Consider the following 72,089-nt stretch of genomic DNA (forward strand, 5'->3'; position numbering starts at 1 on the left):
GTAATGAAAAAGCTGTAAAAAATACTTTTTTGAAGTTTGTGCTGTAATAATTATGACCATTAACATTCTTGGCAAGTATCTTTGATAGAGAACTGTGCAGACCCTGGCATAACCTTTGCAATACACAGTACAATCCATTTCAATCACAAAATTTTACCACAGCAATTTGGACCCTGCTCAAGAGCACAACACGATCTCCCATCTGGGAAATGAAACTAACGCTGTAGTGCCCAGGCCCTGGTGCAGGTCCTAGTATTGCTTACCCTGCTACTCATTGTTCAGTGCCATGCTGGGGATATTTCACTTGTGGTAACAGATGGGGACCAAATACTTATTTTGGGTGGTAGCCACAAATGTTTTTGTAATGGACTAATTACATCCCCACAATGCACCTCACACTAGCCTGTAATTCATGAAAACGTGATATCATACAATTTCCATTGTAAAATAATTGTTTACCCAGTTCAAGCCTATGGAAGTTCAAACTGGATCAGATGCATGTGCCATTTCAAAGTGCCAACGTTTTAAGAAGACTTCTTTATTCTTTACTTTGGTCAGGAATGAGCATCATTCCAAAACAGCTGTTTATAACTCCTGCTAATGCCTGTGGAGGCAAGGTTACCTGTGTGAGATGTTGGTGTGTAGGGTTTGAAGATGCAACCAATCAGGCCTGGCCAGATCTCACTGTTCCACAGCCTCCAGGGATCTGGCTGTCTCCATGGAGCATGTTTGCTTTTCCCAGTTATGATACCTGTCTGTAACATCCCCACAGGGATGGAAAAACATTACTAAGTGTTCAGGGCAGGAAAATATTGCCTATCTTCTGACAAAGACTGAAGACCCACCTCTTCATTTTTGTTCCCGCCCCATCCCTACCCTCACACCTTTTGTACATATTTAAGTTGGGGTGTTTTTAAAATTATTATTATTATTATTATTAATAAAAAAAAATTTTAGGCCATATTTTCATATTTATATTGTCATACACATGTTGCAAAAATGTCTGCACCTCCAAAGAGTTTCACATCTCAACTTAACACATCTGTCGCTGATAAATTGTGTGGAATTAATTGCAGTTAGTGAGCTATCGCTAAGTTCCTTACTCGGTTTAGAAAAGGAACTCACGACACACTACTAAGATACACTGCCTTTCAATTATATGGTGCAGTGATGTTTTTGGCGAAGACAACTCTGTGCCTCCAGCATGCAATAGATTAGAATGGTAAAGGGGTCCTAATTCTCATAAACATCAACAGCTGTGTAAACTCCCCTGATTTTCTTGAGTAGTGTCTTGTCGCATTTGGTTGTTGTTCGCCACCTCCTTATCCCTCCTGCCTTTCTTGGCTGTGATTCTTTCCCTCTGCCCTTTGCTTGCAGGTGTGGAGGCTTTTGTAAGGAGTACAGTATCCCAAGTGTGAAGCCAAAGGTCACAGTTTTTATGTTTGAATTGTCATTATTTGTGTTGTCATTATATCTTTATTAGATATAACAAGTCAAGGTTCGGCAAACAGGTGCTGTCATCACGGAATCCACCTGAATTAATTCAAACACGTTTTATGCTGTTGATCAGGGGCATGCATTGATGTGGTGCAGGAGGGTCCTGCTACTGAATAGAAGCTTGATAACACGACATCATCATTACACGTAGTATGCTATGAAAAACCAATACACAGAGACAAATACGAAAGTGAGCATGACATTGGAAACACTGTAAAAAAACAGAAATAGAAAAACAAGGAAACTTTCCTCCTAAATGGACATATATTTAAATAAAAGGCCTTAAGTCAAAATCTACATTTAGAATATAGAGAGACCCGGTCCCTAGCCTGTGGATCCACACAGCTTCACGTTTAAGAATAAGAGTATCCAAGTCCAAGTACCCCCTCCTATCAGAAGATTGACTTTTTCTATCCCTATATATGAAAAGCAGGACATGGGGTGCCCTGCTTCCACAAAGCGAGCAGCGATCGGATTTGTTAGGTTTTTGCACTTGTCATTATTGTCAGTAAATCTAAATTCCATCCTTGCATTCTTCCATCCTTGCATCAAAACAACTTTGTGAACAGAGGACTATTAACTAGTTCGTTAAGAAATACTGCTGGGTCATTTTTTCAGTTCAAATGTAAGTACACATACAGTATGCATATGTATATGTGTGTGTGTGTGTGTGTGTACATGTATGTATGTATGTATGTATATATATATATATATATATATATATATATATATATATATATATATAGTAACCCAACACTGTCATAATAATAATAATAATAATAATAATAATAATAATTATTATTATTATCATTGTCATCATCATGATGAATGAATAAATACATGCAGACATACATAAAAATGTGCCAGCATTTGAAACAGGCTCCTTACCAGAAGGGAAGTGTGCTCTCCTCTAGTACAAGCTGTTTTGACAAGGAGAGGGGCAGATACTCCCACACCTGCCACCCTGTGTCTGCTCCTCTGCTTTGAAGAAAGGAGCAGGTGTAGGGTGACTATCTGGCTGGCCCATTGGTCTGCACTGAATGCTCCATGGGGGATTCATCAGGTGCAGGTCAGGGCAGGCCACTCCTCTGCCTCAGTATTGGTGTCCTGTGATGTGATCTCTGCTGACCCACAAGACAGTACTGCCTCAGCATTGGTGTCCTGTGACAGGACCCCAGTCGGCCAATGAAGACCCCGTCCTTTGAGGGCCAGAGCCTACTTCCACTTCAACACCTCACCACCACGCATTCAAATAATGACACAGTTCACAGGGAAATAACCAGTGTTAAATCAACTCTAACACTGTCTAACACAGTCTATTCAAAGTGCTCAGAGTTGATTTTAAATTGAAAATTTACCTGTATTCATGTGCTCCACTTCTTGAGATTTCTAAAAATGTATTTTCCTTCCTATGTTTAGTACACAACAATAATTGAAAATACATTCTTTCCAATCATTTTTTTAGTTTTTGACCCAAACCAGCAAGCTTCTCTGTGTTAAATGACCTTGGTGTAAGATCACAAGCATGTGATGAAATGTTCTTAACTGAAGATATAATGCTGATATAACACGACTGGTAAAAAGGTTGTGGGGCAGAAAACTTCCCCCTAAACTGATTATTGGTCTCGGTTACAAGGATGGTAGGGCGGCAGATTTTACTGGGAACTTGGAGATGATACTCAAACTTGTGTAACCCAAATGGGGTATCTTATTTACAAAAGTGACCCCAAGTATTATACAAACATTTATATACATATGCCAAAAAGGTTGTTTTTTTTTTTTTGTTTTTTTTTGGGGTCAAATCAGCACATACTCGCACAATCATTCCCACTTACTGCCACACACGCTTCTACCTGCTTATATACTATACAGCCAGACTATACCATTTCCATACAGTATCCAATTATCTCACAAAAGAAATTACAATATATTTGTACACATAGAAATAATTACACATATTTTATCAGTAGCTAATTTATATCTAATAATCACCTATCTAATTAGATACCAGAAAACAATACCGAATACACTTTTACAGCTCCCCCCATCTAAAATAGCCGGTTCTTCTTGTCCAGTGCTTCCAATGAAATTGCACAGAAGCATGACGTTCGGATTACGTCATTCCAGTTTGAACATGGAACAAGTGAAACAGAACAGACAACGGTTAGTAGCAACTCCTAACCTTGCATTAGTCAAACATGGTATACAAACATAAATCAATTTAATGTTTGAAATAAGATATGTGTATGTTTAAATTACTTGCAGTACATTATGGTGCTGAATAGATGTCCAGTAGCGAATGTGTTTGAGTTGACAAATCGGCAAAGGTAAATGGTGCGCACTACATTTATGAGAGTGGCGTACTCGCGCCAAACGACCACTGGATCTACCGTGAGCAGAAACTCAGCAAAAACCCGTTCGTTTAAAGAAGTTGTCTTATCGGAGGGCTCGCTCCGTTACAGTCTCGACTGGTAATTTCCTTGATTACAAATGCAGCGATTAATTCACACAATACTCAATACCACCAGATATTCAACTCTCCTCAATTATGCCATTTAGCGAGTAATAAAATGATTTTTATTTGCATTGCATAATTGTTTCTGGATAGGCCTACATGTAGAGCTCTTCCTTCTCCAGATTCACTTGGATATTCATGACAAAGATCTGCAATGCACAGATTTTAAACCATCTTGAAGTGCAGGTTTTGTTATTGCTGGTTACGCTGAAAGTTACCGAAGTAAACAGAGTGGTGTATCTTTTTTCGTTAAGTGTGCTTAGTGATTAGAGTGGATTTTTAAATCAAATTTATCATTTAATCTCCCTAACATGATGTGAAGAAGCTGTGTCACTTTCCATTTGTTGGAAATTGTATAATCAGCTTGAGCATATATTTCTTTCCAGTGATTTTCCACATAAAACGATAATCATGCAAAGAAAACCTTTTTTTTTTTTTTTTTTTGGCTTGTCTACTTTATTTCAAATTACGGGTTATCGCATAATGTAATTACCACATGCATTTTTACGACATGCACAGATGAAAGTTTTAAAAGTAATAAGATACCTTCTAGTTGTATGATACATCTGATTTGATCCACAGTTGGTGTGTAGTTGCAGTTTTACCCAGTATCCAGTTTAGCAGGTGGCTTGGCAGGATATTTGTTTGCCATTCTGCATGAATGGCGCATGTCTGGGAATGAGCAGCAATTTGGCTGCTGATCCCTTTGTAAGTCACACGGCCCAGTGGATTGTACACGTCGCGAAGGGACAGATGTGGTAAAAACAGGGGACGCCTGCAAAAGTGCACATGGGACAGGCCGGCTGATCTGAATACACACCAGCGTAGCAACGGGTGACTGGGCCCTCATCTCAGGAAATCGGGCGACGTCTGATTGAAAACAGGGCCTGTAATTAGAGAGCACACTATTTGTAGCCACTTGGCTTTTGTGTTAGTATGCAAAGCTGCCAGGCAGCTAATCTGGGGGAAACCGTTTGTTTCCTTAATTGCCCTCTTAGGACAAAAGTGAAGGTGGGGGTGGAGTAACATGCTGGAGGTGGTTAGGATCTCACAAATACTGCCCGGACCCCTTGTTGAACACAGACTAAATAGGCCAGAAATTCAACTCGGCCAATCAGGTGAAGGTATTCTGATAAACAGGGAGGGGTGTTGTTTTCAGATATGGGCTATATCAACAAGGTGTGACAGGTGAAAAAGAGCTGCCTGGTATTCCTCCCTGGGGTCTCCTCATCTTCACCCCGCTTCTAATGGGTTCCAGAAAGGTTCTGGAGGGTCAGTTTACTCCAAGAGTTTTCACAGAACAAACCACCTCATAATCTGTGACTCTTATTTCATTTATTTCAATGGTATTTCATAAATCAGAATGAGTGCACATTTCAGTGCGTAAATCCAAATTCTTTATTCACTGAGAGAAATGACAATGTATTCAGTCAGTTCCCAGTCAGTTCATACTGGTAGTGAACAAAAAGGAAACCAAATGATTGACTGCAAGTATATGTGAAGCAGAGGCTTTCGCACCGTTGTGGCTCATTCAATAATTATGTAAATATCACTGCGGCATACATGGGTCATGTATAAAAATGCTGGACAGGCCTGACTTCTTGGACATAATTATCCAATTATAGGAGACCTCCGTGAATTTTGTAAGAAGGCTTATTGTGTGGGTACATGTGGCAGGAGTTTCACACAAAAAGAACTTTGAGCTTTGTGAAGTTTCACAAGCAACAGTATCTAAAGGGATGAGAACATGGAACGCTGTGGGGAGGACTTCATCAGCAATGGGCTAGCAGCCATAACTGAATACAACGGCATTGTGGTGTTCCTGAACAGAAAGTGGTATTCTTTCATTTGAGTGCTTTCAAGCTTTTTCACCTGCTGAACACCTTAGCCCATCTAGTGTAATCTGGCTGCCGCTATAAGTCTCTTCATCTGTAGCACCTATTTGTGTACAAACGAGCCAATCAACGCAGCAGCACCATGGCTGAAAACTGTTGATCAAACTGACAATGATAAGATTATTTCTCTTGAACATCTGATGAAGAATGCTGTAAAGTGTTCTGTGCAGCTCATGAAAAGATGCAACAGCAGTTTTCAGAATTAGCAAAATGGTGCTTAGATATCATATGACAGCTAGCAATCTGAGGGCTGACTTGGAAGTTCTTCATCCTGCAGAGATAACAGTCGGAGGCACCTGCTTCTGAACATCCACGTGTGTCCGCGTTTGTCTCCCCCTCATCCACAAGTGTGTTACCCGCTGAGCACTACAAGATCGACGGGCATAACAATCCAGGTAAACGTGTGCATACTGGTTAAGCCATTGACGATAATTATATGTAAATGTATTATAATTTCAAAAAAATAATAATTGAATGGTTACATTTTTATAGACTGAATGTTCTGAATACATTTTTGGGGGCAGGTGACAACACTTTGTTTAATTTTGAATATGTTAGAACCCATTCAAACATCTAAGGTTTAGTTAAAGCAGTCAGGTTTTTAACATGATCTGAGTGCTATTATAAGCAGTTATCTTGCCTGTGGAATGACCACCCACTCTACCGTCAGGGGATGGGTTTAGTTCCATACACATGTCCATGTGCTGATCCCAAAACTCAAATAATAATAAGAATACCTCCCAGCATGTATGTCATCTCCCATGAATGATATGTAATATTATTATTTATGTATTTAATTTTTTTGCTTAAGGGGCTGATATTTTATAATTTTACGCTTGTTAAAAATGTGTGTTCAGCTCTACCTACACATTGAACAGAGTTGGACCTTTTTTTTTTGATGGCCATATTATTTCTTTATTTATTTTTGATTTGCCTACATTCACACCATTTAACAAACAGTTTTATCGGTACAAATATTACAGTTGTTATGCTAGAGTAATTGAAAATAATCGGATAGTGTTATTATCCGAAAGGAATTCAATTTATTTATTTAAGGTAAATATTTATGACGAGCTACTTTTGGCTACTACTTTTAAAACACATGACCTATCACCAACTGCTGGTATTGAAGCCTCGGCAGTTGTTATTCTAACATGTATTGATGCTTCGCACGTACAATTTCCCATTCTTTTTTTTTTTTGTTATACACGTCTTTCATTTATAACAAATAACTATTTCAATATCAATTTATTAAATTGTTTATCCATACATGAAGTGTTTATCTTTGGTTCTGTGTTTGTAGATATATTATATTTACACGAAATAATTAGGCCTAAAAGGAAACTATGGTTTTCTTTAATCCAGCATGACTGTGGATAATGCAATTCCAATTCTAATACATTACTGTTATGGTTGCAAAAACATAAACAATTCTGTGTTAACGGTGGACCGACCGACTTAAAGCAGGTTGTAGTCGTCGAATGAAAACATAACTTTACTGCCAAAACAGTTCATTATAAAACAGGACACGAGGAACTTTTCTCTTAGAACAGTGTCTCATTTTCTAAGCGATGCACTGTTTACAACACAACAGAAGAGATATACCATGATAAATTATATTCATTATTCAAGTTATAGTATTTTTGAATGAGCCAACTTGATTTGCTGAAGCATTTGTCATTAAACTTCATGACTGACCATAAAGTCCGTCAAGAAGTCAGTCCTTAATCAATCAATCAATCAATCAATCAACCAATCAATCAATCACTGATTATTATGCGAATAAGTTTCTGTTGTTTAAGTTTAGAATATCAGATATGACTAGAAACAGTAAAAAAAGTTAAAATTAAAAGACAATACCAGCAATTCAATTATATTCTGATATTCTAAACACGGGCCACGTCGAAAGATGTAACTAAATACGTTGGACGGGAATTAGTTTATTTTCGTTAAATTTCATGAAAACACTTATTTTCATTAGAATACGATCCTTAGGAATAACAATATTATCCTACTTTATAATACACTTTTGTGTTATTATGAAATACACCGCATTGTTCTTGCTGATTTGACAGACCATCGTATGTGAGATATTGGCCTATAAAATGAAATGCGTACACAGACGCACGCACACGCGCGCGCACACACATACACGCACGCACGAATATGTTTATAGATATACTGTTTGACTGGTCCCTTTAAAGTTTTCAACGAACTGATAAGATTTTGACCTATAGACAGTTTGTGAGAACTTTCAACGGCTGAGCTGAAAAGGCAGGATAACACAAATCAATCATTCGATTTGAGTAGGCTACATTACATTTTTAAGCGTCGCCAATATTTTCACGTTTTATTCGTTTTCAACAGTTAAGAATTATACATAAATTACATAGGCCTATTGATCATTTTAATTGCATGCAATTTTTGCCATATGAAATTATTGCAGATTTTGCGTCAGTAGATTATAATACCAGTTTATTTAACAATCAGCTCAGTAGGCCAACTCGATACAGCTATGATCTACTTTGTTGCAACCTTTCCCGTTGTTGTTGGTCAGTAGTACTAATTCTGATAATTAAATATCAAAATACCGTATGACAGTGCATTATCATTGTACTTTATTTGTGTTTGCCACACGATTAATAAACTCGGCGGTTAAACTACTAACCACCCCCGATGATACTATAAATTAGGATGACACTTCGCCACCCGGAGGTCATGCAGTTCATGAAAAATAACTTTCATTATGCATTACAATAAAAGTGGTTTCGGTAAAGCCCTTGTGAATGGAACCGTGGCAGGGGTCAGCTTCAGGTGCATATATGTCTCTGTGGGGATGCAATAATTAAACACATTCTTGTCAAGATATGCCGTTGAGAAAGTTTAGACAAAACATTTACACGGGCTAGCTATTTGACATGGTCAAACGTGTAAACCAGATCTCTCATCAACATATCGTTGATGTTATTTTTCTATGCAAAGCAAAATGCTGTCATTACACGTTTCATTAAAGTACGAAAGGAAATTTTTTAATTCAACCAAATTTAAACAGTAGAAATTTCTCTGAAAGAAAGTTTGAGAATAGGTGGAAAACTTTAATGATGTGTTTTAGCCTCCGCAGCATTTTAACCTCTAAACGTGAGTGTAACGATATTTTTATTGTTCATTTGTGACTCAAATAAGAAACATTTTTGAAACAACAGCAGTATTGCAGTTTTAATCAATTTTTAAGGTAACGATGACAAAACAGGATCCTGTAATTGCATATAAAGGTTTAAATCAACAGCAAGAAAACAAATTGGATGCTATACCTGCGTAATAGCTTAAAATGTATCAGCCATTCTCGTCATGCCACATGACTCCCGAAAAAGTCTGTATGTAAATCACTCTGGATTAAAGACTAATTGGTCAGATTGGGTTTGGCAGAGATTGCTTTTAAACAGCAGATACAAATGACTGAGAGTTCTTAATGTAGGCATTTTAAACAAGCTTTGGACATAGAAGAAGAGGACGAATAAAAGAAAGAAACATTGTGTGTACATTGAGGGTATCCAGCCAACAAAAAGGACTTAATCTAAGTATCTCGTACAATGCACTCTACCGTGTTTACACGAGCTAAAGAAGTTTTCTGCAGGGAGAAAGTGTGGTGGCACATCAAGGTCGTGTCGAAAATAAGCCAATTTAATGACATAGACGGTAGTTCAGGACCCTGGAGCCTTTCCGTTGTATCGTCCTTCAGATTTCAAAGCTGTGTTAAAACATAGCCAAAGTGGGCTCGCTTAGCTACGTGTGAATGTGTCTTTTTTGACCCGTATAATCTGTGAAAGAACACTCGAGGAACAAGTGGCTTACTCTCCATGAAAAAATAAAATAAAAACATAAATAAAATATAGCTTTACTTTGACATTACAAAAGTTTCATTTGGACGGGTGATCAGGAAAGGGATCGTGCTATTTAATTAACGGGAGAACATAAATTAGTATTTTAGAACGAATTTAGAGTTTCTCATATGTTTTCTCATTATGAATTCGTATGGTTAAGGGCACTTATTTATTTTTTTCAGAAATTGTTTATCAACTATTTCAAACGATTCAATCGATTACTATTAATTTTGATGACAAAACCTTGAGGATTTTACTTTGAAAATATCCAAAACTGTCAATTGTGTTCAAGAAAAAATTAAAAGAATAGGGGAAACACAGGGGATTAATTATTTTAATATGAACAAGACTATAATTATGTATCATTAAGGAAACCATGAGAATGTAACTAAGTAGACTTAAAGCAAATTCAATCCCAAACGCTGAGATAATTATCTCATCATATCGTACTAGCCTATAAAACGTAATTAGATATAATTCATTTGAAAAGGACATTAATCCTCCCAGTAATTGCGCGTTAAATTCACTCGTGTTTAAATTTCATTTATGCCGGGACCAATGGTACAGTTGATATTTCGGTTATTTAGACCACGTTGACGGGGAATTTGCGACACGATCATGGGTCAATATTGTCCAAGACTGACTTGAATAGCTAGCCTACTAAATAGTCAAGAATTAAAATTTACTCGCCGAAGTAGGCCTTCAATAAATCTGTGCATGAAAAGGCTTACCGCATACTTGCACTCATGTCTTCAAAAAATCTCCATTGTAAACCATAAAATGGTTATTAGTTATAAACTATAAGCATTTTTCAAAGACGCGCACTACGAAATATTATCCACTCCTTTGCACGAAAAGAGATATTTTTCGTTAGTCATCTCCAGAGTTAAAAGTTAGACAGCGCAAAACTTATTTGCATACCCCCTATGAAGTTAAACGAAATGACCAATCTTGTAGCTTAAATATTTTTTAGGTTTCGGAAACTGTCTTTATTTCTTATTTCGCCAATTTATTGTTATTAATTAATATCCCAGAAGGAGACCCTCGACATCACTTTAACGCAGGTTTGAGCTATACTTCAATCTTAATGGGGACGTGGTTCGCTGGTTACAAAACGTGTCATAAACATCGTGACAATATAAAGGGTATCGCACACTGGAAATTTTTTTTTTTTTTTTAAATACGAAGATTTACTGTAAATTCTGTAAACTGAATGAATGAAACGGGACATGATATACAATTTCAAATCAGTAACCTTACAAGAGGCTACTGAATTTACCAAAACTTAGGTTTAACGGTACTTTATATTGGTCCAATAAAGAATTATTACAAAGCTTAAAAAATCAATTAGCTTCCAAGTAATGCCTTCGCATAGAAACTTTGCAACTATTTAAAATATGCGAATGAGTAAATCTACTGACAGTGAAAAAATATCATATAGGCTACACTGTTATGCTGATATTGTACAGTGCATATTGTATTAGAAATAATCATCAACATGTTTCATTGACGAGTTACTTATCAGTAACTCATTGCATCGTTTTTGGATATAGGATTGGTCATTATGCTCTTTTGTAGCCTATATCTCAGTAGTTGCTGTAGAGAAAAAAATATGGGTTTGCATTTAGGTAGATGTTTAAAACAGGTCTAGTCATACATGTTTGACATTTTTGGTTTGTTTATTCATAGGTGCAATTGTATCAATCCTTTGGATAGTGATTAGGCACTGGGGAAAGAAAATGCAGAAAATATCAATCCTTTTAAAACAGTATCTGACTCTCCTTTGCGGTTTCTTGCGAATTGCTGCGAATACATAAACGGTCGATCTGCACTACAGCCTATTTATCCAATTACCCAAAGCGTAACTTCTAATGAGATATGGTTTTCCGCTTACCAAAAAAAATACAAAAATAAAAATTAAAAAAATTATTATTAATAATAATAATAATAATAATAATAATAATAATAATAATTAGAGCGTCATTCTCTGACTTAGTAAAAACGTGTTGCAATTACGGAATGCATTTCCATTACATTCTACTCAGTCTAGCCTAAAATAAAGGAAAAAAAAAAGAAGTCAAATGAGAGATGCAATTTCGAGAACTTTTTGAATCGTGTCATTTCAGTCTGTGGATGTATTTATGCCCAGTGCAATGCTGAGTTTACTACAGGAAAAACGTACCAAAGGAACTGAGTTCCAAAGGAAGGACTTCTGGCAGGGGTCATTGCCTCAGGTGAGGCGCATACTGCGGGATAGCTCGGAGCTGTCCTTGGTCCTTAAAGTTGTCAGATAAGTTATAAGAACATCATCGATCAAAACATTTGCTTTAAAGATGCAGAGCGCCATGGGATTTTTGCTTTTTATTCAAAAGATACTCACTCAGTTTATACCCTTGCTCATACTCCACCACATTAATTAAAATGTATTAATTATTATTAGTTTTTCATTTATTCAATGAACAGGCATTTTGCTAATAAATACGAGGCCAATATATAGGCTACATACGAATGTATAGGCTGTACATGCCCATGTATTATTTTATGGCTGTCTCTGAGCTACAAAACTTTATGATATGGGTAATGTGCAGTTAAAATTACTGGCAACATTGACTATTCGTTTCTAGTCGATATTATTTGTATTCCGAGTTCGCAAAGACAGTCGTTTCCACATTGAAAGTTGAGGTACGGGGATTCATCCACCGATATTGTCCTCGTTATTATATGGTCCGTGATCAATATGTGACATTAAATGATTAGGAACATATAGGCCTACTGTTTTAATACTGAAGTACTGGTTTGGGTATTCTATTATGCAACAGTTGATACACCTGAAATAATGTTTATATTTGATATAAAACGTACTCGAAAAAGGTAGGCAATGCAACCTGTAGCTTTGTCGACATTCCTAAATCCTTTAAATCATTTTAATAGCCTACTGAAATGTACAAGGTGGTTCACATTTATTTTGAAAACTGGTGGTATTTAACGGTGTCTTATAAACAATTATTTGATATTTTTGCATTCAAAGATGACAAGTGAAACTGAAAAAATGCAATTGCTTTATTTGTTATTGTTGGCGTGTCAGTTAATTCAATGAATGTAAATGACTTCCAAAGCATAAAAAGTATGGAAAGTTCCACAGATTACCTCACTGCAGTGCTACTACGAATGAGGTTATGTTATCCAAATGCCTTCACCGGCAACTTTACATTAATACCAGTTTGTCTTCTTAACGCAACAAGGTTGCTGGTAACTATTCACACGCTTACAAAATGTTTATAAGGTATGGATAAAAAAAATCTTGGAATACAATGCAATAATGAACGTAACATGATATTGCTCACAATACTTCATAACACTAAGTCCCCCGCCCCTTCACCCGCCCACTCCTCAGTTGTGAACTACTTTTAAAAATATGCCTGTTGCTAATTTTTCAAGGCTGCATTGACAGTAAATAAATTAACCAACATCGCTAACGATATACAGAGAGTACTGAGTAAAAGCAGAAATCTAGACGTCAAGAGGGGTGAAAATCTAGGCTGAGAGACGTTTTGGCATTAACGGACTGACCCCGATATAGCTCCGGTTTTAGCCGGATATAGACTGCCTACGTGCTCGTCGGCTAAACAACTTTACCTTTTTAACCAAATGTAGCGGGGTTTTCATTTGAACGCCTAGACGGCGTTTCACCGACTTTTCACCTAAAGATAGGGGACTAGAAATGGCGTTCGCCTTTATGAAACTTCTACTGGAAGTCTATATTCTCACAACAGTGCATAATGGGATTTCTTCTGAGCAGCGTCAGATATGATAGCACTGACATACTTTGTAAACATATTTCAGGTCATTTAATCTTGGGCCATGTGTAAATAATGGACATCAAACCGTTGCAGATAATGGCATAGCCTAATATTTTAACTCATTTTGTTGTTGTTGCTAGAATTGGGTCTTGCCAATAATTTTACCCCGCGTCAAAATGTGGACTACATTGAAGTAGCTAAAATGTTAAACCATCTTTGCAGACTTTCTAAATACGTTTCGATTCCCTTCGGAAGCAAGAACTTTTCCTTTTAAATCGTCACACACCTAAGCCGTTAGACAAGGGCTGGTCTTTTCACTTGAGACATTCGTTTTTAATTTTCACGACAGTTTTTTCGACACTGCCACAAGAGGATCAGGGGAGACCTAATTCCTGGGGAAAAAAACTTTTTATTTTTATTTTTTATAATCCTGAATCATTCATTTGAGGCTGGGGCTTTGGGCGCCGTTATAGAGGGTTCTCTGAAACAAAACTTGACGCAAATTCAACAGGCTTGAGCTTGAGCATCGGTCACTAGTTTCTCTGCGAAATCGGATACCTAAAGCACTCCTTTTCAAAGTGATCGCCTGTTGTGCTCTGTGGCCACGAGTGTGTCAATCCCCTGCTTTCAAAGTCTGATCTTTTTGTCAGTTATGTGTATGATCCCAACACTCTTTCCTGGAAAATAACTTAAAGGGGAAAGCGGAAGCGAAAGCATAAAAACGGCCTATAGGCTACTGCTCTCATTTCACAAGCTACTCTTAGGATCCAGAGGCTAACAATTAAAATAGTATTCGCATTCTTTCGCATTAATTGGTGCTAAATCGACCACTTATTTATAGAAATACTGCGCTCTCCCATCGTCCTCTCTCCCACACACACACACACACACACACACACATACACACACGCACAAGCGGACACACACACGGTCGCACGCACGCGACATAAATGCGCTCACTAACCTTAATAACACAGTTCTGATATATAGTTCTGAGGAATTTGCTCGAATTAGAGGAGTGGGGCTCGTCAAAAGTTATTTTTATTTAGGGCCATATACAAACTCCTTTGTTGGGCTTATTAAAATAAAATAAAATAAAATATAATGCAACATAATGCTATAGAGTGAAATATAATCGTAACGTACTATTTATTTCGCATTAATTAAGAGAATTCATACTGCCCATCTAGTAGGCTAATTCATATAAACGATTCCCATGGAGGCGTTAAAATGTATTGTTCTGGTACTTGCCGGATTCCCAAAAGTATACTTTCATATAGAACTTAAAAACAAACAACTCACAGCGACGGACGGAAGTAATGCCCCAAAACTAGAGTGCGAGAACCTGTATAAAAGTATCCATATAAATGTGTTGTAGACGCGGGAAGTTTGAAATTCAGTAACATGCATGGCCAAGCTTATTCATAGTTTTCGTACCTGTGCTTCGTGACGTCACTGTTTGTTTTCATCAATATACTTCTTTGGAAACAATCAATTTTCCTCCCCTGAAATACGTCAGGGAGTTCGATTAGTGAGCTCAAAATAGTCAAAAAGTAATTAAGGCGATGACACGCGTTCCAGATCAACTTGTTATTGTTATTTGTATACAGCAGGCTACTTTGATAGTTGACTTACCTGTATATTTGACAGTATGCTACCTACTATAGGTATCATATCGCGCTTTTCCGGCGCCGTGTGGCCATACTCATCCTCTAAAAAAATCCTATTTTTTACGAGTATTTCTATTTCTGTGTGAAGAATATAACAAACGCTATGTTGTGGTTTCAGAGAGCCCAGGATGATGCAACACTGATGTTAGAAATAATTGTTTTCACAAAAGTTGTATTTTGACACTTCTAATGATTTATATATGTACTAGCCGCAATACAAAAATACTTTAATCATGACCGTTTAACATTAACACGAAAGTAAATACAAATCCGATCAAAACGTGTTGTTCGACAGCACACTAGAAGAGAACTCTTAAAGGGAAATGAGTGGAGCGCTGAAAATGAAAGAGATATGGCATATTCACATGATAATGATCTGATGAAAAGAGCCAGCCTCAATAAACTTGTCAGTCAGCCTAGACTACTTTAATCACATCTGAGAGATTTTTCTTTGCAAAAGTGTGAGCCAATGCTTCACATCCCAAAGGGGTCCCAGTGGTGTTTGGCTTTGCACTGCAGTCATTCAAGGTCGCAACCCTGCAGGGAACGTGGGCTGCCATGGCAACGTGCAAATGGATTCAAAAAGCTTGGCATAATTCTCATATAATAGTAAAATAACGTTGGCAGATTCCGTCTCCGCTGAAATGGCTCGTTTGATGGAGCCAGACTGCCACCTGTGATCGGCTGCTGCTTGCCCATGTGCAAGACCACAGCCGGAGGAGCGAATCCATTCTAAAGACGGAATTGTGGGCGGAACCTTTATATTAACGCCGGCTGCGCTTCTCAAACCAGCAAGAGGATGAGAAAATTCTCTGTGCAAACCAGCAGTTTACCTTTGTTTCCATATAAAACTGATCTCTGAAGTGTTTTGAATGGCAGACCCCGCAGCTCAGACAATTCTTAGTGCCTGAAGCCACCAGATTAGAGGAAATGCATGTCTGCACACTATGCTTAGTGCAAGTAACTATAGCTATTGATTACTGATTGCCCATCTGTTTTGACCTATACCATTGAATTCTGTCATTCCTTGGGTTGTATCATAATAATCATATGGTATTCTTTCTTTACCAAATACATGTTCCTCCTTTCCGTTTGGCTCCTGTTCTGGACAGCTCCTCATCTTATAGTGTGGGAGACAGGGCTTGTGGAACCTGTCGAGACAAAACGACCCCGAGTAAAAATCATAAAATTGATAAAGAAACAGGAAACCACAGGAAGGCCCAGGAGCCGTGGAAACCTGGCCTGTTCAAAAGCGCTCATCCGTGTGATCGTCCGCTGCCCCACTTCCCCCCTTCGCTGTCCGTTGGGCTCTTTGCTTTGACTATCACTCTGTGTTAGCAGAGCTGACAGCAACATGCTCTTTCTGCAAGTCCACAGCTAAATAGGACACGCATGCACGAGGCAGGTACCCCGACTGGTATTGACATACATTCGCCAGCACGAGCATTGCACTTAAAAGCCTGGCAGCTGGGGATTGAGAGATGTCAAGATGCAGAAACACTGGGGGGGAGGGGATTTGGGGGGGGGAGAACAGTTTGCATGATATATTAAATTGGGAGGGGTGCTGTGATGAGCCGTCTGGCTCCTGTCTGTCTGCCAATGCAGAAGTCTGTCATTTCCCTCTGCTCTCCCCGTTGTAGGAAATCACAAAATACCTCCATCTAAAGTTTTTTTTATTTTTTATTATTGTCTTTGTTGCCAGAAATGACAGAGATGAATGCACGAATGTAATAACCAATTCAATGCCTTCTGCTTAAACAACGCGCTGCTAGTCCTCTACGAGCGTAAGGACAAATCAGCGGGTTGTGTGGTGTCAGTGACTGACGGCTGATGGAGTTACCTGATGGCTGCAGTAAGCTGCCGAAAGAAAGGCGGCGAAGTCAGTCACCAAAGCAGTACCGTGCAGAACATCGCCACTAGTCCCTGGCCCCATTTTATTTTTAAATAAGCGTGTCACTGTGTATCTAAAGGCAGAAATGAACAAAAATCCCAAACGATTTCCTCTCCGAGCACGAGTCTCCGTTTCCTTTCTCGATTCCTCGTCCGCTCCCCTGTTCCAGCAGGTGACCCCTGCCGTCGCCGCCCAAAACACACGGTACTGGGAGAACAGGGGGCTGCTCGGCGGGGGAAGCGCAGGAAAATTGCTGCCATAAGACGCCCCTTGCTGATCCAGTATATGTTTCCCCCTCCCTCACTTTCCAGGAGAACATTCAATAACCCCCCTGTCCTCCCTCCTCCTCCCCGCCACCCCTAGCCGCAGATGTGGCCCATGCGCCTGCTTCCTCTGACACAGTGTACCTGCAGGATATCTCCATTGACACTAGTCAGTCAGAGGGAATAAAGGGTGAGTTATAATCGGCTGTATAATCGGGGGCTCGCAGTAATAACCTTAAAACTCGTTTGGCTGGCAGGTGCGGGCATTCTTGCCCGCCACACGCATCGCTTTCTTGGAACACACGCAATGTTTCTTCAAAGATCTCTGTCCGAGATTTCTTATATCGAGGGACACTACAGTGTGCGATCACCCAAAGGACGGCTTATTAGAACTTAAAGGGTAGATTTTCATCGTGTAAATATGTGCTCTGGTTTTTTAAAATTTGTTTGCTTATTTATTTATCCGTCTCTTCGTAATCCTCAGATTAGAGCTTCACTGCACACCCTCAGAAAGGGTGCTTTATTGACATTAGGGTCAGATCTCTGAAGCGGGTGTCTTTTTTAGGGAACGGTAGCGCTCCTGATGCTCTGCCTGCAATGCAGAGCGACAGCGTTCGGTATTCATTTAATATGGATACATTTATGAATTCATTTAATATGGACAGAATAGTTGTATGGAAGGTTCCCCCTGGGCCTGTGCAGTGCATTTTCAAGGCAGAGCTCACATCAGCGTCATTAAAGTGGTACAGTAAGCGCAACTGACCAATAGTGAGGAGGTACTTCACAGGGCCTGCTGATCATGGAAGGAAATCCCCCCTGGACGACTCTGAGCCCTTCTGTTTTAAAGTCTGAGGCCGGGTCACCTTTCTACATAAAAGCGCTCAGCATCGCCTCTCTCGTGGACTCAAGTCTCGGGGAAAGAATGGCCTCCGTTGAGATGCTCAACTCACGATGTGATTAAAAAGAGCTCTGTAAAAGTGTGCTCTATATGCCGGTCGGGGTTTTCACCCTCAAGCCCCGGCAACCTCAAAGGGCACTAGTGCATTTGCAGCAGGGGGAACTGGGCCCCAGTTCATGAGTCTGGGGCATTAACATGCCAAAGCAAGACTTCCCTGGCACCCCTACCCCCTACCATCTTCTGAGTGGTTTGAAGGAGTGATCTGTTCAGCTACAAGTGACAACGAGAAGCAAGGAACTGAGATCAAGTTACAACTGTCTGTCATCAGAGACCTATTTCCAACAGTTAGGAGCCCTTTGAGCAAATCACAATGGGGGAGACTGAGGACACACGCACACACGCACACACGCACGCACACACACACACACACGCACACAAAATTTAAGAGCACGTGGCAGGATATTAAGAGCTCTTTTTGTTCTTTAGAGAAAACTAATTTTGAACTGGAGCTTTTTAGTAGATGACTTTTGCATTGTCTGGTATTTAGCACTTCAATCATGGTCTGAGGTTTTCGCCCAGAGAAAGACTGGCTGCGGATGCCCATCCGTGTTCATAGCTGATGTCACCTGCAGGAGATTACGGTGTGAGGAGGGGCCTGCCAGCAAGGTTGCCGAGGTAGCCGGAGCTAATTAAAGGCACAGCGACCGAGGCCAGCGGCGTCCGACTTCAAACGCTTCATAACTTGGCGGGGGCCGGAGCGAAAGGTTGCATCTCAGGGGCGTTGGGAGCAGCACCGGGCACGTGTGGGGTCTTTGCCTTTGACCCACGGGCCAAAGTCGAGCTGGGATCAGGTTCTAGGGGCTCAGTGGGGAACACCTCAGGGTCAGCCTACCTGCGCCTCTGTGTCTGCGTGCCGCAGCCTGTCGTCATGGCAATGTGGACATATACAGTGCCTCTGTTCTGTAGAGCAGAGGGAAAAATCTATGCTAATGCCAGTAATGAGAGGTGGGGAAAGAAATTTTAAGTTATAGCTGGCGCATCTAGCGAACCATGGTCTCTTTTTTTGTTGGAGGGAAAACAGATGGTTATATTCATATGTTTTAGGGTGACTGCTTGAATGGATAATGACCAACAGAAATATGTCTGCTCATTTACGACACATAACCCCTCATTTTTAAATGAATTGTTGAATGCACTATGCTTACAGTCAAACTGTTTGGAAACAAGCAAAACAAACAATTTAAGATGCAAGTTTTAAAAATGGAAACTAATGGTTCGGAAATTGAATGCTGCTATTATTACATTAATTTGAACAGTTCCTGTCACTAACAGGGTAAATACCAAATATGCAGGTAACATAAGCAAGATTAGCATATTCATGTCTGTCCTTTCTCCTACACACTAACAGGTTAGCAGTGCACAACCAAATGAGAGATTCAGCAGAGAAAAAATACCACCTCACATGTGCCACCTCACATGTTGGGGAAAAAAATCAAACCACAAGACGTATAAGATACTGCCTGCCAGACAACAAAAGATTCACAATCAATCTATTTTCAACATGTGAAAGTAGCACAATCAGCAGTCTTTATAATTGTGTAGCCCCGAATAAATAGCATCATGCAGGCACCATTCTTTTTGTAATCAATGGCATTCACCTGCTGGTGCTCATAAAGGTTTTGTCAAGAAGAGAAAAACCAATGCAGCCTTTTGACTTCACACATAAAACCAAAATCCTTTGCGTTTTCTATGATTTTAATGCCTTTAAGCCATTACAATCATTACAATTTTTCCATTTTGATTGAAATTACATTTAATTGTTATAATCATTGTCGTTTTGGATTTAAATTGCATTTAAGACTGGTTCCAACTGATGCTCAACATACTTTCCTGATGAAAACATTGTAATGGTGCCAGTTGTAAACCAAAGGGCATTTTTCAGAACTTTTACAGTTCCAGGGCCAATAGACCCACTGACATGTAATTTGACATGTTGATGTGCACCAGAGCTTCATAAGTAATGCCAGAACAACCCGTCTAGCTGAAGGAAATATGATGACATACTCATACAGCGGCACGAAATATGAAATTCTGAGTTGTTGCAGGATGATTTTTAAGGGTTCTGTCAAGTGTGAAATCACCATCAATATAAAAGTGACATTTGGACCAGAAATTCATTTCTTAATCTTTCAGCTCTAACTGCAGAGGTTCAAAGACAGCTGTGGGATTTATCATGAAGTCGTCTTGTTTGGCATCCAATATTTGTGGACGTAAAGTTGGGAAAATGCCCTTAGTTACACTGTTACTGAAAAAAATCAATTATCTACAAAGAGGGCGCTAATTATAGAGGACGATCTCACAGGGTTTGGAAATTATACTCTTGTGTGCTTACAGTATATAGCTGCAAGCCTGAAATTTGGTATTCTGTCAATATTACATACCTCTTGTCAATATTACATACCTCTATCTTCATGATGTGGCTCTCTACAAGGCTTAAGAAAATGTCTCTTGGACATGCTGCATTTCACCATTCAGACTGAATATGCGGGCTCAGAATCGTCATAATCAATAAATCTGTGATTTATTATTAATTGTCTCTTATTAATAAGAGATGGAACAAAATCCAGAAGTTTTCTATATCATTCTGGTTGGATACGCTTGACCCAGCACATGTTTAAGGATTTTTCTGAAAACTGCGAGCCAGTGTAGCACAAATGCACATGACGCACAGTACATTGCGGCTACTGCAAAATCATTAGATTCAACACGTGAAATCATGAATCATAGTATGCATCACTGGCTCAGCATGCGGCCATGACTATCAGCCTGCTGTGTCCAAGCTCGCTTCTCTTTTGTCACTAGGATGCTCAGAGGCTTCAAAGTGCAGTACACAGCCAACTCTGGGACACACAAATAATTACAGACCACAGATCATGCTTCCCTTGCCTGCCAGGTTCACCCCGGAGCACGATACATTCTTAATCTTCTGCTCCATTCAAATGTGTGCCTTCGTCGTGCTTCTCCTGCCTAGTTATCCTGTGTATTTCTTTAGCCAGTTCTTGTGAGTGCAAAACCGTTGCAAAAGCATCTGACTTGTTTTGCTCAAATCTGTTGGCAGTCATCTTACTATCTGACAAACACCACGAGACATAAAACTGAACCAATACACAGTACACAATACACATTACACAGTTTTAATCTGAGTTACCCGGTTTTTGAACAAGATATTACTATGCTAAATGAGGCTGCTTTCAAAGCGGGTTGGGGCAGTTCAAAAAGATATCTGAAGGATTGTCTGCTTAATCTGGGATTAGTGTTACATTTGTGACTATGTCAAATTAAAATAGTATTTGTGTGGCCGATAGTGTAAGACATGCTAAATATTATGAGCCTAAGCACAGTCTAGACATTCAATCTATGAAGATCATGAAACTGATCAAACAGAATATTTGTATCAGCAAGGCAGACAGGCAGAAATACCTGAAGGATCACCTTCTCTTTATTTACAATCAGATGCAAATACATGATGGAACAGATTCAATGGGGAAAAACGTGCCAAATCTAAATTTCAGCTTTCACTGTTTGTTAAGATTAGGTTGATACTCAATATTCATACTGTATTTGCAATATTGGGCATTTATTTATGGGAAAATAAACACAAAGGGTTATATCTTTATCTCTGAAAAACAACTTTACAACAGCAAAAACAACAGACAAATTATAATTGCAAAATAAAAAAATAAAAACGGAAACCTCACGGATGTGTTTTTTTATTTTTATTTTATTATTTCATGAGATGTGATCAAATAGAGGCAGATTTCTTGGTAACTCCCTAGTGCTCCTTGTTTACCGCTTTATGTCAGTCCAAAAATCTCTTTCTGTATATTTGTGTCTGCCAGAATATATGGAATCAAAGCAACAGCACAATTTACTCGCTGCTCAAACGCCATGTCTAACTGATGTTGTGCAAATCAAAGTCAGCTGCAAAGCACGTCGGGATCCTCCTTCAGAGAGCAAAACGATTTTTTTTGACACCACATGAAATCATTCAACTTCACCGCCTATGCTAATGTCAGGAACGGAGAGCTTTTCTCTTTTCCGGTGGAGTGTTGTTTTCGCGGTTCGTTTTCTTTTTTTCACATTCAATAAATGCTTCTGTTTGACAGAGACACGCGGCCTTGAAATTCTGGCTGCTGGAAACGGGTGATGCAACAGCACAAACTCGCCGTGGCAGGCCCGGCTAGAGCTTACTCAGCTCTGTGCTCACGCTTCAGGATTTAAGCCTGTCCCGTCTTTCTGTCACCACGGAGACTGAGCGTTCTAATCTCCAGGCACGTGCTTGTGTACGCGTATGGTTACCTTGCAAACCGGGGAGCCGGAAGTGGAGCGTTTAAACCACCGCCACCTGTTGAGGCAGAGGAGCCCGATTGATCAGCCCTGTGCGTTTGTCAGTCCGAGCAGTCCTTTTGTCTGTGAACAGGACAGCTGAAAAGAAACGAAGCGTTGTCAAATGACTGTCTGGGGTAGAATATGCCAATGAATTTACAGTCAATTCTAATCATGCAAGACTGGCTTTCATTAAATGTCTGGGGCATCAGGTGACGTCAGGGAAATAATGAACAGCTGTTACTCGCGCGCTCAAATAATACAAATCTAATAAAGTAAACAAGAAAAAAGGGAAAATGGACTCTAAAGGTTAATTACAATTATTATTATTTACAATGTTTTTTAAATTACTTTCAAGGTCCTTTCAGTTTATTTTGTTTATTTCATCCTGTACTTCTAATTAAAAACTGGTAATTATTCAACATACTTGCAAATAAGTCATCAGGTATGGATATTAGTTTCTGTTTTTTGGTCAAGCACGACTAAAATATGAACATGTTGTACTTCCAAAGACAAAAAAAAAAAAAAAAAAATTCTGAACACGAGTTTCTTGACAAGTTTCTGTATGTAATGTGTGTAGGTTGTGGACATGTTTCTCAGGGAAAAGAGGTGTAAATTGAGCTGAGGCAGAGTCATCTCGTGATGCAACACTGTCAGTATGTTCCAGGATCGGACTGATCAGCATGTGGCAGGTAGGCATGGAAACGTCATGCACCAGCCTCCATGGCTCTGGTGCCAATCAGTAGCCAGGCAGAGCCCGGCTCTCCATGAGGGCCCTCTATTGCTGCACCCAATTTTCACCATATTGCAGGCTGCAGACGTGAACGTGAAATTAAAGTTGCCCAAAAGCCAGAATAGTTATGTCTTTGCAGCAGTGCAACATTAAAATATTTGTTCCCTTGATGGTTCTCATTTCAGAGATTTTATTTCCCCAGTGCCACTTAGTGAATTCTGTGAATATTTGTGTTGTATCTTCATACTTTTTCAACAAATCCTGGCAATGAGAAAATGGCCATAAATATGATCAAATGACAAATGGAATCTAAATCAGCAGAATTTATAATGTGGAGAGAGAAACAAAAGGTGCAGTGCATGGTTCATCTACACATACTCGCATTTTAATATATTCAGATGTTTTGAAAAATCTCAGCCAGAGACTGTCAATTCATTCTATTACTTCTATTGCAATTTAAACTGCACCAATAACAGACACTAGGGCCCAAATACTTGGGCTGACTTTGCCTTGACCTTTGACAGAAGTCACTAATTATCCTGTTCAATGTTACGGTACATCTCTAGCAGCTTAACAGTAGTGCTTTGATTCTATTTACCTATTTCAGAGATACTGTGGAAGTTCAAGTGCCCCCTATTCACTCGGCTTTGTATTCGTTTTCCTCTTTAAAAGAGAAGTTAGCCAGTATCAGTTTTCCTCATTTGGGGAAAAGCTATCTCAAAGAGGATGATCCGCTTCCTCTCAGTTTGACAAGGAAAGCTCCTTGATAGTGTTTTCGATTTCAGCGCTCAAAGTTTTTGCCAACATTTTAAAAAGACATTCATTCTGCTTAATCATTTGAAAAATCAGGAGCGCAGCATCGCCTCCGAGTGTCTTTGAAAAACAATGTTCTATTCTGTTGTCAGATGGCTTTTTGTGAACTTAATTGATTTGTTATTATAAGACTTGTGTCCAGCCCTTAGTGATGTATTAATGATGGTGTATTTTTAGCGAGATCCCTACTAATGTCAACCCTGGTAATGCTACGCTATATAACAACAAAGAGTTTGCATGCTGCGAGCAACTTTCACAAGATCCTTGAATTATACACATGGTTTATTTATTCATAGTTTAAATAAATATACTGTTTGATTAATATGAATTTGGAATGCCCCTTTTTTTTGGCAAGAAATGGGTCTCCTGCAAAGCTGAAACAGAATTCCTTGTCCACAGTCTCTGAATATTTCACATATTTCAACATTATTTCATATTTCAATCCGTTACAATATACATCTGTGTAGAAATGATGTCGGATAAATCGCTGGTCGTTAAAAAAAAAGAAGTGTGCGTCGTAAATCAAATAAACGGGGAGCAACACTGGTGTAGGAATGAAGTGCTGCCAAAACTTTGAGCCTGGGTTTGGTTCAGTCACCTACAGTCTGACCCAAGAGCAGCGCCCGCTGGCGAACTGTGACTCCACAGAACGCCCCACTGCAGGGGTGCCCATGCCAGCCCCACACGACAACCAACCGACACCCACGCATGCACAATCCAACCGACCTGCCGGTAGGATATGGTTGAAAACGTGCCACAGACCGCATCTTTGATGGACCTGGCTACACCGTTGTACCTCATTTTCCAGAAAGAAGATGAAAGGTCAAGTCTGTGGGTGTCGGCAAAGTACAGGTTGTCAACAACAACATCATTAGACTAGAGTGACACTTAGAGTGAACTGAGCCCTTGCACGGGTCGCCTGTTAAATGCCAGTTTTTAATGAAAGGACCCCTGTTTTTGAAGTTAAATGAGTGCCTATATGAAAATGTACAATACATCACAGTCCTGAAATTATTTGAACATAACTTAATATTGTTTTTGATACAATACAATGAGCATATTATAGTAATAAAATGAAATATTTAAGCCAGGATGTTTAATTTAATTAATAACTCCAAACACCTTCTCCCAAACACCTTGGCTTGCTTTGATGTGAACAGTTCTATGTCTCCATAAAACGTGCACAATTACACTGCACCTTTTATTGTCTTATTATGGTGAGATATTTTGGATTACAGGCCTGGAAACAATTCGCCACTCAAGAGAAATGGCATCAGCTTTTAGAAGCATATCTGCAATTAGAAAGATGCGATATGAGGACGGAAGTGTATTGTTGCTCGTAAGTGGCTGAAAAATCATTTCCTGAACCGAGATTCTGTCCGTGGATTTACTCTCATGAAAAAAGGGGAGTTCAAAAATGTCAAGAATCTGTTTCAAATGCACGAAATAATCCTACCTCTAATTACCACGGGCGGCATTTATAAACATATTCTCCTCTTCTTCACTTCCCTGTGACCCCACCACAGGAGATTTCTGTAACACATAAAATGGCACAATTATTTTAACATCAATCAAGGCCATCAATCAATCAATTATTTTAACATCAATCAAGGCTATAAAAGAAAAACGCTGACATGAAAAATGCTCAGAATGCATTGGAAAACTAAAGAGGAAGACTATAAGGCAGTTTTACACTGAACCTCAAGACCTTGAAAGATGAACAACAACCATTTTGTGGCAAATTATGTTCCATACTGGAAAAAGTTTAGTACACAATCAAACATCTCTCTAAGTCTTTTTTTTTTTGGTTAAGACTTACTTTCATTTACTGAATTGTTTTCATTCTGCAGCTGTGTTGTATTATTTACCTATTATTTTGTAAGAATAAATTCTGATATGAACAGAATTATAAGGACATATAACTCTGCTGTCCTTAAAACACACATTTAAAATTTTTTATTTTCTTCTGTGTGTTCATGTGACTCTTTAATGCTATTCACAAATTAGCACCTCCGAACAACTACATTTTAATGATCTATTTTACTTTAGAAATAAACTTTTCATAGCATTTAAAATGAAAATCAATTAGAAAATGACGCACTCACAATTCCAATGTATGCAAATTACTAATGAACTAATTCATGACTACACAGAATGATAAAAAAAACTTAATATACAATTATAAATATACATATATAGTAGTGCAGTCAAATCATTTTAATAAATCATGTTTAAAATTAACATGATTAAAATTAAATTAAAAAGTAAAATTATTTTTGTAGAATAATGATAAAATAATTTTAAAAACAATGGCAAATCTTGGGTATATCAGATTTTAACAGCAGATTAACAGAAAGACACAAATACATGGTTAAATATCGGTATAAATCCTGAATAATTTTCTTACTTTTGACATCCACCCAAAGACTAAATTAACACTACTTAATATTACTGTCAGCTGAAATTATTGCACCCAGTTCAGATAATGTTGACACAAATACACAGCTAAATCCTATTACAAGTGCACAGTACATCTTGTTCCAAACAATAAAATGGAAAAGAAAATCATTCAATATTTCAAATGCACCCGCACTGAAACAATTGACAATAGATTGTCTGAAAAATACAATGCATAGTTAAAACAAAATTGTCTTTCCAGAAAGATTCTTGTTGTATTATGCTGTGTACACCACGTGTGGTCCTCAAACCTAAAAAAAAAAAAAAAAAACCTGCACAACGCAGCCGGCAAACAGACGGTTAGAACGAAAGCTTAAGTTTGATGTTTTGTTGTTATTACATTCTAATTTTCAGTATGTTCAGCATTTCACCAGTTAGTGCATTTAATATTCTTGTTCATAAAGTTAAAGTTAAATCATAAACAATCCGCGCTGCGCCAAGGTGAATCAACAATAGCCAACATAACAACCATAACGTGTTTCTGAAGAAGTGAAAGTACACAAAGCATAGGCCCACATTAAAATTCAGCTTCTTGTTTATTCATTCTCTGCTCCATTTACTTAGTCAATTTTCTGTTTGAACGTTTGTAAAGCATTTTCGTTTCGAAGTAGAAGCACAGCACGAAAAAATAGGGTAATTAAAAAAAATATATTTTAGTCGGCCGCTAAATGGAATGCATCTGTTTTTTTCTCTCATTTAAAGTCGAATTTCAATTCTGTAAGAAATATGTCCGTGATTGCATTATAATGTTATGAACAAGAACTCCACCGATCTTTTGGGGGGATGGATTCGGAAACAGATGCTAGATGTTGATTCGTTGAATGATGAGTGAATCAGACCAAGTGTATAAAATGGAGACACGCCATCTGTTTTTAACATGTTTGTTCTTGTCAGAGACGTTAGAAACTGTCACCACGTCCTGCGTGCTCACTAGGCTACAGGAAGAGTATTGACGTCATGCGACAGAAAATACTGCAATGAACAGTGCATTTGTTTGTAAAAGTGGTGCAAAAGTAATGGCATAGAGACACTCCTTGAAAGTTCGTGTTACTTCCAGATTGTATTGGCTACACTGCTTTTACAGTGTGCTATAGTTTACAGTGTGCATTATGTCCGCTGTTTATTCTGTGCATACAGCAGGATAAACCAGGGGATGCTATAAATATACTATACATGGAGTCAGAGTTGTGGTGCAGCTTTGTCAATCAAAAAATTATTGTTGAACAGAATAGCTGGGTTATGAGAGATGACGAAACAAAATACTGACTACGTACATTAACTACATATGGTGTAATTACATTTTCATATTTTCATGGACTTCACACTGTCTTCAATGTTGTGTTATTTATTGATTTGTTTATTTATTTATTTTGTTGTGAAGTGAGATGAAAGAAGTCTATTATGTATTAACAACAGAAAGATTGCTGAGAGTGGTCTAAATGGTTTTTAATTGGTAATAAATCACGCTCATCACATTTTCTTTTCACTCCTACAAGTGATGAAGATGATTGGGAAATGATTTACAAAATGTAACCTCATGTGTGAGAAAAAAAGAGCAGTTTTATTATTGTTTTCATTTTACATCATAAAAGCTTGAATAAACAAAGGCTCAAAGAGACTTATATAAGAGTCTGCCCTGTTGCACACACAAATAGGCCTGAATGATTGGTGGTAACTTTAAAGGGAAAGAAGATATTAATATAGTGTTCCTGTACAGAGAGAGCCAGAGACAGAGAGAGAGAGAGAGTGTGACCGGAGCTCATATATTTATGTAAAAATAGATTTTCAGATTTTCTGTGTCTGTGTTTTCTAAATGATTAAAAAGAATAATCATGCTAGAGATGCAATGGAGATAATTTCTTTTACATGATGAATTTCCCCCTCATTTTTCTCAGCCAATTTGAAATGGAAAAGCCCAAACAAACAATTTTCTGCTACCAAGAAACATGGAATACATGAAATACATATAATTATCTATTTACAAATAATGTATATGGCAATGCTGAAATTCAGAAATATAATTTCCCACAGTCTGCTACAAGGCTCAGTATCAATAAAAAGTAAGTGGCGCTTCGTATAATTTTTGTAAGTACAACACTATTTTCATTCTTATATATAAAATCATTATTATTATTACCACAGCCACCCTGTTCTTGAATATCTACATTTGAATGTGCATAAAACCGTCCAGTATCTAGGTGATAGCTTCGCTCTCTGTGGGTTTGTAAGTGGCACAGCTGTAAGCGATACAACACAGCTACCATTGCCTTATTAGCAAGGGGAGTTTAAAAAAAAAACAGCTCGGTTCTGCTATGAAGAGCCAGTGGTGCTCTGAATGAAATGAATAATTTAATGAAAACAATGTCTTTGTTTTCATTAAATCAACACCAGCGCACAGCTGACTGCTATCCAAAGAATGGAGTGCAATATGATCTTATTTAGACTTCATTTGCTGTATAATTATTTGAGCATTATTCGAAATGAGAAATTATTTTCAAAATATACAATCAGCTATACACATGTCAATGCACCTGATAAGTCTGTTATTCTCTCATTGTGTAAAATTTTCTCAATCTGCTTAAGAATATACAAGGCCTTTTATACAGGGAAGTATCCTTGTTGGCAGAACTTCAGTGCGAATGCGTTTCAGAAATGGCAAGAAGAGGTATTTCGGTGTTACTGCCTTTGATAACAAATATCAAAGGGTCTGAAAAAATAGCAAGGACTACTGATACATACTTTCATTACAAAGGTCTCTGCATACCTGTCAGGTTTAGCATCACAACACACTTTTATGATGTGTACCTGTGATGTCTGTCTACTGAGTTTAATTTTTAAAATGAAATTTTCTTAAAGTTCAGTGTGACTAGACTGAATGCAGGGCATATATTGTATCTTTATACATGTGCTTATATAGACGAATAATAGAACCACATTTTAAATAGTGTTATACATGGAGTGAGCCACACATGTGCTGTATTTGGATACTGAGAAAACAAATATCCTGGAGCAATCTTGGAAAAAACTGCAGAATGTTCTAAAATGCATTTCGCTTCGGAGCAAAACATTTTGTAGGATTTTGAATTTCGCAGCTGTGCACACAAAAGTACCATGTTTCTTTAACGCCTTCTACGGTACACACTAAAGAAGGATGTGACAAAATAACCAACAGGCAGATGATAGAATAGGCTGTCTATGCATGACCTTGGCTAGCATACAAGCTATATGAACTGAGAAAGGCAGGGCTGAAAAAACACACTGGAAGTAGCTGAGTCACGCTGACGTATCACTCGATCCTGCATCTTAGATGAGGCAAACATGAAAAAGGGTCAAGTTTAAGCATCGAGGTTCAGATTCAACTGCTCTCAAACTGTTTCTAGTTCCTACGAAAGTTGGCTATGATATTATTTTCACATTTCGGCTAATGACATTTAAATGTACTGGAAACCTCAATTCTGCCTGTTTATAGTATTCAGAAGCTCTATTAAGGTTTGACAGTTGAACTCAGTTTGAGTTATGTCAGTTTTAAATGCCGTTCAGCACTGTGTTTGGCCCTTACATGAAGGAATAATTCACTGACAGAAGACAGACTGTGCAACTGTGCTTAACAAGTAAAGAGGTAAATATACAGCATAGTCTTCACAGGCTATATACGGCTTGCCGGTATTGACTGTCAACCTCTAGCAATTATCACAACATATGCTTGAAGGGAAGAGAGTAAAATGCACATATTGAGCCCACAGCTGCTCAGCCCACTCTCCCCCATCCCCAAAACATCCCGGCACCTGGTTTCAGGCAGACAGCGGAGCTTTGGGAATTAAACGAGCGAGGGGCGCATCGGAGGGGTACACCCCTGTCCCATGTGCGTTCGGGAGCCGCGGCACCCCAAAACAGGTCCGTCGGACGACGAGCGTCACTCACCTGGCTCCGTGGCATGCCCGGAGGAGTCAGAGGACGTTCTCCCGGGAGGGGAAGGCGGGGGGAAAGGGGGGTCACGGTGGTACGATACAGGCACCTCGCCGCAGCTGTCGGCCTTCCCCGCAATGCTTCGGCTCAAAATCCTTTCCACGTTTAAAGTGAGAAACGGTGTGGCACCCTGAATCTTATGCATCCTCACCCACCAGAGGCATGGGAGGCCCAGGCATGGGAGTGGCACTTTACAGTGTGTCTTTGGGGACGGATTACAGACTGAGATTTACAGCTGGGAGGCTAAAGTTACACTATTCTTCCCGGCTTGGTGGGGGTCTCCCAGCTTTCTGGCAACCAGTAAGGTTTTTTAAAGAACTTTTTTCCTTTTCTGTTTTAACGTCCTGGATTGTGTGTATTCGTTTGCCTGACTTTAGTGAGAAAATAATCGCCACACAGACTACTCTGGTTTTTGTAAAAAAAAAAAAAAAAATTATAGAAAAGTGAATCGACAGGGAATATTTTTGTTTGTAATGTTTTCCCTCCTAAAGAAGAGGAGGAAGAAAGGAGTGGACAAGGCAGCAGAGCTCTCTTTCACCGAAGCGCGGAACAAAAAGAGAGCAGTGTGCCACCTTCTGGCTCTTTTCTCATTCTCCCTTTTCCTTTTCAGCATCTGAAGATGTGAGAGAAGAAAAAAAATGAAAACCTTTTGAACAGATGAGAGACAGCGGGAGTAGTCCCTCTCTATCTCTTTCCGGAGGACCGGGCTGCCTCCACTTTTGTCATTCCATTCCTGTCCACAAAGTCTGCCATTTTTACTGTCTACGCTCTTCAGCTTGCCCTTCTCTTTCACAACATACACACCGCCTTACTGCACGTTCTCCTTTCTTCTTTTGAAATGTGGGCTTTTCGGTTTCCTGCTGCACTTCCTGTTTGCTGTTTTTTTTTTTCATTGCGAGTCTCTTGGTCCTGTCAATGTCAGGGAGAACGCATCCAGAACAGAACAGACATGGCTACACCATGCTGAAACAGAAATCGATGCAAGCTCTGGACTTCCTCATCAGGGCTTTGGGGAAGTACCTGTCCTGCTTATAGTTCAGTGATGTGCATGGAGTTTTGTGGACAGGTGATATGTCTTAATCTGAGGCACACACCCCCTCACTACTGTGGCCTATAATGTGATGGGACATCTGTGGACTATTTCACTTTCTGATCGTCCAACAAAACGGATGCCAAATAATTGTGGTATTATCACTCTCTTAACAAACTGCAGAAATGGAGAATGAAAAGTGTAATTTTTCTGCACATTATTCCCTCCTGATTATCAAAGCTATTTCAGTCCTTCTGTACTACTAATTTTCTGTCCCATTGGACTATTACTAGAAGGTAGTCCAATCTGGTCCTTTTAATGGTCCTTTTAAGTACTCTTCTATGCATTATTATTATTATTATTATTACTGCTGTTGTAACTATTTTGTTGGGTGAGGATTCCTCAATATGCCAATATTTATGATGCGCAATTAACTGCCGTAGGTGTACATTTTCAAAAATTTGCAAATAGGAACATCGTAGTCTTGGAACACAGCAATTATGTGAGTGTGATGTTCACTTCTGGGTCAGTTCAAACAGCAGGGCAGCCACCTGCTAGTGCAATCCCCTGCAGAGGCACCTGTAGCAGATGCCTATAAGTCTGCAATTTCACCACCTACAGCGCAGTCTGGTAGTATTTGGGCAGTGACACAATTTTTGTTGTTTTGGCTCTGAACTCCAGCATACTGAATCTGAAATGAAACAATGAAGGTTAAAGTGCAAGCTGTCAGCTTTAATTTGTGGGTATTTGCATCTATATCAGAGATCCATGTGGGAATTGAAGCCCTTGTTATACATAGTCCCCCCGTTTTAGGGGACCAAAAGTAACTGGACAGTTGGACATTCAGCTGTGTCATAGCCAGGTGTTTTGTTGCATTATTAGTTCATGCACAAGAAAGTTAACAAACGGTCTAGAGTTCATTCTAGGTGTGGCATTTGGGCTCTGTTGTTGTTGTATCAAATGAATGAGGACACAAAAAATGTCAATGCCAGTAAAGCAGGCCATCATGGGGTAAGAATAAATCAGAGACAGTCAAATCATTTGGTGTGTCAAAATCAACTGTTCGGTACATTGCTAAGAAGCTAGAATACACTGGTGAGCTCAGCAATAAGCACTAAATATGACAACTTTGTTAAATTTATGTTCATACATAAATAGGGGACTATGTATGAAAAGAGCTGTAATTCCTATATGGATCAATGGATATGAATGAAAATACTCATATTAAAGGTATATCATGTAAGTCTGGAGAAATGAGCAAGAAAGAAAAAAAAAACATTTGAAGAAAAATGTTCCACCCCCTCTCCTCAGCTCTCTCTTCAAACACATGCACGCAAACCATTTTTTCGCAAGAGATCCAGTTAGCCAGCGAGAGCAATTGAAACCCTTCGAGAGAGATTGAAACCCTGCGAGAGAGGTCCAATGGACAGCACTTGCACTCCAGTGGATAGCATGCCCGATTGAAAGTGGCTTGCGTAACAGGTCCGATGGATAGCACGTGTGGTCCAGTGGTTAGCGTGGGTGAATGAAACATAGCAGCCAGTTAGGTAGCTTCACATCAGTTAGCTAGATAAGAAACTTGTTGGCTGGCTTGCTAATTACTGTCTGTTGATTTACCACGTGAATTATTATTGAATTAATATTAAAATGATCATGATCGTGTTGACAATTATCATATATAGTAATGTGTTACTTATTTCCAGTTATCAATAAGGCAACTCAACCGTTTTCTGCTTTGTCATATTTAATGTGCAACCAGATAACAGCAGCTGCCACTTCCTGGTTGTTTACAATGTCAGTAATGTTACTACACTCCCATACAATTAGTGGACCAATTTGGCAACATTTCACTGGTACAGGAGTATGATGCAAGTATGCATTTCACCTCCAGAGTAATGAAAAGACAGGATGTTCTTGCATTAAAAAGTATATTTTAATGAAACCAAACGCTCTTTTTTGACATGGAAACCGACATGCTATGATAAGTTGGCCTACTGTACCATATTATCTAATGTCTTGTCGATGGGGTTTGTTCGTTCATGAAGACCTACTATAGGTAAGGAAACTGTAAAGCTTAAAGGGGTAAATTGTCAACATGATCATCATTTTTTAACTAGCTCAATAGTAATTCACCTGGTAAATCAACAGACACAAACTAGCTAGCCAGCCAGCTAGCTAGCAGAACAATGTAGTCTTGGCTAACCAGCTAACTCAGGATACAAAGTATTTATCTAGCTAACTGATGTGAAGCTACCTAACTGGGTGCTACATTTAATTCATCTTTGCTATCCACTGGACCGTACATGCTGTCCGTGGGACCTCTCTTGCAAGCCACTTTCAACCACCTTTGCGATCCACTGGACCGTACATGCTGTCCGTGGTGGGATCTCTCTTGCAAGTCACTTTCAACCACCCTTGCTGTCCACTGGACTGCGCACGTTGTTCATTGGACCTCTCTCACAGTGTTTCAATCTCTCTCGCAGGGTTTCAATTGCTCTCGCTGGCTAACTGGATCTCTCTCATGCAAAAATGGTTTGTTTTCTCTTGCGCACCTCAGTTCTGGAGAGAGAGGACAAAAAGTAGAGAAAGAAGTGCAACGCATCATATCTCATTCACAGGTAGAAGAGAAAACACATATCATAATGAACGTAAACGATGAACATATAGTTTTTCATTTACAGCTATGGGCGATAGCAAGCATATCATTTACAAAAATTGTTGAGTTTGATGCAGTATTGCTGGCAAGGTAGAGGTAGTTAGTGTTAGCTGGCGGTGTTAACAAAGCTTAAAAAGTAAAAAAGTTAGGGATCCTACTGCACAACCAAGCGTCACTTTTGAAGCCCTTTGAATCGCCGAGCTCTTGCCATCACTAAGAAGCTGAACCAGTGTTTACTCGTCTCCTTTCTTTTGGTTTAAATTCTTTCTTTTCACAGTTATAGTAGGAAAATAGTAGTAGGCAAAGGCGGAACTGGTCATTTTGGCAAATTTTATCTGCCTTTTGTCTTTTACTGGATAGCTATAACACTATCTCTGCTCTGCTCGTATCTGTCTAGCCCTGCCATGTCTGCTCTTACGTCTTACGTCTTGAACGTGCAACAGGATTGACAGGCAGGTAGGGAAGGCTCCTTGTACAGAGCTGTCCCGATTGGTTAAGATTCATGCGCGGTAAATTTGAATTGTCTGATTTCAGAGCCTGGGGCAGTCAGAGAGACCAGATTTTGTTCTTTGAGCTTTTGATTTATCGATATCTGTCAGAATGTGGAGGAAATATAACAAAATATTGACAAAAGTGTCCTAAAACAAACTGCACCTTTAAAGCAGACTGTCTGCACTTTAACCTCACAGTCTCATATTCACTGTTTCATTTGAATGTAAATCCAATGTGGTGGAGTTCAGAGCCAAAACAACAAAAAATGTGTCGCTGCCCAAATACTTGCAGACTGCACTGTACAGACCAGAGCACCCTAACCTGATATCATGAGAATGCAATTAAAATCAAAGCAAGCCCAGGTACTGAGGAGTCATCTGGGATTAGGGAATCCAGCCCCACCCCCCCCCCCCCCCCCCCCCCCCCCCCACAGTCCCCACAGCCACGGTGTGGCCACAGTCTATTTAAATCTGTATAAACCACTTTCTTACATGCATAATGGAATTTCTAAAGTAAACATGTATCTTGCTGTGTATTTGTTGTTTTTGCCTTTTTACTTTTGGTGGTATGCACATCTTCTCAGAACTTTAATTACAAGCTGAGTTAGTTAGATGACAACTGCACAAAAGAATTCTGTTCAACAATAAAGACAACATACTGTAAAAATACAGAAAATCTTTAGGCAGATTACTTATAATTCACAAGATCTTCTGATAAATATATAATACTGCTGGTGACCTGAATTAAAAGATTTTTTCCAAAATCTAGTGAAAGAAATTTGATAGCACACGTTACCCCCTGGTTAGCTGCTCCTGACAAGGGAGTTTAAACAAAATAATGGGAAGGGGTTAAAGAAAATGCATTCACCACACAGAACAGTAGAATACAGGTTCATGGCTCATGGTCTAGTTATCTGTGTTTCCGGTGGGAAAGATAACATTGTTGCCGGACTCTAAATGACTTTCCCGGATGTGGAGGCTGAAGTGACACAGCCAACTGACCCCTGACTCCTGACCCCTGTCTGTCTGGGGAGCGCCGGCACACGGTGAGTACAAGGAACAGTCCTGCGAGGCACTGGAAAGGCTCTGGTATATACACGGCGACGTGGACAGGAAGGATTACAGACTTGCCTACTGCCTGGCCGGTTTAGGCCTTCCCCATTAGACTGCCCGGCCGCTGCAGCATGTGGGATGCTCTTCCCTGGATGGGGACTGGGCTTCAGCCTCGCAGTACCCGGAAGGGGGGGTGTGGGGGGGGGGGTGGCGTAGGCAGGGAGGTGGCAGCAGGGTGTCCCCCGGCTCTGAGCTGCTAATTATGCAAGGGAGAAGCCGATTACCCCCGCAACGAGCGGTACGGCGAGGGGGGGAGGGACGGCCCACGCCCAGCGGGGAGGAGAGTCCTGCCACAGGAGCCACCAATCAAGCGTGAAGCAAGAGAGCTCGGACCCTGGGACCCGATTCAGTGGGAAAAAGGCTTGGCCGCCGGTTCAGAGCGCGGCAACTTTCACGGATTAGTTGAGACGCTATTCTGGAGCCTGAAAGGGGAACACAGCACGGAGGCGGCTTCAATGCGCGCACAAAAAAAAAAAAAAAAAAACCTCCCGAACAGCTGGGAACAGGGCTGCAACCGCCACTCGGTCGCCATGGCAACAGAATATCTCACATTTTTAGCAAAATGAAGACACTTTGGCTAGAATTGGGATATTTATTTTCCCACCTTTAATGTGCCTGTTGTTAATGGATTTTTTTTTTTTCCTCGGGCGAAAAAGGAAAAATTGTGCTTCCCCTCGAGTGAGTAAATAAGTACAATTTGGAAAATTGCAGTAGAAGCAAAAATGCACATTGTCAGCCTCTAGAGGTTTAACAGAGGGGCCTGATCTTAATAATTTCCTTCATTGTCCTGTATAATCTTAAAGAGACAAAAATCTATAAAATTAAAACATACTATTTTAATGAGAAAGAACATTTCAAAAGCCAACCATATCCTTGTAGCTTCTGAACTGCGTCTGGAAGTCATTTTAAATGAAACCTTTGGTTTCATACTGAAACTCTATTTAGAGGCTAAGTAATCAGATTTGTGCTGCTGTTACATCACTGTTCCCCAGGTCATGCATACATTACCCCTGAGGACAGAATAAAGACTATACGCCCTCTTTCAACACTGCAGCAGACTGAACCTCACTGACAGGTAATATCAGGGCTTCTACATATCATGGAACACACACACACACACACACACATTTTATTGAAAGCCCCTGTTTCCTCAAGTTTTTTTTTGTTATTATATTTAATATGTTAATTATATGTTAAAATTGAAATACAAAAATAGTAAGGAGGCCATGTGACCATCTGAGTGTAATGAAAATTATGCCACATGAAAGATGATTGATTCTTTAAATGACTGACTTATTGATTCATTAAATAACTGATTGAGTCGATTCATTAAATGACTGATTGAGGCGATTGGTTAAGCTTGTTCCAGCCAATTACAGCATATTTTAATAATCTAACACTGTATCAAATGATCATGTATTATCCATCATAGTCCCTATCTCTGGAAGTTATTCTCTTCATTATTCAGTCTTTTTCATTGTCATTCAGAGGAGCCCAGGGGCCTGCTTCTTTCTGTGTGACAATTTCTCCCCTTGCGTAATGGAGGCAAGGAACTACCATATGGCTTTTCACTTGAACGTGATACTCATTTTATTATTTGTCTGCAATAGGCTTGCCCTAAAATTGATGTACCGTGTAAAGACTTTTCTTCCTCTTTTTTTTTTTTTTTTTTTTTTACAAAATTGAGGCAGTTAAATTTGACATTTACATGTATATTACAAACACGTTTGAAATGCAACGTCGGGGGGGAAAAAAAAAACGTGGTCACGTGGTGGTACAGTATATCAATGTGAAAAAATGAAAGAGATAGTGTGTTACCACAGGGTAACAGACTGCATATAATGAGCAGTGTGAGGCTCCCCATCACTTCATTAAAATCTTTCTTTAAATCTATTAACATGCAAACTTGGCATGAGGCATGAGGCATCTCCTGGGTGTATTAAAATCATTATAGAGAGGATGGCGTCACCGCGATAGACACTAGGGCTGACTCCCATTGACTGCCTCAATGGCAAATTGGTGTTTATATTGTCACTAAGTGTCCCTTTGCGTCCAGCGTGTAATTAAATGCAATTTGTAGCTACAGAACGCGCGCTGAAAGCAGATGAAAAATTAGAGCTTTTTTTTCCCCTCTTCTTCTTTCTGCGCGAGTGTTTATAATGTAAGAGCTCACTTCAGACGCGATGATCAATTGCGCAGATATTTTTAAATTTCCCAGAGTTCCTTGTGATCTGAAGGATGCGCACATGAAGGTGGAAGTCTCCTCCCTGCCTCGATGCCCCCAGGGATCGGGGAGCGCGGCTCTCGGTGCAGGCCCACTTTGAAGCCACGAGCTCGCAGCTTTGATTGCGTTTACATTCTGTGAATATTTCCTTTTGCTGCCTGCTACCTCATGCTTTCTTTTCTCTCCTCGAGATTACATATGAAGAAGACGTAAAAAAAAAAAAGTCACTGCGGAAAACCGCGAACCGTGCGCTTCTCGCCTTTGAAGGAAGCTTCCCGAAATTACAAGTTGTCAGCTGTCATTTCCCTTGTTTACGACCTTTTTCTGCCCGTCTTTCCCACCTCGTTTTCCCGTGTTTCGCATTTAATTGCACCAATAACACATGCAAGGGTCTTAAGCTCCACACATGGGACCAGGGCTTGGTACGTGGGTACGGAAGCTATTAAAATATTTTCCGGCCCTCACGGTTTTTTTATGGGTATAAAGTGTGTGGATGTACCCCACTGTGCGAACACTAGCTACGGGCACAGAATGGCACTGTGCCAAGCCCAATAACTTGATAGAGAAAGAGGGAAGGAGACTCCGTCGACAAAAGAAATGGAATTGTGCATGTTAAAATGACCCCCCCCCCCCCCCCCACAAGCACTTGTCCAGACAAGCCTGCTATTGCTATGGAGAGTAGAACAGTTAGGTTTATCGAACAGTAGATGCCATCTTAGACTCTCTTCTTTGCCCAGTCTCATGCCTCCTAATGAAGAGGTCATTCGACACACCGTTTTACTGCAGGTTTACAGGAGCTACTCTGCTCATTACTTCAGACTCCTAAATACAGTAATGGGCCTTCTGCTTTTGTGGGGAGTGCCATAGGGGGAAAGGGGAAAATATATAGAACAGTGGGATATGTAGAGTACAGCCTCTGAGAAAAATGGATATGGAGATGGAAGTTGTTTTGAAATGTTTGTAAAGTTTGAAAGTGACATGAAAATACAGCAATGTGAAGAATTTTAATCCTTTATTGATTAGAACCATAAGCCTCAATTTCCTTTTTTATTAAACACGCTACTCTAATTTTGTGGATATAGGTCTATACATTTATAAGTGAATAATAAATAATCAAGCCAGGGTTACTTTGATGAAAAAATGTTTTTTTTCTTTTCTATATTGGCTTTCTGGAGGAAATATTTTCCTTCTGGTGATCTCGTATCTTTGGCAGCTCTTGGAAACAGTTTTATTTTGTTCTTGCTCTCCTTCATGTCAAATACTGTTACTGTATTATTGTGTTATCTAGCGATAGTTTGCCATTGGTTTTCACAAGCAGGTGGTATAAACAGCCGGGGGACACACTGATGCATATTCCATAGTACCGAGGAATACGCATCAGTTCCAGGTGCCGATTAGGCAGGAGGTTCGGCAGGCCGACACAAGCTGCAGCTAGACTGCTTAACCTGCCCAGGCACATCCTCAGCTTGATGTCCTCGTGCCTCCCAGCCACAGGTCGGCCCCTTTGACAGATAATAAGGAGGCTGATAAGGCCCAATTGCGTATGCAACCACTGGCGTCAAGGAGATGAACTTAATAAAATTTTAATTGGAAGACGAAACCCCCCTGGCCATTTTGGCTGGATTACGGTTGAATAGACACAGAAAGTTTGGCTTGCCTGAAGTTAGTATGAGATTGCATAAAGGTTCAAAATGAAAGTTTTTTTTAAATGTTTCAATAATAATTCTGTGGCACAGTTAAAAATTACTTTTTGGTACGATGTGGGAAATTAATGGTCTTCCTGAACACTGATTTGGAATGAAAGTTGGAAATGAAAGTTTTTTAAAGACGTGATTTAACATCAGTATTGTGTCGTGTGGAGGTTGAGAATGAAAGTTTGTTTGATGTTGCAATTATATGGTCATTTTCTAACATGGCTTTTTCCTTACGCGAGAGTGGAAAATGAGCATTTCATAGGATTAATTACTATTTGACACTCTAACCACATATTTAAATTAAGCTTTCAAGTCAAAATTTTTAAGAACTATTTTCTTAGATATGATATCTTTCCCTAAACCTCACTCCCAAGGACATATTTGGATGTAATCAAATTGCAAATTGACAATCAACAGCCAATGTTTTGTTTGGAGCTCTTACTAATAATTTCAAGATATCACTATGTGATGGTCTTGACATTAATTGTAAGTCACAGTGCATTTTTCCAACATCTGGATTCTGATGTTATGCATCCCACAATTCTTGATCACAACTGTAATTTAATGAATTAACCATAAAACAACATTAAAAGACTGCCAGATGTCTGATTCCAGTTTCCAGTACTTGTAGACAATCCACAAAAAATAGACAGCTAGCTTCAATAATGTGCAGTCTTCTCTTTGACCCAGTCCCCCACAATTCCAAACACATAACAACTTCATTATAAGAATGTCTTTAAACGACAAAAACCGAGGATCTGGCAATCAAGCTGTCACACCCTTTGTGGAATATGCATTGTTGTTTTCGAGAGTGGGGGGAAATAAACACTTTTATTTTGGGGCTCTTGTCTCCAGCCGAATGAGACACAAAAGCCAAACATCTGCCTCTCGGAGAAATGACCTTGAGCACCGTGAGGTTCGCTGGGGATGGCTCCTTCCCCCGACTGTGTGCGCTCCTGGTGTGGAGGCGTCACATGAATGAGATCAATACCCCACCTGCAGGTTCTCTGAAGAGGAGCACTCCATAAAACTGTTCCTGCTCTCACATCCAAACCACTGGTAGGCCTGCGACCGCAGAAAATATTGTGGAAGTTCACTGAACAGGAAGAGGGCCTTGATCGAGAAGCACCTAATGACCATGCACCCTCTGTAACAAGTAAATAAGTATTATTTTCCATTCGTTATCAAAGGTTTGTTATCTATTCACATTAACAGAATTTAATGGTCTGTGTCTTAATGAATTGAAAACAATTAATTTCCTGCTAAATGTCATAAATGATTTATAAAAGACATTGTAACCTAAAGCACATTTGGATTTAAATGTTTATTTTCCATAATATTTTGCAGAGGGGTTCACTGATATTGTAAGCTATTCCGTCTTTTGTCACATGACACAAGCACTATGAAGCACAATGGGAGTAAAGTTTTAAAGACAAAGAGATGACCTGTCTAGACTAGTCAGTATGTTAATCCTCTGGAGTGATTCAGAATTAGTCAGCAATTAAATAAGGACACAGAGAAGTGCACAGTAGATACTGGCAAGTGCACACCTTCACTGAAGCCATTCGAGTTAAGATTTGGCCTTATTCACTTACCAAAACAAGTCTCTGTATAAATCAACAGCCTTGAAAGTCCTTGTTACACACAAAAAAAGCAGCCAGAGTCTTTATCACACACATGCTCTTTCACACCCTTTCAAGAGGAAACTAAACGTTGAGTTGCCCTTGCTAATTAGTAACTCCGAGAACGCTCACTTCAAAGGCTTGAGAATGACTGGAATCCCTGTCAGTGTTCCTCGCTCGAACCGGGACCAGAGGTTACTCCCCTCAGTGCGAGAAGTTGGGATGCCCGAAAACACAGACCTCACAATCCTCACCCCTCACCCTGCTGAAGATATCAAAGCCAGAGGAAGCAGTGGGGTACGCTAAGGCGCCCCCAAACCCAAAACAGAGGCGCTTCAAAGAACTGAGGAAAGGGATGGGGGGGGGGGGGTTTGGAATAAAGCTGCCAATATCAAATTCCCCCCTTATTCCAAGTGTATTCACAAAGATAAATATCATTCATCTTTCCAAGTTGTCATGTGTCTCAGGCGCCCTTGCTGTGTTCAGAAGAGAGCCGGGTAGTTAAAAGGGCTGGAGGTTTTTTTTTCTTTTGGTTTTTTTTTTGGAGGGGGCTGGGGAGAAGAAAGGGCCTTTCCCTCATAAACGGCCCTAATGAAGTGGCTGGTCCCTCCTTCAGCCGCGGCCCCGGCCCCGTGCGGCCCTTTTCTCTGTCTGGATGACTGAGCCCGGCTGCCGAGGAAACGGGCCCTTCCCCGCGGCCCACAAAGGCCAGACTGTGAGCCCATTGTTGCGAGGTGAAGAAGCTTAGCGCTCCTCGGCGGCGCTAAGCCGGAGCAGACAGGACGGGACGGGACCGCCCCACCGATCCGCTCCTCCGGCGGGACGAGATAAAGCCCGGCCGTTACGGCGAAGAGGCGGAGAGGGGGCGCCGAGCGGGTTTAACTGCTCCCGCCCTGGAACTTTCCAGAAAATGGAGGGAAGCTTGGGGCTTTGATTCGCAGAAATGTCGAATCTTCAAAATCCTCTTTTCGCTTTGCCAGCTCACTCTCGCCGTCCGGCGTCCTTGGTATGCCGCGGTACTTTCGACCTTCTTTGCTTCCCCGGCTTTTGCAGCTGTGCTGCGAGGTCAGACGGGCACACGGGCTGCGGAGGCACAGCTGTCTCTTCCCTTTAGGACGGCAGCATTCCGGCTCGTCTTTTTCACCGGACTTACCGAGCGGAAGCAGCACGACAATGGCGCCCCCAGCTGCACGCAGACGGAATCGCAGGTGACGGACGCCCGCCCGACCTTTTCAGCTGCGACGCTAAACCCGCGCTCTGCACCGACCCCGTGTCCGACCCCGCGCAGTCCTCAAAAATGAGACGGGCCCCTTGTGCCGCATGCCTCAAAATGAGCCTCGGGCTGATGTAGCAGAGCAGAGATAACGGCAAGCTTAATTGGTTACTTTTCTTAAAAAAACACTGGACGAGCCAACCCCGTACAAACACTTGATTGTATATCTCTGTTTCCTCCATTTTAATGTAGTGATAATTCGCCCCTTAAGCTGTCACCTACACACGGCAGAAAATGGAGGGGGCAGGGAGGGTTATGTAAGAAACCTGATTGAGTTAATCCCAGTGTTTGTATAGCGACACTCTCGTGCAGCTCTCGGGGCTGGATCTGAGCCCCTGCCCCCCCCCCCCCCCACCCCCCCAGCCCCCCCACCCCACCCCCTCCCATTGCCCCCCAGCCTTTGTTCTCTCATGAAAATCAGTTCAATTCTGCAGCCGTCTTAATCCAGCCTTTGGCGTCAACAATGGGCGCTTATGAGCGGGCCTGATAGAATGAGGACCTGGGCGAGGCGGCGGTCCGCTCTGATCCCGGTCCATTCAGGTAGCGGCGGTCGGGCGAACCTTGCAGCGCAGAGTGCAGGGTGCGACAGAAGACGTTTGTGATCATAATATCCCGCGGAGCCCAGCCCAGCCCCCATCCTGTCCCCTACGCCCGCTGAGAGCTTTTAATTAGGCCCGAGATCCGCAGACCAGACGCAGGCTGGAGACCAGCAACAATGGTCAGCCTTTGAACGGTGCATTCAGAGGGCAGGTCTCTCCCTGTCTGCATTCAGAAGGAGGCAGAAATGAAATACAACAAAAAAAAAAAACAACAACAATATCAACAATCACACCAACAACAACAACAGCAGCAGAAACAACAACAACAACAGTAGTAGTAGTAGTAGTAGTAGTAGTCATAATAATAATAATAATAATAATAATAATAATTGTTATTTCTTAATTGTGAAATAATGGGAAAAGGGTGCTTTTTGTATTGTTGTTTTTGTAGTAACAGCTATGTGTTTCAATTTTTAGTAGTGGATTTAATTCACACGTTGGAGATAAATGCATCGCTTTGGACTGCCCTCTAAAGTCTTTGGTGACAAAGGACACTTGTGATGACAGCCGTTCATTTGTCAGAGAAGTTAAATTTGACAGTAATATTCAGTAGTATACAGTATTCATGAATGTGTCCTTTTTTAGCTGTTGAATTTTGCAGCACCCCCTAGCACCATAGGGTATCGATTCGGTTTTGAACAGGGCAGACGTGCTCGCCGATGTTTATATCCTATTCACAACGTCAATAATATTTACAGGCTCTGGGACCGCTGGACTCCAAAAATGCACTTTGATGCAGCACTCCTCATCTCTCCACAGACTGAGAGAAAAGCACAGAGAACAACATCACAGCAACATTCTCCCTTAATTACAGTCACTGCTATAAAAAAAATACTGATGGGCAATACAAAGGGCTCGGTCTGCGGAGGAGATTCTATTACCCTTCCCTCTTCTTACCTTTTCTGTGTTTGTTGGAGAAAAGGAACAAAGGCGGAACCCTACTGATTGAAAACTAGCAGAACAGCGAAACAACAGGACACAACTGATCGCTCATGCATGGCTGGGATTAGGGAAAGAGTATAAAGGGAATGGAGAAGAAAGGAGACGACAAAAGAAACAGGGGACTGACAAACTTTTTTTCCCCCCTTTCTTTTTGAGGTGAAAGGGATGAAAAAAAGGTCTGGTCATATGAAAAGATATGGAGAGAAAGATTAACAAACAGAAGCAATCCTTTTTACTTTCTCAACGCCGCTCTTTCTGGGCCCCTTTAACCAGGAATATAAAGAACATAGGAATAGACTCTCCAGAGACCGTTTCGAGACAAACCCAAGATGAAAACGAATTATTAATATTGTCATTGTTATTTATTTATCGATTAACTGCATTTTACGAAAAAAGCACTGAAGCCTCAAGTTGCTTGGTTGGGCAGAAATTGGTGGAAGCAAAAAGAATGAAACATTGTGATCCCAGCCAAACTACTTTCTTTCAAAAGGCATCAATCACAGGCTAGCTAACAAGACTGCGGTCTTTTCAAACACAGCTTGGGCAAAGTGGAAATCATCCAAATCTACTTTGCGCCCTCTGTCTATCATGGATTGCGTCCAAATTGCACTTTCCTTTTTTCTTTCTTTTTTTGGATAAAGAGAGGAAAAAGGAGAGCAGTTTAACTAAGTGAATAAGTAAATAAGACGGCGAGGTAAAGTCCTCTTTGATACGGAGTCACTGGCGAATACGACTTGAGCAGCAGTGCAGAGGTGAAGAGGGGCCTATAATGACCACTGAAAGTGAAGGGGGGAAGTGGGGTCAAAGGTCGAGGTTCTAGATTCTCCTACTGTTTTACTCTGGGTAAAGACTCTTAAGCTGAATGACTCCATTGTTAGCACAGCTGTATCAATCAGTTAAAGATCACACAAACAGGCCCACTTTGCAAGGGCAACAACTGAATAAATCAATGTTATCTTTTGATTATAAGGCAGCCTTGGATGCTCGACCATCTCATTTCTGAGCCATTAACACCAAAGGGCAGAGATCTTCTGATACACCCTTATGCACGCACATGGACGTGTTTCAGAAGCGCCAGCCGACCACCTGCCAACTGCATATCTATCTTTGGCACTCTCGGAGACAAAGGGCCAACTCCTTAAAGACAGCCTCCAGTCATATACCATCGTGCTGTCATTTGGAACGCGTTCTTGGGAGACAGAGAATTCTGGTGAGACAACTCCTCTCGGGTTACTTCTTTCTTCCCATCCCGCGTTGGCTGGCATTTTGATGTAGCGTGACCAACTGCCCTCTGGGAAGACCTCGTTTTGTGATTTAGAGAGTTTAACTGTCTTGACCCCAGGCAATTGGAGAAAGCTACTTGTCTCTGTCACTGCAATGCTGCTGATGAGCTGGACAAGTGGATCTGATGACTGCATACCTCAACAGCTCCCTGCATCTCTAATGCTTTCCCTGTGGGAGGGGGAGAATTCTGCCCATAGCTTATTGCTCCCTCCTGCAAGGCATTGTCCAACAGTCGCCAGAGGCGAGGCAGCTCAGGTTAAATCATCAGTTAATGAAGTGTGGTGCCATGGTCAGTGCCTAATGTTGCGCCCTGAGGAGAAAATTGCAGGAACAAACCCAGCACAACTGGAGTCCCTGGGGAGGCTGACCGGGGGCATTTCACCAGCGACCATTGTCTGTCCCACTCAATGGAAGTGTGGGGTCACGCTTAGGAAACCCCGTCACAGCCAGGTCCCGCATGAGAGCCGCCAATGTTGATGACACAGTCGCGTTAGCTTCAGTGAACCTCCAATAGCGCTTTCCGTTTCAAAACGAACAAAACTGAAAAAAACGAAGAAACAATTTACTGTAGGTAATGTAATGGAATGACACAGCGGCCATTGTCTCAGTTCGGGAAGAAACGCAGCTACCCGTACCTGTTCCACTCGCGGTGCGAGGAAGCGATAAAGGAACCGAGAGCTGTTTCGAGTCCGAAGTCCGTCGCCAAAAGCCATTCCGCTCCCCGCAGGTGACACACAAGCAGGAGTTACACTGCTCCCCCTCCAGGGTCCTCTTAATCACCCTGAAGTGACCGTGTGCTCACTGGAGCGTGTAGGCCCAATTCCTTGCGTGTCTTGGCCAGAGGCCCATTTCATCCGTAGGAAAACGTCTATGGGGAAGTGAGATTGCTTTTTGAAGATGGCTGGTGTGAGCCTGGCGACGGGCCTGGGTCTGGGGTGTGAAGGTTCAGGTTGCTTAGAAACGAATAAGGAAGCATTCTGGGGACAGCATTGTCTGGCTGCCTCTGTCAGTAGTCAGTTTGAACTCGTAAAGTCACGACAGGGTCGAGCTTACATTCGGCCATGTAGTCTGTCAAATTTTACAACCATTTTTTAAAAGTTCTTGAAGAGCTGTGATCCTCACTGTGGCTGACAAAATAAGGCAAAAAACAGCATGCCCTATGTGCACTAGACATTTGTTTAACCATTAACTAGTTATAGGTAGTCCCGAGTTTCCTTCTTAGTGTTGTGCTGAATTCATTGTATTGCTTACAAGTGCACAAACAAAAACCCAAACAAATGGAATAGAGAAGGGGTTAATAAAGCAGGGATGGCCAGATGGGTCACATGTTGTCCATTGAAAAGTCACCCCGAGCTCAACCCTATTCACTTGACTACAAAACTGACAGCATGCTCAGAAACCTAACATAATGAAGGCAAAGACAAAGAGAAAGAAAGGGGGAGGACAGACATAAGATAAATGAGATAAATAGACTCTGTGACTGATGTGTTTGTATGGTGCCAGAAACCTGGATGACAATTAACAAATGTGGCTGCGGCTACAAAAGGGGCAGGCCCGAAATGCAGGGTGTTGCCTCGAGTCTTGAATTCTTCAGCTTCTTTTCCTTACGGAGCGAAGGCACTTGCTGGGCGCATTTTATTTAATTTGGGTCTGGCTTGTGTTTGCGGGCACCCCGTTGGCTCTTTGTTTGTCTGGCGGGTCAGTAGGGAAAAGTGAGAACAGGAAAAGAAGTCATTTCATGCGCTCAGGATTCTGTATGCAGCGGAAAGCCGCAGCTACACCAGCGCGCTTAGCGGCGCGTAAACGGCACAGCGTGTTCCCCGCGTGTCTACACGGCTCCGCTTGCGTCGCGTCTCCGACGCACTCTTTCTCCGGTGGATTTTCCGGTATGCGACGTTTGTAACGCTGCTGTGTTTTTCTAAAGTCACGAGAAAGACAAAACTTGTGCACGTAAATTTGGAAATAAGTAGAAATTTTGTTATTGATATTGCTTATTGCATTTATGTTTTACTAGGAAATGACATTAAAACAATGTGGTTCCAGCTCCTTGTATCTCTTCCTCATCTTCATTTTTCTCACATTTAATTCAGCTGCAGGCCTCTCTTAGGCTCATGTTAGCCATGTGCTTTTTGAGAATTAGAAAACCACTCAATGGTGTTTTGCAAGTGTTCCTCTCTATTTTTGTGTTAAAATAGCCCTTACCACACCTTGTCACAAAATCTGACAGTCACTGTTCTTCAGAGAATTTCATTTTATTTACTTTCTGCCAGGACAATGTAACATTTGAAAGGCTTGTTCTTCAGTATGTTTAGCTGGTTGTTAATATACCTGCAGTTCTCCACTGGTACAGAAGGGAACGAGGGAAGCACCTGCAGGGATATGTGGGGATACAATGCATTCTGGATCGTATGTATCCTCCATATTTTATTACACATTTATTTGCTGTGTCATGACACAATCCAAAAATATGGAACAGACACGTTGCAGAAAGCTTGCTGCAGCAGGCCATGTATTTGTGAACCCAAACCCCCAGCCGGCCAGAGGAAAATGGGCTCCCTAATGAATTTGGGTCCTTCCAAGGTTTCTTCCTGTATTTTCAGGGGGTTTTCCTTGCCACTATTGCCTCTAGCTTACTCTATGGGCCTTTAGGCCAGTGTGAACTGTGAAACATGTTGTGACAAATACTTTGTAAAATCTACTATATAGTGTAAATAAAATTTGATAGATTGATTGATTGAGGTCTCAGCTGGTTAGCACAGTGTTCGCCTGTTGTGCAAACCACCTCATCTAGTGCCATTAGCTTGATACCGCTTCTCTGGTGGATGTAGTAGGCCTATGCATGGCTTAATAACGCCATGCCTGTGGTGTAGAGGAAGACAAAATATGAGCACAGTTCATAAAATAGGAATCAAATTTAAAAACCACTGCTTTAATCTAAAAGTGAGAAACAGAACATATATTTTCATTTTGTGTGGTGTAAGGGTGGGATGTGCAAAAATATCAAATGGAGGTCGAGAATAAAGATAAATACTGGCTGTGGACTAAAATTCATATTTATGCAGCACAATTTTCCTTCTGAGCAAATGCAGCAGTTACAGGGCAGAGTAGCTGCTTCCATTTGATCTGCACTAAAAAAAATATGTATAAACCTAGAGGCTTGCAAAAACAGTCAATAATATTACAAATTGAAGGGGAAGAGGGCTAATGGGACGTTTGAACAGCTACACAGAATGTGTGCATAAAATTAAGCTTTTGGCCCTGTGAAATGCCCTGTACTTAATATTTGTGCCAAATTGTGTGAGCAAATACTACTGCCAGTGGACATACAGTAGTCTCACTGTTGTTCAGCTCGTTATATACATAAAGAAAATGTATGATAGGCAAAAATATGCAAGGACATTCTGGACTCAGTGAAGGTGGTTTGCCTACTTTTTCCTGGTAATTCAATTCCGTCAGCCTAACTTGAACGCGTGAACACATTTATGCTTTGAGGATACTCTTGCCTTTAATTTGTAAAACATCTGGTTGAAAGGCAAGCTTCAGAATATATAACTATTTCATCTAATTTTGAGGGGTTTGCAGTTGACTGGATAAAGGTGTGAACGTTATGACCAATTACAGTTCATTGGTATAGGCCCTGGCCCTGATATGACCCATGCTGCATTTAGACATATGTGCCCCTGGTAACACGTTACAATAAGGACACATGAATGTATTTGTACATCATTGATTAATGTTAACAGCTACGTTAGTTAATGCCAGCTCATGACCTTATTATAAACTGTTACTTTCTACTTCATTCAGTTCTTCATAATTTTTCCCTTAAACCTAGTCTTTAATTTGCTCAGTTAATTTATTTTTTACCTTTCTGTAATTGCTTGCAATATAGCACAGTGTGAATATGGGACTTTTATTTCTCATGACATGCACAGCTATTTCTGACAATGGGTGCATTTCCATGCAAATGAATACTGTGGTCTTGCCCTACTTATTGAAATAGTGATGTATTGGCATAAGGTCATAATCAGGGTATTCAAAAACCAGTCTTTGGATTTTTTTATGCATGCATGTGTCTTACTTTAATTTGTTTCGGCTTTTTGAAATTGCACGTCAGGTGGAACTCAAAGATCCCAGGTGAAAACAAGCATGGCTTCAGTGTACACCTTTTCCGTCGAGCATACACTGATTATGGGAAGAATTATGTAAATGCAGCTATTGGAGTAATCACATTACCGATATCCATGTGTGCACAAAATACTGCCATAAACTGATTACTCCCAATAACCGGGGTATTGGTGTGCATGCAAGCTCAAGCCATTGTGGCTTAGGTGGGTAATTCATCCCTCAAAACATGAAAAGTGTAATTAAGAAACATTAACATCTCAAAATCCTGGGATTGTGCAGTAGTTCTGTTTGGAATGAAAACCAGCATACATAGGGCCCGTACTTACAGTTTCGACACAGGCCACATTGGGACAGGACAGTTGCATAATCTACCCGCATATCTGGAACATTTAAGGCCTTACACACATGAAAATGTCTGCCAGGCTTATGAAAGCCATGCAATCACGTCCCTAGTCACGGTTTAACAAGCAGAGCAAGCATATCGGAAAGGCGGAGAATGCAGCCAAGACGGGTGGGTCTTGAATTAGTAATCTAATTACTAATCTAAGTAATCTAAGTAATCATTTTCAGATTAGTAATCTTAAAATGTGTTGAAACAATTTCTGTGGCCCCCAAAAGCATTAAAATCCAGAAGGGGAGGCTCAAAAGTATAAATGGTATCAGCCATACTTGTGTACAATGTTTCATGATATGCCAAATTGGTATTTGGAGTGAAAGCTGTAACTGCCAAAATAAAGTCACATGATTCTAAAACATTCCCCAACTGGAATTATAGTGGAACAACCAATGTTTTTAAACCTACTGTAGGTGTTTAGATGCATTTTTATACTTTTATTGTATAAAAGTTTAGTTGTCACCACTTCGGTTCACAACATTGTATTGTAACAACATTTGTTTCAAATTGCTCAAACACTACTGCCATAGAAATTGTTCTCATATTTTAGAATCATGTTCAGATCCAGCTCTAAATACATCGTACTGGACTCAAATCAAAAATTAAGGAGGGCTGTATTTTTCTTTATTATCACCTTCATTCAGCATCTCTCCAATTTTTATACTGCAAAAAAGGTCAATCACAATAAAAATGGTATTTCATAGGGTGGAGTAATTAGCTATTTTAGTAAACTGTTATCAGATCTAAGCAATAGACTATTTTTGTCAGCTGAAATTGTTATTTGAATACAGTTCTATGTTACAAATAACAAACTTGGTACATTTCTTCCAGACATTTCGCAAGTGGTGATGCTGCACTGTGTTCAGGAGGCTGAATTGTTCAAAAATAATAATGGCAATACTTCAGCTATGATTGATAGAAGACTTAAAATAGAGCCACAATAAAGGGGTAATGCACATGTTGTTATATACCTTGTCTGCTTATGGTTGCTATCACAGGTGAGGCAACATACAGAAATATTCAGAAGCAGGGAATGTTGCCGAATCAAAATAATAGACTGAGTGAGCTTGTATGTATGCATGTGTGCATACTTGAATGTACAGTACAGGCTGTGAGCATTTGGACAATTAGTATTGTTTTGGGTCTGTGCTCCAGAGCATTGGATTTAAAATGAAACAATGAATATGAGGTTAAATGCAGATAGTCTGGTTTAATTTGTGTGTATTTACATTCATGTTGGGTGAAGCATGGTTTTTGTAGACTTATTGTTTCATTTTTTTGTTTGTTGATGATTTTTATATGGATAGTTTCACTTATTTCTTCTGTATATCTATTCAAAAATTAAAAATAACCGAAGACGAGCCAAGTTTGGCTGTTCTTCCTGTTCTTCCATCATTTTTTCATGTTCTTATGAATTTCAGACCTTTTATTGTTTGTCCCCACATTTTAGGGGACCAAAAGTAATTGGCCAATTGGCTGCTCAGCTGTTTCTTGGCAGCTGTGTGTTGCTACATCATTAGTTCATGCGCAGGTAAGCTAACAAACCTTTAGTTGATTCTAGGTGTGGAATTTGTATTTGTAGTCCGTTACTGTTATTCTGTACATGAAAAAATGTCAATGCCAGTAAGGGCCATCATGGGGTGAAAAATCAATAAATCGGCCAGGGACAGAGCCAACATATCGGGTGTGTAAAAATCTAATGTTTCATACATTGTTATGAAGCTAGAATGCAAGAATGCAAGAATGCACTGGCTCAGCAATAGCAAACAACCTAGTAGCCCACAGCAGTCCACTGTAGAAGATGACCATACAATACTTTCAATTGTAAAGAAAAACCCATTTTCAACTGTAGAACAGATCTCCAGGTTGTGGGCAGAGACGTGTCAAAGACTATCATAAAGAGGAGACTACATCAACAGAACCTCAGACGGTTCAACTGCAAGATGCGAAGTTGCAAACCACTGGTGAGCCTCAAGAACAGAACAGCCAGTTTAGAGTTGGCTAAAAATTCCCTTTGCTAAAAATTGCCTCTGGAACCAAGTCTAATGGGCATATGAGACGAGCATTAACCTGTACCAAAGTGATGGAAAAGAAAAGTGTGAAGAAAGAAAGGAACTGCTCATTATCACTGGAAGAGTATGTGTAATGTATTTCACATACTTGTGGGCAAAGCATTATGCTCAGTTGGAGTGACTGACTAAGTTGGTTTTAAATAGGTTTGTTTTCTGGATTATACGTTATATGAATGCAGGTGGTGTGAAAAGGGATTTGTTGGCTCACGTAGGCTAGCTACCCATGAGAAAATGGAATGCCTATGGTGAATAGTTTTTTTAAATACTGGCCAATCACATATCATTACCAGAAGCAAATTATTTGAAAGGTGTACATAGGAGAGGGCAGTGAATAATCAAAATCACATACTGCTCACACCACACAGTCGGATTATGCAGCTGGACTATGACATCCCAATCTACCCCCACCGTCAAAATTTACGGAGTATGTCCCAAGTTTGCTAATCAGAGTGAGGGGAGTTGACTTGTGCCCCCATAAGATGCCCCCTTCCAGAAACACCACAGTATGTGCACAAGACTTCACAGCGAGGGGGCAAATGTACTGCTTTGCAAAACTTTGCTTTATAGGTGGGGATGGCACAAGCATCCAGTAAAACTTTAGATTTCTTTTTTAACCAAGTAAATGCCAACATGGTGGATTCTCTGTAGCATCAATGTGATTAGTATCTAGGCTGTTATGTTTCCTATCACTGTTATGAGTGAAAATATAATTCAACACATGAAAAATACTAGTTCACAATTCAAGTTTTTAATGTCCTGTTTTGCAAAGAAACATGACACTCACAGGACCATTCTCTACAGGTGGCTAGCAGAGGTAGAAAATCCAGGGGTCAGAAAGTAAAAGTTCTGCCATGTGTTTCTTCCACCCATGAACTCAGCCAGCCGATTTCACTGATTAGTTCTCCCTCCTGGTCAAAGAATTGTGCTGATTATCAAATCCAGGAGACTGGAAAAAAATCTTGGGGAGGACTTTTACTTTCTGAACCAGGATTTTCCACTTCTAGTAGCTAGCTACCTGCAGCGATTCCCAATTATTAATCTGGCTAGTGAGATGTTCCACAACTGAAAAACTGCAGGTGCACCACTTTAGTCAATATGGATGATGCTTAATTTCACATGGTGATGGTTTTGTATTTATTTAATTCCCATATATCTATGAGAAATGTGGGACATTATGAAGTGAATCATGGGCAGTACTTAAAGGGAACATATGCTGGAAAAAAAATTAATTCAAAATACAGAGAATGGCAAATTAGCAATATCCTTTTGTTTCTTGTTCAAAATTGCTTACATTTGTTATTTGCTTTACAGGCTAAACACAATGGAACAATACACCAGAGGCTCTTCCTGAAGGTACGCTGTTCTCAGTATCTAAGGGGGGGGGGGGGGGGGGGGGGGGGGGGTACGGTTACATGGTGGTTGATTTATATTAATTATTCCTATAAAACAACAGCATTTTCATTTAGTTTCATATCACAGTAACTCTGAAAACCACACCAAGGTTTCCCCCAGGTAAATAGTTAGTGATGGGGGAGGTGTCTCAGAGGGTAAGGAGCACTTGTGAAATCTTACCAGTTGTGGAAAGGGTTTAGCTTTTCAGCAGCTCTTACCTCAAACATTTAGGACTTACGTTGCTTTTAGCATCACAACGGACATAAAATGTCTTTGCACTTACACAATCAGCAAAAGTGCTATATAACTGCACATACCATTTATGTCCATGCATCATACACAACTACAGTAACATCAGGGGGATTTTACAAGGAAGGTGAACAGCCAATAAGTAGTTCATTTTTAAAATGTTTCAATTTTGAACAATATTTAGTTTCACAACGTGCTGTTACTTGCAGTTGCCAGTTGAGAATTACTCATTTAGAACTGGGCTCTACCCAATATCTGAGTGTTTATGCAGCCAATATAAATAAATAAACAAACAAACAACCCCCAGCTAAACAGCTTAATTCTGCTTTGCTGTCAGGGACCATGTAATTCTGTAATTGTGAATTACATGCTCCACTGGCCTAGTCATACCATAGCACTGTGTAGAATATTGGAATCATAAACTCGTGCATGCTTGTGGATTGAAATGAGAAGCCTCCATCCCACTCTCCTTTTCTGTTCAGAGTCATGGCAGAAAGGCCAGTCTATTAGCACACACTCAACCACTTTGAAGATAGTTCTCTTTTTTCCTAAATAAATCAACAAGTGCTCTCTCTACTGGATTGGTGAATTGTTTTTGTTTTGTTTTAAACAAACACGGGGTGAATACATATGTACATACCTCCTCAACTTCAGACTGGAAATTTGAATTTACTTCAATATTTAATGTTGTACACTTTTACAGCATTGTTTTACTTGGTCAATATTTGTTGTAATATTTTTTAAAAAATCATTTTAATGGGACATGTGCACTTTTTAATGGGACACTGCATCTCCACTCACTGCAGAAGAAATTCATAGTTGAGGCAAAGCTAGTCTATACATTTGGGTGCAAGGCATGATAAGGTAATGTTACTCGTCAACTTTCATTAAACAATGTTTTTCATGAATTAAGCCTAAGTTACTGTCTGTGTTTGGGTACTCAGGGGGCCCCCTTGGCTGCTCATATGGGTGTGCTGTGCCCACGGCACCCCAAAAGTGCAAACAAAGGTAAGGTTTATGCCTTTGATGCACACAGTCTTGCTAGTGTGTTATATCTGAGTGTTTCCTGTCTCATTATGATGAGCAAATTGCACAGTTGTCTCCACCTGCTGGCCACATACTGCCTGTACATGAAAGTCTTGTCAAAATCTTTCTGAACTCATTCACTCTTTGTTCATCCCTTTCAAACACACACACACACACCTGCATTTACAAAGGTATCACGCCCCTTCTACCAATGACCACTGTGAGCAGAACAGGTTATGTTTGTCTCCCCAAAACTGAAAACTGTATTCCATTTTGTGCTTCTGTTAGTTTCTTACTTTCTTGAGGCTGCCCTGCTAGCTTTGGCTTTTCCCAATATTAAAAAACCAGATGTCTGTAATTACCTATCTCCTCAGGATAAGCAGGTATATATAATGGATGGATGGATTGATGTATTTATGAGTACATTGTGTGTTTGTTACCCCAATCCCGTATGTGATGTGCATGCTGAATTTAAAGCTCAGTGAAAATATAAAGAGGGGAAAAAATGAAACTGATTGTCATGCCATTCTGCACACAAAACCTCTCTAGGAAATATAATGTAATTTCCTCTAGCATGCGGATATTAACATGGTTCATAAATAAAACCGTGTGCGTGTAACAATAACACAGTGAATGTATTCAAATATAATGGCCTTTGTGGAATTCTAAGAGTGAATCCAGATTAAGCTGACAGACAGCCGGTAGAGCTTGTCCTTTATTCTGTGCTTGTGGAATGTGCGTGACACCTCTGTACTTACTCCATTAGGTTGGGAGATGTTTTTAAGATCTGAGCAGTGTCAATGACAGGCTGCTTAAGATGAGCTGGAGGACAGATGATTCACTACCTTCTGTTTATGACGCAAAGAGCCTTGCATCTTGTTGCCAGCCCAAACACCCTAATATAGACATATAGCTATGAGGGTAAATATGTGTATACAGCTGTTAGAATTGAGTTCTTACATACGTTTATTTTTTATATATATTTAGATATGTGTTCTGTAACTATGTATTTGTGATTTGTATTCTGTATTAGGTTTTTAGATTATTTGCATTTTTATACTATTACATTTTTTGTAGTGGGACTGCTTGATTTTAAGATGCATTATATGGCCAGAAGTATCTGGACACCTGACATCCAAAATCTCATTTTTCAAAATCCAATTATGGGCATTAATATGGAGTTGCTCCACCCATTTCTCCTATAACAACCTCCACTTGTCTGAGAAGGCTTTATACTAGATGCTGGAGCCTTGCTGCAGGGATTTGCTTCCATTCAGCCAGGGCATTAGTGAGGTCGGGCACTGATTGGGCCATTAGAGCTGCCTTGCCGTTGGCTTTTCAACTGATCCCAAAGGTAATGGATGAGGCTGAGGTCTGGGCTGGATGCTAGCCAGTCAAGTTCTTCCACACCATTCTTGACAAAACCACTTACATATAGACCTCACTGTGTGTCCAGGGACATTGCCATGCTGCAACAGCAATGGGCTTTCCCAAACTGTTGGGGAAGCACAAAGTAATCCAGAATGTGAGTGTATGGTTTAGCATTAACTTTACTAGAACTAAGGGGCCTAGCCCAAACCATGAAAAACAGCCCCAGACCCAGCAGTGTCCACATACTTTTAGTCATATTGTCTAACAACCACATTATTGTTAATAAATATGGTCTGAGTGAGTATATGTCAATGTTTGTTTGCATTTTTGAAAGAGTGTTCAATTCAGAATATTCCAAATACTCAGAAATATACATGTAGTTCTTTAACACTGAACACTGAAGGGAACATTTTTCAGCTTTTTTAGAGGGAAATAACAATATTACTACAGTTCACATCAATTTTGTGAGAGGCAATGTTTCAACCTAGATTATTCAGAAAAGGAGAACATGTTCTGGGAAATATGTTTATTCTTCGGTCCCTAAAGGGCCTGGTCTTCAGTGAGGAAGTCTGTCTCTTCCCTGACTTCTGGGAATGATCTCATCATCCTTAATGAGATCATTATTGTAACGAGATTTCACCCACACAGCTATGGCTTCATTGTACAGGTAACATAGAAAAAATGGAAACACAGGGGTGTTGCAGCAATGAAGTGTTCCGGTGGTCTGTAATGGTGTGCGGTTCATATTTCTGGCCTGGTTTGGGTCCACTCGTACCCTTAGAAGGCAGTGATGATGGCAGCCATTACTTAATGGCATTGTGTGATATGTGCAGAGGGTTTCCTTTTAAGCAATTTTTAATTTCTCCAATGTAATATAAGTGCCTAACATAGTCCACCAGAGGGCACTCTCTGACTAGGACAAAATATGTCTTGGAAAAAATGTGATGCCATATTGTAAACTAAGGGGAGAATTTATTGGAAAATCTTGAACGAAAAACCACAATGGCAGACATAAAATTCATCGGACACATTATCTTATACTCATAACAACATATTTACTATCTAAGATAAAGTGAAATGTTGTGAAGGGAAGTATGGTGAGAATAGAAAAGTATTTTTACTGACTCATTCTTTTAAAAATAATTTTTCCCTTTATATAAATTCATTATTACCTCCTAAATTACTGCTGGTGTCATAACACCGTTTTTGTTTGGGAAGCTGCAATGCTGGTTTCAAGAAGCTCACAGGACTTGACAAGTAATTATTCTCGATGTGACAAGCGATTTATGCATGTGAGCAGGCCCCTAGTTTATTAGATTGTGGCTCTCCTGGTTGTGTGACCAGGAGCAGGGGGTGAATTGGCCTGTGAATGATTACTTGTCCAAGATAATTTTCAGTAACTCATCTTTTCACGGAGATATTTGTCTCACATTTAGAGCACTCCTAAAGTTTCCCAGTCAATTGCATTGTGTTTGCCCAATTACTGAACTGAGGATTAGCAAAGCTCTTCCAAGCCATACTCTTTTTGTGCTAGATGCACTAGCCTTTGGGGAATTGGACAGGGCTGAGAATCCAGCTCACAGTATGTGTGTGTGTGTGTGTGTGCAGAGAAGTGGGGTTTTATAGCACTGTCTTAGCCGACAGGCAAGGTCCTCACCAGTCACAGGGGACTACCAAACAGAGTCAGACTGCGGATGATGTGACCTCATACACAGACACGCTTTCTGTCAGTTCTGAAACACTGCAGAAAATGATGATAATACAACAGCAGCAATGTCACCAATTTATCAATTGGGCACTGAGTAAGCAGATTGCTTTATAGGCTAGGGTCTCTGTTATTTACTCTTTCTATTCTATTCTCTTTCCTTTCTTTTGTTTTCTATTCTATCTCTTATATTTTATACTCTTTCTATATTTATTCATCTCTTTCATCAAATGCTATATGTGGTTGGCTGCTGAGTTTGAATCCCAAGAACCTCTCTGTGTGGAGTCTGCATGTTCTCCCTGTGTTTGCTTGAGTTTCTTCCTGCAGTCCAAACACATGCAGCTAACAAATTAGGGACTGTATATTTCCCATACGTATGAATGTGTGAGTGAATGGTGCATGGCCACTGTGATGAACTGACAAACTGCCCAGGGTCTATTCCTGCTTCTCACCCACTGCATGCTGGGATAGGCTTCAGCCACTCCACTGACCAGTAAAAAGTGGTTTAATTAAGAAAATGGATGGATGGTTGCAAGTTGAAGCAACTGCAGCAAATGTATACATACCTCTGACCATGTATTAGAAATGTGTGGGTGATGGCATCAATTGAAGTTATAGGAGGCGGAATTACTTTGTTGGAGTGCTTGCTGTAATTAGTAAACCTTACCGGCAACAAAATGAACATACTTACCTGGACACGCCCATCTTGTATACCAGTCACTGCAGAGACCTAAGAAGCAATATTTACCAAGTTATGTTCAGGGGGAAGCAGTTAAGCAGGTGTACTTATTGAGACGTGTGGCAGAACAGCCTGCTTCCACAAGAACACGACTCAGGATGAAGCTGAAGTCGCATTAAATATACACTAATTGGCCAATGCCACATCCTTTATTAAATGCATGTGCAGCACATGTTTATTTTAATGTATGTCGACAAAATGAGGGCCATTATCATTTCGAGAATGAGGCTTCTCTCCAGCACAGCCTGTACAGTACATTCAGCTGAACATGATGATTCATGAATGTTCTCCTATCTCCTGTCATATACGATTGATCCCAGCTGCCCTGGTGAATGGTCCTCAGGAAATCCCCTTTAACTGGTCAGGCTAAGATTGCAGTTATACATCCCTCACTCCAGCCCTGAATCAGAATTACATTAGAGTCATTTAACAGACATTTCTATCTACAGCAACTTGAAAAATGAAGTAAATAAGTGCCTGCTTGGAGAATACAAAGTACAGTCATTCTTCAAAGGACAATAAACATGCTCAGAGTTGTGCTGTGTCATAATAAGGGCTAGACTCAGCCAAGTATGGTGAACTGAAACTTAAATACTGTTTTGTGCCTTTGGAATATGTTATATTGCCATATGTTATATTGCATTGTCTTTCAATACATACAGAACAACATTGCAATTCCAAAAAAGGTGGCATATCAGAACCTATACAGTGGTAAGCTAACTGAATGTGAGAAATACCATGTCAAGCCACACTGCACAAAACAACGCAGGTGGAACATATGTGAAAACCTAAACACAGGAACGGGTGTGGGTCATATTAGTTCCTTTGTTTTTCTCACTTCACTGACACACAGTTAAAAATGAAATGTTCATTCAACCCTAATAGAGTTTATATGAGTCCAGAGTAGATAAAATAAATGTACCATGCCCGTGTAAAATGCACTATATCAAAGCTTTTTTTCTATTTTGGCAGTTCTTTTTCAATGTACCCTACTATCAGGAGGAACTAACAGAGAGTCCAACTTCTACCTAATATCTGCTTTTAAAAGAAAATAGTGTCTCATGTATACTAGCAGATCAGACATCAGATATCAAATATACTTGAATACACTTCCAAAATTGCTATTTCCATCAGTAGCACATGTAGTCTTAATTCCACCTACTGTAAGAACAAGAACCTATGGTCTTAAAAGAACAAGGTTTTATAAGTCTATGGGTAAAGGTTTGCCGACAATTATGGTTGCTTGCAAAACGATCTAACTTCCCAATAAACTATGCTGTAGTATGAGTTTCTGTGATCATATCTATGTGTTTCTATATTTTATTATTTATGAAATGGGCTTATTCCCAGCCTCTTATTATCTGAAAATAAACAGATCCTCAGTATTCTATTTCTGGCATATCTCAGTACGCTCACGTGTTTACATCACAGGTCTTGTGCTTCACAATGACTGTCCCCTGTACGCTTCATGTAAAATGAAAGGACTTCATCTCCAAGACAAATATCCCAGAATACACACAGTCTGTTTTCCAAGTTCTTTTGGCAATAAAAGTCATTTATTTGTGTTGGCAGACAGGAACCTGACTTTTGAAAACATTCCCTGGTGTTTTTAGAAGTCTCTCCAGTTTGAAGACTGGAGATTTGTTTTCTGTCAAATGTTACTGCTATGACAGGTGATAACAGCGCCTCGTGTCTCTGTTGCCTTGCACAAGACTAACCCCTTCACCTTAACAACATCTCAGCTTACATTCAAACTCAGGGTGGTGGAGAGACTCACAGTTTCTCTTTTATTCTTATATTTACATATTGTTACTATCACCAATGACACACAATAGGTTCTACATACTAACTGTAGGATGAGTGTCAAAACCATTGCAAGTACCAATACCACATACTGCACCATTATAAATGCTAAGTACTATTACATGTCAAGGCTTACATACAATTACTTGAACCAATATTGTATCTTAGAGGAAACATAGACCACTGTCGGTTCCTGCAAAACCTACCCTTGCATTAGCAGTATTACATATTCATGCCACAGGAACCCGTACTGCATAAAGTATTTCCAGAATGTCAGTTTCTCATATTATTTGCAAATCCAGATCCACAAACATCTGCCAATACCTCTTACCTCTGCAATATAAGTCTATAAGTCATTCTGGATAAACGTGTCTGCTAAATGCCAGTAACGTAATGTAATATTGTACTACTTATCGTAGAAAGTACCAGTGTGTGTTCATCTTTAACATATGCCATCAGTAAGATCACAGCTATTGTACATGCACAATAGATTGACATATATTATTGTTCCAGTTCCACAAACAAAGGACAGAATGCTACTATATGCCTTCCCGTGCGTGACAGTTTCCTCCACACTGATTTGGTGCAGTATCTCATGCACTGTGTGCAGCAAAATCTGTCGCAGCTCGGTCCGGCTTTTACGACACAGGCACTAGCAGTGCTCTTCCTCAGATTCAGCACCAGGTGGCACTGTGACACTCGTGTTGTCCAAGTTCAGGAAAAGGCAGCATTTATTTGTAAATGATACAAAAATCTATATTAGACAAACCATAATTGGATCAATCTATCTAACTGATGTATTTTTAATATGACTTTTGAACCTTCTTTGTATTTATGTAAAATTTGTTTGCCGTACAAAAACAGTAAGCAAGGGGTCGAATAAAGCAACTGCTGAAGGCAGCTTTTATTTTGGTTTCTGTATAATTTTCCATCTTACTGAGAGCCTGCGGTCTGCAACAGTGACTGAAGATTGTGCGCAGTGAAATATTCCAAATATAATTACATGACTTTTTCACCCGCTATTTTGCAGTGATGTTTTTGGTCTCACATTTCGAGCAACAGAAGGTAGCCAAAGCTAAGTTTTAATTCCGAGTGCGTAGGTTATGATTAATGTGGGGTGTGGATGAATGAAGACTTCTCAGGAAGCAATCAGTGTGACCACAGCTCAAGCCCGGAGTCCTGTCCCACAATTACGAAATCAAACAAAGACAGCAATGAATCAAGAATAATTAAAAAAGTAGTCCTTCACTAAAATTATATTTGTGCAAATGTAAATCACTTATATTGTTTAATAGATATATAAATATGAACATGATAAAATGAGAAATGATGCATTATTTTCTAGATGGTGAAACCACAAAACATATTACTTATTTCTATTTATTGTCTTCCGTGTAATGTACACTGTGGAATATATATATATATATATATATATATATATATATATATATATATATATATATATATATATATATATATCTTGTACGTAACTTGCAATAATTGTTATATTAATATTTTCCATTTGTACCCAGGACAAACCTCAAATACAGGTTTCAAAAACATGCCATGCAAAGACTTGAAACCAACCAAGCCCATCAAAGTGTCACATATTGGACACCTTAAGACATGCATTGGAGCATACTGTAATGAGAAAAAGAGGAAGGAATGAATTACATACATGTCTTAATCTGGCTACAACAAAAGACTTTATCACAAACCTCAGTTTCTGCCATATGGAATAGCTCTCCCCGATTCAGTAAATAAGCAGATGCTGATTAATTACATTATGCAGCAAAACTGCGATGGGTGTGTCTGTAACAGACACATCTTTCCAAACCCTTTGAGGGGGCTCGACTGCAACATTTCAGACAGCTTCTCAGTCGGCTGGCGGTGGGCTTATCTTCTGGGCACCACAGGTGACCCAAGAGTGTGAAATGGAGCCTGTGAAAGCTCTGATGTCAATGGGCTTCTGCCAAACGGGCAAAAAGATGATACACTGGCCTCTGAGAAGGGGGCTGGTGGGGAGGCTGGAGGGATGGGGGGGGCTATATCTGGCCGGATCCTTTTCCTAGTCCATCCGGACCTGGAGGAGCTGCGTAGCCTGCGGTTTGACACAGACACCCCCGCGCCCATGTTTTCTGCGCACTCTGAGGAGAGAGAGGGGGGGAGAGAGGGAGGGAGAGTGGGAGAGAGGGAGAGAGAGAGAGAGAGAGAGGGAGAGAGAGAGGGAAGGAGATAGAGAGAGAGAGAGAGGGAGAGAGAGAGGGAGGGAGGGAGGGAGAGAGAGCTGTAATGGAGGAGGTGTGGTTATGTGAGGCAAAGTGGCGCTCTGGGAACTGCGGGCGGTAATAAGCGTTACCGCCAAGTCTTCTGACGGCAGGTGGGGGGGAGAGACATACCTGGGGGTTTCACAGAAAGTAAAAGGACTGCTAACAGATTCACTGTACCTTTCGTGGGGGGGGGGGGGGGGGGGGCTGATGACAAGGACAGGGACAATTAGCACCCCCCCCCCCCCAGGCGTTTTGCACACGCGTTCGGCAAGGCGGCTTCAACCCCCGGACATGAATAATATAAACGGCAGGTGATTTACTGTTCCTGCTTGTTTTTCGGGGAGTCTTTGAAGATGAAACAACCGAATCCCACGTCCCCATATTTCCCGGGGGGCCAGGCTGTCTGAAGCCTGGAGCGGCGGCGCGGAGCCGGGGCTGGCATTTACATAAAGCCGTCAGCGGTGACTCAGGCCCGCTCCGCAGCGAGCTCGCGAACGCTGGAGCGCCGCGCGCTACGTGCTCAGACTCCCGTTCCTCGCTCCGATCTCTGCGCAGGCAGGGGGAGAAAAACCGGCGGCGAATATCGCCTTCAGTCCGTCCCTCGCCCCTTCAGATTCTGAGACCTGTGCTGGTGGGTGTTGCGGCAGGCCTGCGGGTGCAAATGCGCTGAATAATTCACCTGCAGTGCAGATGGAGGAGGTGCTGGGATGTTAAGCAGGCTGTCCGTGGCAGGGTTCCTCTCTGTCGTCCGTTGGGCCGGGAGCATCGTGACTGACGGGCCCTCTGGTCTCGCCCCGCCCGCCGTCTGCCACGCCGCCCCTCCCGATTTTGGACGACGGCGGGGTGGGGCTGACTGGCTGTCTCGCTTCCCCTCCCCCCTGGGACACCCTGCTCACCGCGAGCGGCTTTTTGGACAGCTCCGCGTCTATCTATATCCGATCTGTCCCCAAACCGTCCGCTTTACCTATATTCCTGTGTGATAAACTCCCTGCGTGCTGACTCTGACCCTGACCCTGCCTGAAGAACACCACGCTCCTGCTGTCACTCTGCGCATGTAACCCCGCCCACAGACCCACCCCTGTTTGTTCTTAGCATCTCCAAGGAGGTTTATATTGGTAACGTTTAAGACCGACTCATTGACCTGGCCGCGGGCCTTCTGATCTCTTCATGCGCCGGTGCAGGTGCTCTGAAATTGGCTTCGGATTCACTTACTCCTTCCCTGGAGAGAGTGAGAACAGCTCTGGTCCTTGGCAAATGGAGATCAGTGGCAGACCCAGCATACTGATAGGTCAGGCCTTGTATACGGTCCAGGGCTGCATTCGATACACAAAACCATCCTGCAGTAAATCACTGCTGAAGTGTACAGTACCGTTTGGCACAGAGCGTGCTTGTCTGCTTCGTGCTGCTGTAATGGAGCCAGCTGAAATTGCGTAATACAAATAATACTGTAAATCAGACACCTGACCGCTAACATAAAGGTGTTATTTAACTCTAAGGCGATTTCCACAGTATCTATGCCATCTGTGCAGGTATTATCTCTAATGTGCTGTGTGTCTGAGCGTGTGTTAAAACCACCTACGTTCTTCAAGTCAGGATCTGGCTGTTTGTAGCTAGCTACTATTTAATATGCATATACTGTACTATATGAACTAGATACAACTATACCTGTATGTTTCATGTAAACATTGCTTTGCAGTTTATTTATTTTTTCCTATTTATTTTCTGTTATGTTTTATCACATTCTCTATCAGTCTAAAGTATTTGGTCAGTTAAGTCCAATGATTTCTTCTTTGTTTTGTTCTAAATTTGGTTGTGCTTCCAGTTCCTTTCCTTTCTGTGCCCCCTGTGCATGAAAGACTCCCTAGAAAAGCAAATGTTTCCCTTTGAGGACCTTGCCTTCAGACTGATCAGCACAGAGAAAAATAATCATAATCAAAACACAGACACGGGCAATCACTTGCAGCATGCCTGTGAATAAAGCAGCGGCACTTTACAAAATCCAGCAGAGTGACTCAGTAAGTAGACTTGCAGTCAGCTTAGCTGGATGGCTGAGGTTTAAGGAAACTTCCAGAAGATTCCGGGGCAACATATCCTTGCAGAGCTTAACTGTTAGTAAGATTAGCAGTGGACCAATGCAGCAGCAAAGTTCCTTTCTATGTCATCTTGGCAGGGAGGGAAAAGTGCCTCTGTTATTTTTTAATTTTTTATTATTCTCATTTTTTTGGGTGGTGGGGTGTTCTTGAGTACTTTCAGTGCTTGGCAGTGCAGCCAGCCATGCTGGTCCTTTCAGCAAAATACACAGCCTTTTTCAGCAGCACCCCATATGCAGGACACCAGGCCCAGTCAAAGTGGAGAGGCCATTAGCCTGTGGAGACAGCACGTGATAAACAGCCTCTTTTCCTTTAAAGGTACTGATTATGCCTCTCCCAGCTCTTTCTTTGCTGTTCTATCTAAACGAGCGCTTAACTACCTTAAACTCTTCCTGCTGACGGGGTCTCATTAGTCCTCATTAAGGAAAAGTGAGGAGGCATGCTAGCGAAGGGGCAGCGGAGGGCTACCCGGCGACTCTCAGGACTGGCTCAGACAGCGGCAGGGGGGAGCTGGGCGAAGGCTGCCATTGGCACACGCAGTTGGCACGGGCCTCAGAACCTGCAGAGTGAATTATTGAAGATGCCATTACTGTCTGGAATCGGACCTGAGCTAATGTAATCAAAAATAGAGCAAAAAACAAAAAACAAAAAAAAAGCTGGTAGAAAATGTCCCAAAATGTCAATCACATTTACCATTAAGAAGTCAAACATGGCGGAAGAACAGGTGGCGTCACATCTGCTGAAGTCATGTTCTCAAATCATTCTGCATTCCCCTGGAGCCAAACAGATATTGGGGTAGTGAAGCATGCGCCGTTTTTACATGTCCATAATTTATTCAGTGAAGTAACACATTTATTTTAAGCACTGTGTATTGGTAGTTCTTGCATAAAATATAAAACAATTGTCTGTGTGTGTCTGTGTGTGAGTGCATGTGGTGTGTGTGTGTCTGTGTGTGTCTGTGTGTATGCGCATGTGCGTGCGTGTGTTAGCGGTTTCCTCTGGTGTGCTGTCCCACTGAATGCAAGGACATATGGACAGCTTTGGGCTGAGATGTGGGAACAGGTTTAGGTGACATTACGTTCACCCCTCCAATTCTACCCTTGTGCACACCTAGTCTGATCAGCAAGAGGGGTCAGGAAAACCTGTCCACATTTGTCACACACACACAAACATTCATTATGTATCTACTGAGTAAAAGACATGAATGCAAAATGACAAATTTGGCTGGAGATGACGTAAGCATAAGCTCCAACGTAGTAAAGCACCTGATACATCATCAGTCCAGTGCTGACCCCCCCCTGGTGTTGGGGACCATATGTTGCAGGGAAGCATAGGTGAGCCACATGGGGATACTTGCATAGCCTGACATGTGAACTGTGGCATTTGAAAAATCAGCTTCTTGTATTGCTTAGAGGACGCTCTTTAAAATTCCAGAGTTGGAATACAGTGCCGAGATTTTATTTACACTCCTAGACTCCAGTCTGTCTGCACTCTGTGGGGACCTAGCTACCACTGAATAGACAGGGGGAGGTCTCTGAGTGGTGAAGCCCGTAACTTGTCACAGTAAAAGCATATTCAAGCATATTTTGGCTGATTATCCCACTTCTTACTTCTTAACTCATAACTACCTTTACCTTTACAATCAAACAATGGCAATCTTTTTCAGAACAGTCTCAGCTACATGAACAAACCATGAAACAGGCATGTTTTTACAATATATAAGAGTTAGCTGCAATGAAAGACCAAAAAAAGTAAGTGAAATTCTTGTATTTTATAACACACGACCAACAAACAATGTGTTCCAAGACTTTGGGTATTCATGTTACCATCACACTAAGGGCTGGCAGGAGAAAAAAATAATAAAAAAAGAATTATATATAATTATATAATTATAAGCAAACTCAAATAGGAAAACAAGATTGTACGTCAAACAAGCAAGCTGTATATAACTATAAATACGAGATTAACTATTTCAGGCTGCCTGACCACATTCACTTCAGAAGGTAAGGTAAAAAAAGACAGGGCCAAGTTACATGAAATAATTTAAAAAATATTGTGTAGTGTTGCTTTGGAATAAAGCTTGTTTAATTTGTGTGAGATAAGATAGCTAATATTTCCTGTTGTTTGGCTTCATTTTGATATCAATACTTTTAACAGCAGGCCTAGATTTAGCTACTTTTAATGAATGACTTCTAGACAGCGCTTTTTATGCGTGAGTAACTTGGCATTTTTGTACGCATGTTTTAAAAAATATATATTCACACGCTCTTTCTAGTGTATGTTTCAGCATAGTGTGACTCAGGGGAGGCTGCAGAGGTGCTGCGTGAGAGAGCTTTGCATCAGTAACCTGCCTGCCAGCGCCTCGCTGTGCACATAAAGACTGTGCTTTCCACAAGGCAGGGGTCTGACTAGGGGTCAGCGAGGGCCAACCGGGTGAAAATCACTTGCCTCAGCAGACCTGGACAAACGCGGGTCCGGTTTTGTGAGCTGACGGGGCTGGGCTGGGCTGTTTGGGGGAGGGGGCTGCGCTTCTGGTGATTGCTATTCCAGAACTCTCTCTCTGCCTGCCGACTGGAGCCCTGATCTGCATGGTAATGTGTGGCCAGGAGGCGCCGGGGGAACCACTGTGTGGTGTGACCAGGAGCCCTGTGGTACAGATGGATGACTCATGCTCTGTGGGTACAGGGGCTACAAGCTTAGGCACAGAAGATAAAAAAAAGCAGGACAGCTGTTCAGTTCAGATTCTGGCCACTGATGAAACTCTAGGAATTATTATTCATGTAAATGATGCTGCTGTTTTTAAACTCTGTAAGCACAAACCTTTGGGTGGTTAATGTTTTAACCCCTTAAGTCATACCAACGCATATTCAAGCTGGTGTGAGTTTATTTGCATAATTTTTTATGGTGAAATTTTCCATCAATCTTTTCACACAATATATAATTTAAGTGTTAATTATAAGTGTTAATACCATAAGTTCTATCACTATCAAAATTTTTTACAATGCCAATGTTTTAGCAACGGGTCGTTCTTTTGTAACACGTGGGGAGGCAAAACAGAGGGGGGGGGGTCCTCACTTTCCATGTGTTTTAGAAATCCACAGACGACATAAATCACAGTAAAGTCAGTATCCTTTTCAAAGCAAGGGCCCAGAAAATAAATTCCATAGAGGTTTTTAGTCCCAAAAACATGCTAACTCAGAAGACCACTGATAGAAAGTCCATTGTTTACTTAGAAATTCTCTGGAGGAATTACCATTGTTGTCCATTTTGCCTTTGCATACACGGCAAAAGTATTGTGTACATAAGAAATGTTAATATCTCAGGTATATATACATATATATATTCTCTGGAACAAGATGAGCCCATCTAGAAGGTTCTCTGATCAGTAATAACCAAGCAGTCCCTCAGTATAGCCAATAGGACCTGCTATGCGCAAGCAACAACTCTCCTCGCAACAAAGAGCCCTCCTGGCCATCCATGCAAGCATTATTCAATATAATTATAACTGTGGCACGTAAAATGGTGGGACGTGTTCAACATGTTGATGGGGTGGGCTATTTGACTAAAACTTAAATCAATGGAACTCAATCAATGAATTAGTAAACTAGATAGCTAATGCTGTTGTTTTTTTTTTTTTTTACAATCTTCCAGACCTGCTGCTGTCAGAGGTGGCGAGGGAAAAACAAGGAGATGGAGGGGGACAGGGAGGTGGGGAATCTGACAAGCATCTGTATCCACTCAAAAAAACTCTTTCAGGTGCAAATCTCCCACTACCACTGTGTTTGAGCGTCTGTTGCTTTGTTACAGCAATATTTTGAGTAATTCTGACTCTTGGAAAACAAACTCCCAAGGGTTACCTTGCAAAATAGACCAGGATTATGCCTGTAGTCAAAACGGTTCAAGAATAGTAACCATTTTATTTTGGGTATGCCATTTTAAGGTTTGTGTTAAAAAGGGAGTGCTACAGAAGGGCTTAAATTGGTCTGCTCTGTGTGTGCTGCATTTGAAGTATGTACACAGTGCTTATTTTAGTCAGGCATAACAATGCTATGAGGACATTATAAACATGTATATGTATATTAAAAATAACCACAGAGATGATTTGATTACATGTTCAGTTGAAATATATTTTCAAAATCTCACTATCACTTGAAAGACATCTGTTTGCAATAATATCAGTTCACCTGAAATACTTGTTGAGTCCCTTCAGTCAGGCAATGGATTTCCAGAAACGAGTGAACCATTTGGGAATAAAGCTATAGAAAGGTATCCATCAGGAAAAAAAGTATAAAACTTTGAAATCAACAGAATACCCCTTAGAGCACAGATGAGTCATTCGATTGGAAGAGGGCAGATTTCTGAAAGTATGTGGACACCTGAACATCACACCCATATTTATTTGTTGAGTATTTTATTCCAAAACAATAAAAATGGAAATTGACCCCCCTTTGCTGCTGTAACAACCTCCACTCTTCTGGGAAGGGTTTCCAGCAGATTTTGAAACATGGTTGCAGGGATTCACTTCCATTCAGCTCCAAGACCATTAGTGAGGTAGGGCACTAATGTTAGGCGATAAGTCTGGCTTGCAGTCAGCACTCCATATTCATCCCAAAGTTGTTTGATGGGGTAGACGTCAGGGCTCTGTGCAGGCCAGTCAAGTTCTTCAACACCAAATCCATTTCTTAATGGACGTTGCTTCGTGGATGGGGACATTGCCATGCTTAAACAGGAAAGGGCTTTCCCCAAGTCGTTGCCAAAAAGTTGGAAGTGCACAATTCTCTAGAATGTCATTGTATGCTGGTAGCATTAAGATTTCTCTTCCCTGGAACAAATGGGCTTAGCCTAAATCACTAAACCACGATAAACAGCCACAGACCATTATTTCTCCTCCACCAAACTGTACAGTTGGCACTATTTGGGCCAGTACAGTTGGCACCAGACAGTCCATCAGGCTGCCAGATAGTGAAGCGTGATTCATCACTCCAGAGAATGCGTTCACATTGCTTCAGAGTGTGATGGTGGTGTGCGTTACATCACTCCAGCCCACACTTGGCATTGTGCATGGTGACCTTAGGCTTGCGTACGGCTGCTTGGTCATGAAAACCCATTGCATGAAGCTCTTGATGAACAGTTATTGTGCTTCCAGACATAGTTTGGAATTCTTAGTGAGTGTGGTAACCAAGGTCAGATTATTTTTTTGCGCTACATGCTTCGGCACTCGACGGTTACATTCTGTGAGCTTGTATGGACTACCTCTTCACGGCTAAGCTGATGTTACACCTATATGTTTCCACTTCACACTGAATGACTTGTGGGAAAGGTGAAATTCTTTGACAGTGCCATGTTGAATGTCACTGAACTCTTCAGCATGACTCATTCCACTGCCAATGTTTGTCAATGGAGATTGCATGGCCATATGCTTGATTTTATGAACCTGTCAATAGCCGCGTGTCTGAAATAGCTGAAACCACTACTTAGAAGGGGTGTCCAAATTCTTTTGTAAATTAAGTGTATATTATGTGACCTGGGCACCTGGGCTAGGATTAAATTGGTTGTAGGGAAACCATTGTGAGAACGGCCAATGGAAACTCAGGCCAAATGACTTTGAAATGCCACTTGTTGTTTAACCTGACTATAGAAGGGGACTTGCGCATATTTTCTTCTAATACTTCCAATCTCTGCCTCCTAATAAATTGCACTTGGAAAGGTCAGGGGTCATACAAGAAGTACTGCTAAGAAGCCATTAACACTGGATTAGAAAGCCCGGTCTGATTTCTCTCCTATCAGCAGTGACTTTGCAGGCGGGAATTCCTCTGATAAACTGCCAGCAGCAGTCACGGGCTCCAGCGATGAGATTGATATGTGTCCCCATTACCGTACCCTCTCATAAAGAAGTCAGTCTGAGTCCGAGCAGCCTGGCGCCAGCTGGGACAGAGGGCTCCTGCTGTCTTACCAGTTTAGTGCAGAAAAAAAGAGGCTGATACAGGCCAGGCAGCCTGCAGGCCCAGAGCACTAGCACAAGCTGTCCCAAGAGCCAACATGCCGCCCTGCTACAGAGTAAACAAGCCTGGACACCACACCCCTCCGGAATGGTGCTCTTAAGATGAAGATGAAGAGAAAATAACCACACAACCCTTATTCCGTACATATACTTAGAGGCAATGACAACAATAACAAAAATGAAAATAAAATAAACATTTTGTCTTCATACGTTTCATATAAAACTATCAATTCAGCTAGCTGCAGTAGAGCTATAGCATATTTAAAGTTGGCCACGTGATTCTATACTCTGACCTATCTATCTATCTATATATCTATCTGTATATATATATATATAATATATATATATATATATATATATATATATATATATATATAATAATCTTTATAAACATGTTGTAATAACTTTATTAGCTAATGCGATGGATGACATGTTATGCAATTCTCATGACACGTGGCACAAGTTCATGGTATCAACTGAATTATGATGAATCTCTGAAAAAAAAGAAACTATACACATGCTTTACGGGTCTTGCCTATCCTGTGACCTGTCTTCAGGTAGCAGGTCTGCAGTGAAGCATTACTGTGCCAGGTGAGACATTCCACACTGTTTTTATAGACTGAGGTGCTGAGGCTTATAGAATCCCTCAAGGCATCCTCTTTTAGATTTGGATCCAACATGAATGTTCTGCTTCCAACAACCAACTCAACAGTTCATTAAAAAGTACAGTATAGCACTTGGACAGTATTTTTACTTCGAAAACAAACTTTTGTCATGCAATACAAATTAATCACCCACAATACTGAGAGCCAATAGTACCTGGCTCAAAACAACTTGAATTGAAACACTGCCATACTGTTAAAGTGCAAAAATAAGATAGATTTAAGCGCAAAAACAGCATGTGAGTAATGTACTTTTTCCTGCCAGATTTTCAAACCTGTACATATTCTATATTGTGTTTCATGCACATATATTGTATACATTTGTAAGAAGGTTACTCTATGTCCAAATGCAAGAAAACTCCTTTGAATTTCTAAGCATTTGGTTGCTGATTTTTACCTGGCAAAGCTCACAAAAATCATTAGCATTCTAACATTGTAAAATAGCCTCTAAAGTATGTTGAATGAACATGTAGATGTCGACATTAAAATATGTTCTGATTATGCCAGTGTGGCTTTGATGTGAACTTTCACTGAATATTTAGAATCTGGAATTAAACTTGTGTTTCAGCCTCAATGTTATTTCTTTTGGGATATTTA

The 72,089-nt window shown here is 40.7% G+C and overlaps 1 long non-coding RNA gene across 1 annotated transcript; it reads right to left on the minus strand.

Moving 5' to 3' along the window:
* Window positions 1-21,337: 21,337 nt before the first annotated feature.
* Window positions 21,338-31,096, minus strand: LOC118235912. Its single transcript, XR_004766941.1, has 3 exons — window positions 30,621-31,096; window positions 25,699-25,775; window positions 21,338-22,795 (listed from the first exon to the last, which is right to left on the minus strand). It is a non-coding gene; the product is annotated as an uncharacterized LOC118235912 (long non-coding RNA).
* Between the last annotated feature and the right edge of the window lie 40,993 nt (window positions 31,097-72,089).

Source organism: Anguilla anguilla, chromosome 9 (assembly GCF_013347855.1).
Source record: "Anguilla anguilla isolate fAngAng1 chromosome 9, fAngAng1.pri, whole genome shotgun sequence".
NCBI classification, from domain to species: domain Eukaryota; kingdom Metazoa; phylum Chordata; class Actinopteri; order Anguilliformes; family Anguillidae; genus Anguilla; species Anguilla anguilla.